The sequence below is a fragment of the Lagopus leucura genome, unplaced genomic scaffold (genome assembly GCF_019238085.1).
Source record: "Lagopus leucura isolate 7727_CA_CO unplaced genomic scaffold, USGS_WTPT01 Super-Scaffold_741, whole genome shotgun sequence".
NCBI lineage: Eukaryota > Metazoa > Chordata > Aves > Galliformes > Phasianidae > Lagopus > Lagopus leucura.
Window position 1 is genome coordinate 9378368 of NW_024962256.1, and position 71250 is coordinate 9449617.

The 71250-nt window shown below is 41.2% G+C and overlaps 2 protein-coding genes and 1 long non-coding RNA gene across 7 annotated transcripts in view; 1 reads left to right on the plus strand and 2 right to left on the minus strand.

Annotated features, from left to right (window-relative positions):
- Positions 1 to 30544: 30544 nt before the first annotated feature.
- LOC122175905 lies at positions 30545 to 32854 on the minus strand. Its single transcript, XR_006177559.1, has 3 exons — positions 32710 to 32854; positions 31409 to 31489; positions 30545 to 30874 (listed from the first exon to the last, which is right to left on the minus strand). It is a non-coding gene; the product is annotated as an uncharacterized LOC122175905 (long non-coding RNA).
- Positions 32855 to 36453: 3599 nt separating this feature from the next.
- On the plus strand, positions 36454 to 59993 carry EDRF1 (erythroid differentiation regulatory factor 1). 2 transcript variants are annotated; one of them, XM_042863750.1, is made up of 25 exons: positions 36454 to 36562; positions 36895 to 37103; positions 38075 to 38141; positions 39230 to 39355; positions 39872 to 39996; positions 40402 to 40561; positions 41811 to 41912; positions 42204 to 42325; positions 43258 to 43369; positions 44051 to 44198; positions 44274 to 44382; positions 44581 to 44692; positions 46387 to 46647; positions 47357 to 47428; positions 47537 to 47687; positions 49958 to 50146; positions 51121 to 51321; positions 51717 to 51935; positions 52894 to 53117; positions 53696 to 53854; positions 54118 to 54267; positions 55126 to 55279; positions 55545 to 55660; positions 56307 to 56470; positions 59158 to 59993. In XM_042863750.1, the coding sequence occupies exons 1-25, from the start codon at positions 36497 to 36499 to the stop codon at positions 59327 to 59329; spliced, it is 3690 nt and encodes a 1229-aa protein (XP_042719684.1). In that variant the 5' UTR covers positions 36454 to 36496; the 3' UTR covers positions 59330 to 59993. The 2 variants fall into 2 exon arrangements, with proteins under 2 accessions (XP_042719684.1, XP_042719685.1); XM_042863751.1 differs by lacking the exon at positions 41811 to 41912.
- A 3052-nt stretch (positions 59994 to 63045) lies between these two features.
- The window catches only part of UROS (uroporphyrinogen III synthase), a 10150-nt gene continuing 1945 nt past the window's right edge, over positions 63046 to 71250 (minus strand). For 2 of the 4 annotated variants that reach the window (XM_042863890.1, XM_042863891.1), the window contains exons 4-10: positions 70311 to 70407; positions 69308 to 69382; positions 69119 to 69193; positions 66908 to 66991; positions 66149 to 66234; positions 64467 to 64565; positions 63046 to 63780 (exon numbers count right to left, since the gene is read on the minus strand). In XM_042863890.1, coding sequence (XP_042719824.1) covers positions 63634 to 63780; positions 64467 to 64565; positions 66149 to 66234; positions 66908 to 66991; positions 69119 to 69193; positions 69308 to 69382; positions 70311 to 70407 — 663 coding nt within the window. In that variant the 3' untranslated portion in view covers positions 63046 to 63633. The remainder of the gene's footprint in view (positions 63781 to 64466; positions 64566 to 66148; positions 66235 to 66907; positions 66992 to 69118; positions 69194 to 69307; positions 69383 to 70310; positions 70408 to 71250) is intronic. The other 2 variants (XM_042863892.1, XM_042863893.1) reach the window with 2 other exon arrangements.

The window sequence follows — 71250 nt, forward strand, 5'->3', positions numbered from 1 at the left end:
AAGCTGCCTAAGTAGAATCTGCCTTTCTTCAAAGGCTACTGCATGAGATTTCCTCAGCATCTGTTCAAAAACCCCACAGCTTTTTGCAGCCTGAGATTTGAAGGCAAATACGCTCCTGCGTGCTGTAATTGGGTGAAAACTCAGCAAGACCCTGGGCACCCTGTGATGTCCTCAGTAAAGCTGAGCTCCATCACTGCCTCGGGAGCAGAGCAGGGGTGGCACTGCTGCCCCACTCGGGGCATTTGCAAGCAGCTGCCATTCCCCCTTTCCTCCTCTGTGCCAGTGTCCACAGACAGGTGGCAGCTTCCACCCTTGGACATCTTTCTCTGGAGAGAACTGCTCAATAAAAGCAAGCATGGTGAGGAGGGGGCCCTGGCAATTGCCTCTGGCCTTTAAGGGAGGGAGGATGACTGACAGACGAGACAAGAGTAAATCCCTGAAGACAGATCTCAAATCTTGGTGCTTTGACCTTTAAACAATACGAAAAGCCTCCAATAAACTTTAATTCAGGATTTAACTTCAGAGGAGCTCCTCAGACCATTTCTGATCTTGGGGCTCAATTTTGCAGCTCACCGTTTCAGCGCTGTTTTGCTTCTGGAAAATAAATTACTTGTAGGGAGAAAGATCCAAATAGGCAGCAGTGCGGGCACATTCTAGCAGCTGGAAAAAATGATGCTTATAATTAAACAACCTAAGTGGACAATGTAAAGCATGGGCTGTTCTTTCTCATTTGGGTTCTTTTTTTCCTTTCTCTTTTTTTCCCTCCTTTGAAGTGCCACAGATAGAGCCTTTATTCCAGCACCACACTCCCCTCACACAACCGCTGTCCATTTGCATCCTTTAGGAAATACTGCAGGAACACATTAACACTGGAATTAAGTAACTGGCACTATTTGTTGCCCTTGGTTTTTCAATCCTCATTGACTTCTATTATTTCCTCTCCCTTTCCTCAGCAGAACAAGATAATTAGACAGAAGCGAGTAAGAAGTACAGAGCTAGAAAACAGAAGAGGCTGACATGTGTAGTACATGCTGTCAGCCATATGGCATTCTATATATATTGTTACAGATGAAAATTGTACCACACACTGTGCTGTACATTAACACTGGAACGGTATACAGTAATTCATGGGCATAAACCGATACTATTCGCTGTGTTGGCTAATAGATTTTTGAAGTTTTCTCCGTAGCATTTTATTTTAAATGACAGTGTTTTCTATTAATGGGTGGGCACTGTCAGTTTGTTGACCTCGGTTGGGAAGGATGTCTTTTTGTTCAAATGGCAGCCATCATTTCTGTGAAGTGATGCATGTAAAAAAGCCAGTAAATGCAATTCACCTCACACGCGGCTGTCACTCAATTTGACATCTACATGTTGGAGTATTTTCTCAAAGTTTTCTCCATGTGACCTGCAAGTTAAAGATCAGGGAGGTTACCTTCATCCAGCCCATCCAAGTGTCAATCATCCCCACCTAAAAATGAAAGTTACAAATAAACTGCAGCTACTATTTATACTCTGCTGCCTGTCCCATCTTTTTCCCGTCAATCTTGCAGTTTCTCATTATGGCTACGCCATACCTCCCCCAGCACTTCTTCTTTGTGTATCCCAGATTAAGTTTCTTTGTTTTTCTGCCGCTGTTCTTCTGAGCATGTCAAGTAATTAGCGCTTTAGCTCTCTTTTTTCTCCCCACGATAACTTTGAAAATAAACTTACAAAGATATTAGCAATGGCCTTTCAGAGAGAAGCGCGGCCACGAATCAGACACAAACTCCTTCTCTCCTGTGCTTGGGATGCAAGGACTGTTTGAGCAAGCTGAGAGACCCATGAGAACGCAGCGTGGGGATCTGGATGTCACCACAAGCACCTTCTTCCCCATAAAAGACCCAATTGCAAAGGATTTGTGCGCAAGGGATATCAGGAAGAAAGGACTTACCTCTGTGCTGGTGTTCAATTTGACCCGAAGTGGGAAAACAGAGCGCTCGGTACTTGGAGATCCCCAGTGCTCAAATCCCCTGCCTTTCGAGGTGCTAAGTAATAAATGTGTTTGCCTGCACCATCAGTGTATTATTATTATTGTCCCTGTCCATTAGAAATGAGGCCTTTTATGCATGCAGAAAGTTACAACACAAACAGAATTACACCAAGGAAAAGAAAATATTACTGGAAACAAACTCCCTGAAGGATATCTCATACAGCTTTGTCCAGCCTAATGCTAAGTGGCTTGCTGTCAGCAAGGCTTCCCTCTCTTCCCTTAGGAGGCTGCTCCAGTTTATTACCTTCAAGATGGCCAGGGAAGCCGAAGGCAAGAGAATGTTTTTCACTTGTCTCCAAAGAATTGTATTTCCCAGCACCATCTTCTGGGAAGTGCTTTGTCTGGTATACGAAAATAAGCCATTCCAATGCAAAGAACAGAAAATACTTTTTGGCTGGAGTTGCTATTTCAGGTAACAAGTGACAGGTCACAAGCAAATGGCCTCAAGTTGTACCATAGAAGGTTTAGATTGGCTATCAGGAAGAATTTCTTCACGGAAAGAGTGGTTAGGGATTAGGAAGGGCTGCCCAGGGTGGAGGTGGTGGACTCCCCATCCCCGGAGGTGTTGCAAAGACGTGTGGACATGGCACCAGGGACATGGTTTAGCGAAGGACTAAGGAGGATGGTTGGACTTGGTGGTCTTGTAGGTGTTTTACAACCTAGATAATTCTGATTATGTCAGGGTGTCCCTTTCATTCTCTCCTGCTTCATCACATTTTAAGTACTTCCATAATAGGAAAGATACAGTGCGAATGCATAAAAAAATTCTCTATGCGTTTCCAAACACGACTCCAAAAGGATGTTGAACCTGCTTCTTTCCAGACATTTACTTCCCCAGTTTCCTCTTTGCTTTCAAAGATTTCATTTGAAAAGGGGAGAAAAAGCCAAAAAGCCAAAAAGCTAAAAATAGAATGGTTTGATCCAACCTAGTATTTCCATCCACCATTTCAGTCTGGTGCCAAAGTGGAGGCAGGGAGGAGGTTGCCCAGGCAGAAGCACGGTATACTCAGGCTGCAGAGTTCTGCAGAGGGTCCCAGTGGATAAATATCTCTGAGCCTGCCAGATGGAGCCCACATCGTGTACTGAAGACCCCTTGTTCATATTGCAGGGCTACAAGCTGTGCATGTACCTGTTCTTCATAATAATCAATATAAATACTGTCATCTTTTATCTCGGAGCACCCACAGAGAGGTTTTTCTTTACTCGCCCTTTCTCCAGAGCAAGAGCAGTCCCAGACTTCCACCCTCCAACACGCTGTGCTCTACATGAAGTTAAAACTTCCCTGCTCCACTTGCTGACCCTGCAGGCATTTACCACAACTCCATCACATCATTGGCATGCCATGGCCACCACGCTGGTTCACCTGCACTTCTCTATCCATCACAGAGGACAGGTTGCAAGGAATGCAGCCTCTTAAATCCTTAGTATTTCATATTCACATAGCTATGCAGATGAAATCCTTGTTCTTTCTTTGGTCATTCCCACCCTTTTCAATGGTTGGCCAATGGCTTGCTGAACAATCCCAAGAGCCAGGTGTCCCAAATCAACTCCCAGCTATTACAAGACAGCTTTCTGCAACAGTGCACAAAAAAGCCACCTAATGTCTGCTGACTCACGCTGAACACAGGTTCTCCAAAAGATCAGCACTGTCCCAGAATTTGAGAATCACAGAATCATAGAATGGCCTGGGTTGCAAAGGCCCGCAGTGCTCATCCAGTTCCAACCCCCTGCTGTGTGCAGGTCACCAACCAGCAGCCCAGGCTGCCCAGAGCCACATCCAGCCTGGCCTTGAATGCCTGCAGGGATGGGGCATCCACAGCCTCCTTGGGCAACCTGTTCCAGTGCCTCACCACCCTCTGGCTGAAAAACTTCCTCCTAATATCCAACCCAAACCTCCCCTGTCTCAGTTTGAAAACATTCCCCCTTGTCCTATCACCATCCACCCTTGTAAACAGCTGTGAGAGCAACTTTAAAATCTATCTGAAATGCTCTAAGTTTTTCATTTAAGTAAAGAGTGGAAATTGGAATTTCCCCTGGAAATCTTGATGCAGGAGGCCCCAAAATGAGGCTTGAATTTGCAGCCCAGGTCACGTTCTTCTCTGTTTACAGGCAGGTTTGGGTACCGAGCTCACGACATGGTGACTGCCCTCGTCCTTACTTGTGCCTCAGCTGAAGCACAGAGGAATGGACAGAAACAGGAGGAGTAAAACACTGCAGTGAACTTTTAAACTAGAATAGCAATAGAGAGTTAGATAATTAAACGGGAAACCAGACCCAAATGTCAAATAAGGAGGGAGACATCAAAGCGAAACAGCAATCTCTGATAAAGATCAAGAGAGAAAACTATAATTTTTATGGCATATGCTGACAAATGGCTGAAGTAAAATATAACAAAATAACTTGGTTTAGCAATATTCCTACAGATTGTCTGAACTGCACTGCTGCAGAGATCAAAGGATAGAGCTGGAAACAAAATACCAGAAGAAATGACACACTCGCCTTCTACCTCCCCTCCTTTTCAAATTCATATTTCAAACCAAAGACTCAGAGGGTAGAAATTTGTAAGAGTCTCTGGAAAGGTCACCCCATCAGCTGAACAAGTGGGAACTTTTTATTTGAGAATTTTTCTTCAGTGTCTTTTTTTTTCTTTTCCCCATTAGAAAGGTGTTCAGAAGGCAGGTTCAGCCTGTCGCGAGCTCAGACCTCCTCTCAGCTGAATACCAGATTGCTCTACAGGATGCACCGTTCTCTCGTGGATGTCGTTGTAGGACTCAGCCACACGTCCTCAGCAGATGGGGTGCTGCATTTTTCCCAACAATGCTATCATTGTTACCGAAACTTTTCCTCCTGCACTGAGCACAGTGCTCGTTCTGCACAGATCAATCTGCTAGTTCTGATAGCCAGGCACTTCCATTGGTAGCTGTAGCTTGTGTGCATCCTCTGCAAAAAGGACAATCTCTTATTCTTCGTCAGCTTTGTTGATTTGTTCACATTATCATACATTCAAGTTAAATATATTCGTCAATTGAGGCACTTTGAACATTGTGTTAATAAAAAAACCCCTGTAATTTACTTAAAGATTATTTGCACAAACGTGTAACCTCTTTCAATTAATATTTGTCCATCTTTTCTAATTATCTGAAAATTAAAAACGAAATTGCACGAGGAAAAGAACATTGTTGTTTTTTTCCCTTTTCTAGTGGAAAGCTCACCCTCAAGATAGCTGCTTTTCTGAAATACCAAGAGACTGAGAGATAAAGATTATCTGTGACTGTATTCTCCTCCTACACGAGAACAAAGGCTGTTTTAATAAATGGAACTCAGATTCTTCCTCCTAAATGAAAAAGAAAAATGATTGCACTCCAAAACGAGATAGCCAGGTGAAATCCTGGAGTGTTTGTTCCATGCAAGACTAGCCTATATCTAATGACCCTTTCTGGCTTCAACGAAGCAACAGATTTGCTGGAAGCAGCATATGGGCCGTCTACTTTCTGCAAATGCGATGGTTAAATTCATCCGAGGGCAAGGTTTAGCAGTTTGACAGGAGGCACAAATGTTGACAGATAAAGTGGCCCAGCCAGTTTGAAATGCCTATTTAGTTTAAATACAAAATTACTCTTCAGTCAGTTCTTGAGAGCTGGAAAAGAGGAAGACCACAAAACGTGTGCAAAAGGCTACGGAGTCTCAGGCAGAGCTTCTGTCCTTTCCTGCTGGATCGCTGTGTTTCCCTTGGCATGCAGTGAGTAAATACCAATTCCTATCACAAGCTACACGAGAGCAAGACAGCTACAAGCTGAACACAGATCACAAGGCCAAGCTCCTGATAGCAGGAAGAGGATGTTTATTGCATCAAAGCACCTCTGCTGGCAAAAGACACGAATTATATGCAACTCAGGTTTAGATTAAAAAGAAAAATCTATCTACATTAAGGGGGCAATTCCGAACCACAGGCTTCACTTGTTGCAATTCAGAAAATGTATGCATGTGAAAGATGAGGCAATTAATTGCTCTGGTGGAAACTCCCCATCACATTCAATGATTCAATTTTTATTATCTGATGCTAACAGATACCAGGTGCATCTTAACTCTTTTTGGTCCTTCCAGTCACATACCTGCAGGAAACAAAGCCCAGCAAAGTAAACTATTGATTTTAGAAAGCTGTTTGTCCCTACATATAATGCATGCTGACATGTTCTTCCTGTTCAGTCATCTTTTGCCTTTCATTGTACTCATCCAGGGCATCTTCCCTCTGATGTCAGTGCTGCTGGCCCTACTGAGTCTGACAAAACATCCTGGTAAGAATCTTTATCTTACTTGAGTGGGATGAGCCTGGGTTTGTGTGAGATCAAACTTCATCAGGTTACTGCTTGATCTCAAAACAACAGAATTTGGAGGAACCCTAACTGGCCATTTTGTTCATTCCAAACCACAAACAGAATAGCGATAGCTAATAGCTTCTGAAGCCAGTCAGCTTCCACACGTGGATACACCACAATCTCTCCATAAAGTCAATCCCACTGCCTTGAGTGTCTCTCGTCCTGTAGAGCTCTTTATATTCAAAAATGGTTTAGAATGAAGTTTCAAGTGCAACTATGTTGGACATGGCACAGTGGGCACAGTACTGACGGGCCGATGATGGATCATAGTGGTCTTTTCCAACCTTTATGATTCTGTGATTCTGTGTATTCCAAAACAGACAAAACTCCTACTAATCAAAAAAATACTCTGCATTGTGTAGAAACTCTTCATTCATGGTTGTCTACTGGCAGCCGTTCAAAATTCTAGAAGCAAGAATCTATTTTTGCTGATGACGAGACATAGGCACTATTCGCTAAACAGTGCTGCTTTTTATTTCAGTTCCCTGTGACTTCAGACACAGCACATCAAGTGATTTTGGTTTCACACTTGACTACCATAGTTGATCAGGAGGCAGAAGAGGCAGCATATAACTGCATGCAGTATTTCAGGAGGTTTCTAATGAACAGATGAATCCAAGTTACATGTCTGGAACGCCGTAGGAAGTTTCCTACTTAATTCCTACACTAAACACGGAGTTCAGTACATGCGCTGTGTTAGGGAAGGATAAGCGGTGGGAAATTGTTGCTCAGTGGTAACAATTAATGGTAGTAATTAAATTTCCAGACCATGAGGCAAACGTTTATGAAATGTGGATTGTTGCAAGTGAAAGAATGAGTTTGGCACTGAATGTTTTGCACCTGAAGCTCTAATGAGCCCAAAACGTCGTAGATGATTTTCTATTCTCCACTTAAAACAACTGGAAAAGAAACCAGCTCTAAACAGACACTGAGTTCCAAACAGATCTCAGTTCCATTAGCATTTAATAACTTTAATATGTAATGAAATCATTTTAAACCAGTTCAATCATTTTAAAACAGTTGAAACAAGTATGAGTAGACCGAAAACTGATCATAAATCTTGTTTTATGATCAAATGAATCACCAATGAATGTCCATCGGCAAATTTACTTATTCAGTTCAGCATTCACCAACGTTGTATTCTTCCTCTGATTTGCCCATTTTATATTTTAGGGAGAAAAAAAAGATTCTGAAGCTTCTTAGTTTCACATGATGGTTACTATTTGTTGAGGCAGGGATTTATGACTCCTCTCCATGTTGTTCAACACCCAATATTGTATTTCTAAGAAATACATGAAGTTTCAGAAAGAAAAAAATACCTAAAAATGAGCAACTCTAAGAAGTTTGGAGGAAAAACAGATGGGAGAAAGGATGACAGGAAAGAAAAGCAACGCAGTGCCTCTGGGGGATTTCCCAAGGCCTGACATTGGTCTTTTGGTGCTGTCAAGAGCTACTGCTCAGGGACATGATTTAGCAGAGGGCTGTTAGAGTTAGGGTAGTGTGGTTAGGCTGGGGTTGGACTTGATGATATTTAAAGGCTTTTCCAAGCTGAGCAATTCTATGATTCTGTGACTCTATGGTCCATCTGTACTTACCAAGCTCAAACTTCACCTGGGCACCTACCAAAGGCGCTGGCCCTCACTTTACATCACTACACCATGTGGTTCCTTCATGGGGGAAAAAATTACACTGTGCCAAGCACATCAGTGGCAGCAGCACAGCAGCATGCTGGATGGGTAAATGCAACCAGTCCAGGGCTGGATCTCTAGTGCTACCTGGCTCAGTCCAGCAGAGATGTGCAGATATCAGAAAGAAAGAAGAAAAAAATGGCACAGAAAGTGTTCCACTTCAGCATAGGCACATCTTTGCTAAGATTCCTAGCTGTTCAAAACTCTGGAACAGGTCTGCACCAACAGAGGAGTGAATCTGAAGTTCTCCCCTCCTCATCCCCCACCTCTGTTTTATAGGCCTTTACAGTAGACTTTTCTCCATAGCCACAAAGATTTTACCTCCTCTTGCTTTATTAAATAAAAGTTGAGACTGAGAAATAAAGCAGGAATCTAAAAACCTGGAATGTGAGCAATGCAGCAAATAGAGAGAGGCTTGCAATGAAATGTGTTAGCGCTGCCAGCAGCGTGATTGTCTTTGAAGACACAACGGCAGGCTGCTAGGCAATCAAGAGGGCACCAAGGCAAACTCAGAGAACACATTCCCTGTGGGAAATAACTCAAAAAAAATAACAATACAGATTTTAGGTCAAGAACTTAATCTAAAAATAAAGAGAACAGTTCACAAGGAGCAACAAAACAAGAAATATTAAGAGGAAACTTTCAGAGGAATGTAGCCTACAGTAGGATTATAGGCTTTTGACTCTGATTCTTACCATGGGTAAGGATTAGCTTTGATTACACAACAGCTCTGTAACTATTAGAGACTTGCTCACTTGCCAGTTGCAATAAAAGCAATGTAAAATACATTTACTCAATTTTGACACCAGAAGTGCAGCCATAGGACAGGTATTTAATCACAACTATGGGAAAGGAGACCCATTTTTATCACCTTCCAGAAGTAGATGCAGAGTACAGATTGCATGAAAATCAATATCATTACTCCTATTCTGCCATTCTTTCTAAAGTCTCCCCTATCCACAGCCCAGACAAATGGTAACAACCAGCCCTCTACCTTCCACCTTTCAAGCAGTGCTTCCAAAACACATCTGTTGTTAAAAAATCCCTGTTCAGGTTAAACCACCTGGTCTTTCCATGGAATAAACCAAAGCCATTTCTGTCTGTGCACTTCTCACATGGGATTGCCTGAAACTGGACCTTTCCAGCTGCCCACTGCCCTGGTAGGTGGCTGATTCAGCTGTGCTGCAAACACACAACCGTGGGAAGTTGCCTGCCAGCATTCATCCTGTGCAAGAGCTTTCTGTATTCTTGGTCTGATCGAACTACGACAGAAGACCATCAGAAGACAGAGCTCTACACTGAAAATAGTACAGAAATCAGATAAATGCACAAGCAGAGATTCGTCGATAAATGCGTTAAGATCTGAATTGGGGATTGATGGATTTGATATCTCTTCAGAGATAGAGCAACTCAATATATAACAGGTTTTAGATTGCCTTTAGATTATATCTCTCCTGTGTATCAAGCCAGTCACTGGGCTGAAGACAGATCCCATCCAGCACTTTCCAGCAAATGCCCTGCGTTCTGGGTTAAAGACTCCCACTTTCACTTGTGTTCATGGGACTAACAGCTTTTGAACAGGAAAGCTGAGTAATGCTCCTGACCCATCCCTCTGTAACTCAAATAATTCACTTGAGAGACAAGATCTGAATATCCCTATCCAAAGGAGGAAATGGAACATACATCACTTGCTATTTATGTAACACATAACATTTATTTATACAAGTACCATTTATTTGTACAAGTACTCTGAGCACAGCTATTTGCAAGACTTTTTGGGTTCACACCACTTCCTTCCTTCTGCTGCCTCTCCATCCTTCCTCAGCTACAGCTCTAAATCTTTTTGAGAGACCAGATCTCTTGCAGCTTTTACTTGTCTTGCCAAAGCTCGTATTCAGATCAAGGAAGATTCTCAGCAGTTAACAAGCAAAGATAAGAAACAAGCATTTAAAGACTTGAATACCTTCAGGCTCATATAGACAGAAAAGGTTTTTGCAAGCTGCTTTTTGGAGTTAGACAATACGTTGCATTTGAGATTTTGGGATGTAGAGCTCAGTTTCTGATAGGTTTGTTCAAAGAGAGGTATGATGGGATCTTAGCAATATTCAGTTGAAATGAGCAAATTAGGATATTGTGTTGACTTTATCTATAATAATTATTAAAGTCAGATGGAAGTGACACCAATATCTACTTTTACATACATTTCTGTTCCAAATCCATCATTCTTGAAAGCCAGTAGGAGGAACTGGATAGAATCATAGAATGGCCTGGGTTGAAAAGGAGCACAGTGCTCATCCAGTTCCAACCCCTGCTGTGTGCAGGTCACCAACCAGCAGCCCAGGCTGCCCAGAGCCACATCCAGCCTGGCCTTGAATGCCTGCAGGGATGGGGCATCCACAGCCTAAATATCTAACCTAAACCTCCCCTGTCTTAAATGTGATGTGCTCTTGGTGGTGATGGTGTTAACATCTCCATTGACCATCCTGGATTTTAAGTGAGAGATTCAAATACTGAACTGAAAATTCAATTCTTGAGCCAGGATTTTAGAACCCCTTTCTTCTTTATTACTTCTGTGACCAAGGTGAACATCTTGATTTCCAAGTAAATTTCCAGGAAAAAAAAAAAAAAAAAAGAGAGACTGTTCTAGTGTCACAGACCTCATTGTCTTAGCTTGGAATCAAAGAAAAGCTACAAGTAATTAACCTCAGAGAAATGAGACAGGAGGGCTGTGTGTACGGATGCCCTTCAAGGACTCTGTGCTCTCTTTTGTACTTTGTAGCACGAAGGTGACAAAGTGAAACGTTTTTTCCTGAAGCACTACCACAGATTTATGCACAGCTTGCTAATATTGATTTCATTTCTTTTTATGGGACTTTCTTCCAGCAAAGGAAGTCATTCTTTGAAAGCATCAAGATTTATGTCTTTCTGATCTGAAATGATGGAGCTGGTATATTGCTGAGTAACTTTTTGCACTGTTTTACCAATTAATTGGCATGAGAGGCTAAAATTATAGCACTGAACACACTCTACGCTACGCTACATAAAGGCTGATTTTCTTTTGCTGAGTTTAGTTCAGTTTGAAAGGCCTCCTTGGGAAAGTTGTGATAAACATCCACGTCTGAAGACTGTGCTTAAGTACAAACGGCCCCCTTTGTACCTCCCAAGGCAGGGGTTGAGTTAAACAAAAGTTTACTGCAGCACCATCTACTGGGAAACTTGCTACACTTCGTACTACGCAGCCTCCTTTCCTTGCGAGCAGAGTGGGTGAGAAGCCTTGCTTCAACTGCAAGCTGGTGTAGGCTGAAGTCGGTGTGGTACCTTTGTGTCTGCAGGAGGAGAGGGGAAAGTGATGCATCGGATGGTGTGGGAGCACCCCGTCCAGCTGCCGGTGCCGTATGGCTTTGGTTCCTAAGGAGTTCTTGTGCTACCGCTTCCCTTTTTTTAAAGAAACACTTTTCTCCACAGTAATATTTGTAAAATACCATGAGATGGCTGATTTAGAGCAGGGTCTTCTGACCAGAGACTTGGGCTCTGCTCTACCTCCCCCTGAACAGCACAACTGCTGAACTCAGCCACTGAAATACTGGGCCTGAAATTTGCCATGCAAAAAGGAAGGGAGACGATGGGATGTAGATCCCCAAACACCTCACAGGTTTATTAGATAAAACAAGTTGCTAACAGTCTCCTGTTCCAAAGGATCAGTCTGAGAATTAAGATAGACTACGGAATGTGGTTGGAGACAGAATAGCTATACATTAAAATGTCTTAAGATCTACCCCTATAAATAAATCCCCATTACCTAATTTAAGGGATTGAGCTCTTCTGGAAACGAACTTGCATCCTTCTAGGCCAAAATGTCCTTTACTTCATCTAAATCTCTACCATTAAATTCAACTGCAGGAAGGCTGCTCCTTAATGGCATTAATCTATTTATATCTCTGCTCTTCAATAACTGTAGAAATCTCTTTTCTCTGCAAATAGGAGCAGAATATTTGTAAATGCATGTGAGCAAAACCATGCCTGATTCTGTTCGATGCTTTCTAGAAGTGTCGTCCTCTCAGGTGGAATTAGCAGGATTAATGTAAGGACCACTAAAGGACAAAGCCCTTCTTAAAAATGGAACCAGACCAATTTGTCTTTCGGTTGCCAAGAAATACATTTAGGAAAAATCAGCCACTTTGCATTTAGAACATGAGATAATTTAGTAATGTCAACATCCAGCAAAATGGACTGAAGTGCTGAAGTGACTACTGCCATTGTGTAATTAAGACTTAAGCCTTCAAGGTTACAGAGATACCTGTATTCCACTGAGGTTGACTCCACTGCACAGCCTAATTATTTCTAAGAACAGTGGCAAACCACGTCAGATGTCTTGCTGCTGATTTAATAGCATTACACTTCTAGAAGACAACCTGCATCTTTCAGTTACACCTGAAATAGCAAACAGAGCATTTAAAGAAAGAAAAAAGAGCAGCTACTGGACTTTCCTCACACGAATACCTCAAAGCATGATACAATCTATAAAAGACCAAGGAATCAACTTGAAGAAGTTTAAGTGTGTGCACACCCACATAGGAACACGCCAAGAGAATCACGGGGTTCTTTTACTAAATTTACCAAGTTTTATTTGAATTCTTTTGAAGACTTTTTGTTTACTTGAGTTTGTTGGTTATTATTGGAATTCTGTGGGGAAGTTTTCCCAGAGCTTTAACAATATGTAAGCTTCTGTTTCCACAAAATCTTTTCTGATACAGGCAGGTCAGAAACAAGTAAAGCAATGCAGGATAAGGCACTGCAATGGCTCAGCTCTACTTTCATGCGTTGCTTTGAACAGTCTAATATTTACCCACTGAAAGTTACACTTCTCAGGGTTATCTGCTCTTCTTCTTTCTCCGGATATTTGGAATTCATGTGGAAGCTATCTGTCTTATATCTCTGAGGTTATTTCTAATGACTCCTTTAAATGTGCTTTAATGCAACCCCTAATTTCAGTTCTCTTAGGATGCCCAACACTGACGTATGTGGGTTTCCTCCAAGTCTCATCAGCCTCTGTAGCCTGCAGCAATTAACCAGCTGGTTTCATCTGTATGTTTTTCATTCACGCCTTATTCTGAATGTTAAGAGATTGAATGAGATGCAATGTGAATCTTTGGGATACATACCTGCCTTGAAAAAAATAAAAAGTAAAGCTGACAACTGTGATGTTTTTCAGCTTAGGAAGGAGTTACAAAAACAAAAAGAAATTTCGTTTTCTCCTTGAAAATGTCATTGTTTTGTCAATGTGTCACAGACATTTCAAAGTCTGAGTTCATTCTCTCAATAAGTTAACCATAACAAGGAAAGATAAAACCCAAACCTCTGCTAAGCCAGAAAGAAATAATTTCCAAAGCAGCTGTATTTTTCCACAGATACCTTCTAATGCAGATAGGCTTACATCTGGCTGGGAACAGGAATTATTCCCAAGAAAATCTTTAAATTCTTTTAAGATAGAAATGGGATTTTTTCACCGAAAACCCAACGATTAATTTTTCTGTGGAGAGGAGCTTGGTGGTGCTACTGGAAGGTCTGACAAGCATTGGCACTTTCCAATGGAAAACACACTGCTTTGGCCCACATACAGACAAGACTTGGTCAAAAACAAAACAAAAGGGAGAGAGTGGGAAAGAGGGAAAGCGATTTTTCATTAGCAGAAAATTTCCTATCATTCCCACTTATCATTTCAAGTTGTTTCCCCATATCAAACACAGGCTTACTTAATCACTTGGATATTTCACTTAAAGCCACACGCAGCTTTTACTGAGCTCTCGTAACACAGCGCTGTAAGCTGCACAACAGACCACGTTTTATTTCACAGTTCCAACACTTAAATGTTGCAGGCCATTTAGCTTAACTTACCTGTTGGTTTTCCATTTTTTGGCTTATCTCGACAGTGTCATTTTACTGACACCAATAGCCAGCACTGCTGTAGTCTGCTGCTCCTCCACTACTTTTGGTATATTTGAAATCATTCCTTGTTTATCTTTCTATCTTCAATTATTTACTTTTCCATTTCCTTCCTCCTCCCGCTTGACTTTTCCTGTAATAGTTTGCTCCTTCTATCGGATCAATTTGGGCAGGATTTCCATTTTCTCTCTTTGGCTTGAATAACCTCTTAAACTTTACCATCAGAGGAAAAATCTGCTATTCTGATTGAGCAATTAAGATTCTTTAGGCATGTTAATGAAAAGACACTGACAAGTGACTGAGCTATATATAATCATGGCCTTTTAGAAAGTGTCACCAGAAATCCAAGAAAATAAATTCACTAATACTAGGTCTTTCAAACCCCATTAGAGAGCAAAGTCTACGAGATAGGCTGAACATCTCATCAGGTCGCCCAGGTTCTCTCCTGGTTTTATCTTCATGATGAGCTTCTCATTGCCATATGTGAACTTTCCAGATGAGATTCACTCATCTGATTATTTCCCTGGGGGATGGGAAAAGCACGGCCCTAATTAGAGCTCTGCTTTGATATGAAATAAATATTAATTGCCTTTTTTAATATGAAGGTGTCTACAGCTCCTGCCTGATTCTATTATTAAGAATCACTTTCTTTTCACTTGCTTTCAATCTCCAATGTTTGTTCTGCTTTTACTATTAAATAGAGCTTAAACTTGCCCAGCTTGTAACGCTTTGCACTGTGCTATTACTGAGAAAGCACAAAGTTTTTTAGTTCATTTTGAGGCAGTTTCAATGTACAATATTATGTCTCAACCTATAAGAATACAATATAATGTAGCAGTTGCATATCTTCTTCACTCATGATGCTTGCTAAGTTTGCACTGAAGAGAGAGTCTATCCAGCAATCCTAAGTATTCCTGTCAGCAAGAGATGCAAAGCTAGGAGGTATTCAGGTTCAAGGTATTACTCAGCCTGTTGTTTTGATCACTGATTCCAGATCCAAAAATTCATCACACATGTTGTGGCCTTCTTTCAGTATGTGATTTCTTTGCCTGGTGGCTATATTTCATGTTTACATATACGTATAAAAATCACCTGAGCAAGGCTATATCACTTCAAATTGTGAAGGGGATAAACAAATTTCTGTAAGAAAAGACAAGAAATGTCTGACAGGTGTTGGTTATTTCACTTAATGTATGACTTGAGAATGCTTGCCATGGTGGCAAGGATGTCAGAAGAGTGACTAATAATAAGAGAATCGAATTGTGTCCTTTACCTCGTTCGACGAGCATGTGAAACTAACATTTATTGGTGAATATCTGTTACTTATATTGAATAAGAGAAGAAAACCTGAATTCTCTCTAACTGATCCAGCTTTTCTTCCTGTTTGGAAACAGCCTTAACATGGAATGGTATTTATATCATTTTTCAATTTTTTGATTTCCACAGGAATCTGTACGATTATCCTTGTAAAATAACAACCCAATGCCAACGCTCATTTTGATTCTTAAAAGGCCAACAACAGTAGATATTAGATACAGTATCCATTCTTGACAGTATTTTTAAATACTCATTAAAATGTTTAAGAAACGTGGACTTGCCCTTGTAAAACACAAATCTGGAATTAATGTAACACGGCTGTCACAAGAGCTCAACACGTTATGGTAAGGCCTCACTCACCGGGAAGTCAGAGAGCTGGTTTTCCAAGAAAGCAGTTTGAAGATACCAATGCTGAGGAACGATTCATACTGGGGAGAGGAAATAGGTGGGACTTGGCCCTGCTGCGGGAAGCAGGGCTGGAAGAAGAAAAACATGCTGCAGATTGAAAACTGAAGTTCTCATGGCCAGCCCTGTGCTGTTTTTCCTAATGTGACCCTTTTCTTTGTATTTGCCACGCTTTTCTATTTAAAACACTATGGACGTTTCCTTACACAGCATCCATGGCAATCGCTTTCCCATAAGGAACCCCAGGAAAACTGTTTGCTTTTCAACTTTCCCTGTTCAGCAGCAGCAGCCTGGCAGAAGTAAGAGGCAGGCAGGAAATCCTGGAGAGGTTTTTTTTTTGTTATCGCACCATCGCATCTGAAATAATTCCAGGATTCAAGCCAGAATCTTTGACACAAGTGTTTGTAAGCTAAAATATCAAACTAAAATGCAGTCAAGCTCTGTTTGCTAAGTAAGAAATCCACTTGTGGGATTTGCAGAGATGTCTGTCTTCAGAAGAAAGAAAAAAAGGAATCCAGAAGTTTTTCTGAACTGATAGAGCTTCAGGATCAAATGTGATCTGTAGACAAAACATTGTGTGAGGTTTTTTGTCCCTGACATTGCAGCCATTATGCTTGGCTGTTCTATTTACGTAGCCATGGGGGATTTTTAAGTTTGTTGAAACAACCAAACACATTCTTCAAAACAATACAGTGGGTCTTTCTTGTGAAAGCGAAGCTAACCAAATGCAGCATCCTGTGCTGTTGATGTCAGCCAGCAAGCCGCTCGTGGCACTGCTAGATTCTTTGCTTTTGGGCCAACAGGCGTCTTGTGGACTGCTTTCTCCATCTGTTCTCAAAGCAAATGCCAGGATGGTCAAGGTGTCAGAACATCCTGCTGGAAACACGATCAAAGAAGTTGCCATGCAAGGATTGGAGTCTTTGCAAACACAAATTCTGTAAAAATTAAAGACAACAGCCCTATAAAACCTTGACACGATACTTCAGTGAGAATAATTCTGGGTGGGCTCTGAGGCAATCGAGCACTTTGCAACCCACATGGATCAGCAAAAGTAAAGACAAAGAGTGAAATGAACTAAGGCAGAGTTTGAGGCAGAAGTTGAATGCTTATCAGTGCTGACTAGTAAGCTTGAGTTCCTTAAATACATCTTCCATTGCTGTGCTGGTCTGCTGCAGAGGCGTCCATCTGCCCCAGTCGCTTCTTAGGGAAGCACATTAGTCTTCCACGGCGCTACAGTTGGCTCGGGGTTGAGGAGGGCGGCAGGCCTCCCCCAGCACAGCACAGTAAGGATGCCCAGAGCACCAAAGCCAAACATTCAGGCCCGGCACCTCGTGCTCCTTCCTTCTGCTCCCCTTAGCACAGCAGGAGTGGCCGGGCAGTGACAGCCAAATTCCATCGCAGCAGTGCTGCCCAACGCCCTGCTTGTAGTCTGAACTACAGCGACCAGAAACAAACTGGCTGCAGCTGCCTGATCTTCCTGAACTTTTGGGTAGGTTTTCTTCCATAGCAATAGTCAGCAAAGGCGGTGCACTCTAAGCTTTCATTTAAATGTAAAGCACTGCATTTCCCTGACTGACCAGAATAGGCTATTAGGGTTTGTGTATTAAAGCCCGGTGTTTTCCACCTATTGAGTGCATAAACAACAGTTTAACCTTTATCCCAAGGCATGTGCACCCTTCTACTCCTAGAGAAATGAATTCATGTTAAGCAGTCAAATCAGTATCAACCTGACCTTTAAACACATCAGTGTTTCTTGGAAAAATATTATGGCTGAGATGCCTACTGTGGTAAACAATATTAGCTGCTCCAACCCATTGTCGAGCCATGCTGTGCAGAGCCTTATCAAAATAAGGGGGTGGAAGCCAGCGGGGACCACAGATCTTCTGACAAGCTCCACAGGATATGAAGAACAATGTAAATGTAAGCGTACTGGCAGATATATTTCTATATTACTGTTCCAGAGATAACAGCTAAGGTGAATCATTTCCCACCACCTACAGTACTGAATTATTTCAAATTCTGAAGGGACCATATTTATTTCATTGGTAGGTAGTAATTTACTTAGCTGAAGATCATTATATTTATGTGTCTGTGAAATCCTCACAATAATTATATATTTGAGCTGTCTCAGAAGTGCTATATATATTCTCATTAGTCATGTACTTCCAAGGATATTATCATTTTTTCTTCCTCCAACAACCTTTGCAATCTGAGTGCGAAGAACTGCACTGCCTATGAACCTCAGTTCTTACAGTTTTCTTAAACTCCAGTTTAATCAAACAGCAGGGTGGCCTACATTCAAATGCAAATGCTAAGCGTGCTATGAAATATCTTCATTTCCTTAAATGACTGCACCGCAGAGCTTATTTAAAACAGACTAACAGTGTGCAGCAGAACAGAGACCAGAGGAAAAAAAATGTCCTCTGCTCAGCAGAACTTTTGCAAAACTTCTCCCAAAAAGGTCATGAAGATGCTGAGAGTGGGGTAAGGAGATAAAGGCAATGGGGATCCCTTGGTTCTAATCCTATCTGTGCCAAGTAGTTAAGTTACACCTCACCAGGGTGGCCAGAGGTCCATTTATTCTCTCCCATGCACTTCAGAAGTCTCACATGGAAAATATTTTAAAAACACAAAATGTTGTGTTAGTCTAAATGTAAGCAGTATTCCATGTAGCTGGAGATTAATAAATCCCCTGAACAACGGTCCGTTGAGTTCAGTGTGCTGAAGTTAAAAACAGTCCTCATAGCTGGACCAGAAGATGGCTTTTCCTTCGCCCCACAGCTTGTTATCCCCTGGCCTGAAGGCCACCAGGTAATTTGTTTTTATTCTTTCCTTTTTAAATGCAGCGATGAGAAGAGGTGCTTGGCTGGCTGACAGCCCTGGAGATGAATATCCTTGCTTGTGATTAATGCAAATACTCCACCCTTTTTCAGAAAGTTTGAGCCAAAGAAACCCAAGAGCATTACAAATATTAATCACTCACATCACCGCTCCAGTTTCTTATTTATTTGAATACCTCTCACAAGCAATAAGCAAACGGCTACAGTTTTATTTTTCCCTACCATCCCTGCCAAAACCAGACAGGCTGCACAGTTTGTTTTTCCCGGTTTAGTTGATGATTTTTTCTTTCTGACTTTGAAAATAACCAAGTGCGAACAGTTGTGGTGTAGAAGTGTAGAACGCATCAGGTCACGATTACTCATTATCCTTAGACCTACTGGAATAATGAATTACAGTTAAAATAAACAACAAACACGCTTAGAAGACTACACAGAATGTAATAAGCAAGACTGGGTGAAGCAAACAGGCCACTGAACTCGCAGCCCAGCAGCAATGCACCATTACCAAGAGGAGGAAGGAAAAGGGCAGGGGTTAAGTCCCACACCAGACTGTGTGAGCCCAGGTCAAAAGAAAGATAAACAGCCCTCACTCTTTTCTGTCTCAGGAAACTGAGCAGGGAAGGAGATACTGAGGACCACCTCACCACGCTCCGGAGCACAGTGATCCTGGCCGAGTGCACTGCTTGCTGCCAGACTGCTGTCCTCTAAAAAATGACATGGTTAAAACGCAGACAGGTAGGTCCATATGAATCAAGCACTTCGAAGCAGCAGGAAAGCAGTTTAAGTAAGAAAGCAAGCTTCCCTACAGCAGAAGACGTTCTAGCTTCAAACACCGGCTCCCCTTGATCATCGACCCATTGCTGCAGAAACCTTTGTTCTTCCCTTTGCCAAATTCATCCCTTAGCACAGGCAATTGCCAGAGCATTTAAAACTCTATGGTGTGACTAAAGGATCGGTGACTTTCAGATCAGATCACTGAAGAATTTATTAAAAAGCACAACGGCATTTCACTTAGCCATCCTTGTGGCAAACTCAAAGCAGCAAGTCCATCACTTTCTGAGGATGTCACTACATCCCTCAGCTTTAAATACAGAGATACATCTAGATGTAGCTCTATATATTACATTGATACATGCTATATCTAAATCTATCTATATTGTCTATATAAGATCATCCTGCTGACTTCTGTGGGGCTGCTTCCATCCGTAGGGACAACAGCTAGAGAGGCAGGACCTCTCTCTTCTTTCCATGTGAGCACTCATTCCTGTCAAAGCACAGGAAATACTTTTTTGCATGTTTGTTGTGAAAACAAGCAGTGAGCAAATGTCAATGAGCATGACTTGGCAAAAATACATGCCCATTGTGAAACCCATCCACAGCAAATTAATAAGCCTCAAAGACTCTGTTTGCAACCATGCTTCCGAATCTACAATCACTGCCACGTTTATTTTATTATGATATAAAATAAACATCATACCTTTAAACTTTTCACACTGTTAATAAATCAGCTCTGGAGAGATGACTCACGAGAGGATCGTGCCTGTGCTTAGCAGAGTCCCACAGATACACAAGAGATGCAATTACACCAGAACAGCCAATTCTAAGCTCTGACACAGCTTATTATTTGACTAGCAAACAAGGAACTTTTTCAACTTAATTGCAGCCTGGCTTTTCCACCACTGATCTGTTTTGTCCTTCGTTTCCCTTAACTTTGGCCTTCACAGAATTTCATTTTAGTCCTTTCATTGCTGCTGTTCTTGTTTCTTGGCTCTGTTTTACACTTGGTATGGGTACGTGCAGCTTCATAATATATAAGAACAGTTGCTGATATGATTTTCCCCATTTCAACTCACTTAATTCAGATTAAAGGAACTTGCAGAATTAATGTGAGCCACGAATTGAAACTTAGCTACAGCAGTTGACCCTTGACACCAAGCTGAGTGGAGCAGTTGAGTTGCTAGAGGGAAGGGATGCCATCCAGAGGGACCTGAACAGGTCTGTGCCAACCTCATGAAGTTTAACAAGGCCAAGTGCAAGGTTCTGCACACGAGTATGGGCAATCCCAGCAACAAATACAGGTTGGCCAGAGAATGGCTTGAGAGCAGCCCTGAGGTGAAGGATTTGGGGTGTCAGTTGATGAAAGACTCAACATGAGCTTCAGGCTGGAGAAGGCTCTGGGGGAACATTACAGCAGCTTTCCAGTACCTGAAGGGGACCTGAAGGAATGCTGGGGATGGACTTTTTATAAGCATCAGGATAATGGCTTTAAACTGGAAGACACTGGAACAGGTTGCCCAGTGAGGCTGTGGATGCTCCCTCTGTGGAGGCATTCAAGACCAGGCTGGATGGGGCTGTGAGCAGCCTGGTCTAGTGAGAGGTCCCTGCCTACAGTGGTTGGGGCTTGAACTAGATAATCTTAGAGGTCCCTTCCAGCCCAAACCATTCTATGATTCTATGAATATCTCTAAAACTTACAAAATCAGTGAATTTTTTGTCAAAATGTTTATTTTTGGATGCACCTTCAGATTGTAACAATCCCTGCCTCACAGCATGTATATTTTTTATAAGGAATTATAATCCATACAGGACTGCACTAAGCATACAGCAATAATTACTTGCATGACCCATTAACGTGTGAGAAGATCAGAGTTCCTACCAGATTTAGACCCAGAGATCTGTACATCCCCTCAATGCCCTGGCATCACTCCCAGTCACACACCAAGGGCACAAACCTGTCCTGACCGAGCAGCACTTCTGTCCCCTCCTTATGCAACATCTCCACTGCCCTGCACATAAGAAGCAACTCATTTCTGCACAGTAACCACTGGCCCTGGCACAGGACTAAGGATTCTGACAGCTTGAGCTCTGATACTATAGCAAGAAAGTGCATGGCAGAATGATTGCTTTCACCACGTGCAAAGCTGGGCCTTTATAGGTCAAGTAATTACCAGCCATGCAAATGCACAAAGTGCTCTCAAGTCGACAAAGTGAGTGAGAAGTATTTGGAGCGTCCATCTTCTAACTTGTTATCTCTGATACACGGACAAAGTCTTACAGTGTTTGTATAGCAGTGCATAAAATATTAAAATTAAAAGGCTTAGGGACTTCCGAGAGGAGGAAAAAAGCAAAACTATTTTGGATTCAGAAACATTTCATCAACACGCAGAGTATTTACATACTGGGATCAGAGAGCCTTGATTATGCATGTTTATTGATTTGGGCTTTGTTTTGATTAACGATCAAACTATGCCATGTCTTGTGAGGCAGCAAGGCTTGAGGGAGCTGAGGCACATCTGAGCGTTTGTAGTTCAGGAAATCGCTGTGATGCAAATAAGAGGATATTCTCATGCGTTCTGTCCAAGTGTGATAGTAACAAAGCTCCTCAAACGTTCTCTTTTATACAGGGGATAATGTGGGGAGCAGTGCTTAACACAAACGTGCTGCATAACAATTGTTTTATTCTTCATCACCAATGACTTCGCTGTCTCACCTTGGACAAAAGAACAAGCTTAAATTCCCACAGTGTCTAATTTATTGTTACTGCTGGAGATACGGTTTTATGTCAGAGTGCATATGTTACTTCTAGAAAGGTATTGCAAAAATCCTACCGGGGGGAGTAAAATGGAGTGGGGAGACAGAGGGAAGGAGTAGCAAAACATAGCTGGTTAGAAAGGTGTTTGCTTCTTTGTTGGCATGTTAACCAACAGTAATGCCATCAAGAAAAATGAGAGAGCAGCTTTCATTATACAGAAAAAAAAGCTTTAAATACATATAACAGCGCAAGGAAAATCTGAAGACAAGCTTCTTATGTGCAGCTCACTAAGGAAATCAGGAGTCAGATAGATTTTCTCCATGTTTGATACCAACATTTAGATCATATGCTGGAGAGCAGGCTGAGGTCATTCTGAATTCACCTAAGGACACACCTGCATGTCAAGAAAAGTGAACTAATTGAACATCAGCATTCTGATGTAAGCATTGTAATTTGGGATTTTGGCAGCACCTTCACCTGTGTAGCAGCTGCCCCGTTAGGTTCTCATTTCTACTCTGGCTGGAAGAACAGAATCTACATAAAGCACAACAACAGCCAGAGGACTGATGAGAAGGAAGGTGAGGAGGAGTTTCCTCCTTAAGGTGCTCCTTCTATGGCTTGTGGGTCTGGGGACAGAAGAATACCATTGCGCCACATCCTCCCCCTATGACCTAAGAATATTTGCTGCAGCATGAAGCAGTTCTCAACCAACAGCAAACCTGTCTGCATTCTGCCTGCAGATGCTGGGGTGCATTTGGAGAGAGACTTGGCCATTCCCAAATGGAAGAGCTGGAGTCAGCTGAACAAAATGAAGGGTCAGGATGCCACCCGTACCTCTCTTCGTTTGCATGCAGTTGTCTTAGAAATAGTGCCTCTTCATGTCTTCACTATTTAATAAGCCTGCCTTTGCTTCAGGGACTTTGTTATACAAGTTAGATAAAACATTCATCTTACTCTTCCAGTTGAAGATGTTAGAAATTTTTCTCCCTTTTCAGCAGCAGCAATATTACCCATTGATAGCCTTCACTCTACAACCATGAGGTGGTAACAGAGGAAAGCAGGACAGTCTCTGCTTAAGACCTCAGCAGCAGTCTGCCTTTACGATGCTCAGTGCTGGGAAAAGAGCCAAGCAAACAGCCCGGGGAGCTCACACCTACTTTCCAGGCTGTTTCTGGATCTGACAGCCCCTCGGTGGGGACCTCAGCACAGGTCTGGTGTTTGGGGATCCCCTCACTGCAGTGGGTTCCCTTGCGATCACTCTGCGAGAAGAGATTATCTGAGCCATGGAAGTTCATACCCTTTTTTAAACTAAATAATTCCTGTTCCTTTTTCCACTTGCTACACAAGACTGAACAGAATTCAAATTCCAGATTTCATAAGGAATTTGTTAACGCAGAGGTTAAAGCTCTTCTGTATTTAAGGCTGAAATTAACTTCAAGTGTAAAGAAAACTGTAGCATAAATTAGCTCCTATTGAAACTTCGAGCTGAAAACGTAGCAAAAAGTTGAATTAAATCTTAGTAATAAATTAAAGAACTGATTGTGTTAATTTGCTGAATACTGTCATTCTTGTTAAAGTAAGTTGCATAGATTATTGGCTTTCAAAGGCAAAACAAAATAACCACAGAATAAATAAACTTGAAATTCAGAAGCATCAAAAATGAACAGCTAGAAAAGGGAGTTTAAATCCACGAAGGCATGAAACTTAGTTGTCTCTGTCTGTGTATGAATCAAGTAGTTGCACTTTGCTGACATGATTCAGAGCTCAGTGAGACCGGTAGAAATTCACTCCAGTAGATCTTAACCTAAAGCAAAAGTCACATTTCAAAACAAAGCTGTTCAACACATCTGCCCTCCTATGGTACCTAACTGCATCGCATGCTACAAAAATATTTTTCAGATTAAACATTAATTCTATTCAAATGAGAGTAATATTAATTTAGGATGAAAATTGATACATCCCATGCACAGAAGATCTTCACAGCAATGCTTAAAAGCTGCCAGTGTAAATTTTAACACCACTAACAAAGCCAGGACTAGGCGTTTTGATGGCAAATATTTTGCTTCCCTATCAATGGTCTTTTCCCCCCTCCAGGCCTTTGTTTTATTATTATTTTTTTTACAACAGCAAAGTCTTTAAAGCTGGTACTTAACTCCGTCCATGAAATATTATGCAATATGTTGATCATGCTGTTTTTTAATTTCAACTGAACTGAAGAAGCATTGTTGAAAAGAATCACCGTGTCCCAGGGGAATCAGGAAATTAAACTTTATTTATTGGGTTTTGACTTTGCCATAAGTAGATACAGCCATATACCATCTGATTACCATCTGAGGGGAGGCACAGCTTGAAAAAGAGCACTGCCAATGTGCCACTGGGCCATTGATTAATTAAGCAATAAGATGAGAAGGTCTGTCGCTCAGGGTCATTAACGCATGCCTAAAATGCCATTTGAGGCCATAATGTCTGGTTAGCATTACAGACCCCGATCGCACAAGAATTTACTTCTGAGCACAGTACTTGCTACTTCTGTTGGCCTGTTCACACAGAAGGCATTGCCATTGGGAAGTATCAGAACATTCTGGACAATCTAAATGTAATCTTTATTGGCTGGGACAGGGGAGGAATGAGAGAGGGAAAGTGCGTTCATTTAAATTTAGAATACAGCTCTGTTAGGAAACAGCATCCTTCAAGTGATGCATTCTGCCTCATTCCACAGAACATTGAAAGCAATCATAAAAGCATATGGTCAGCCACTCGTTTCTTAAAATAATACACAGAGCAACAGCACAGCACAGCAAACCCGTGCACAGGGAAAGGAGGCTGCTCACAGCAAGAGCCTGGGAGTGGAGTTCTGACTGTTCATAGTCGAGGCCTCGCTGCTGACTTTGAGACATCAACCTCAGCTCAGCAATTAAGTTGTCTGTGAAATGCGTACCGCTACCTAAATTCTTTGAGGTGCCTCTGTAAGGATTAATTAATTACTATTAGTGCACCGGTTTATGATTGGTTTTACTGTTTCTACAGATTCCTTAATAAGAAAAATATCCTAAAATTGATCAGTATTTATAAACTGTCTGGAAACTTTAAACTTTATAGTCTGGAGAGGAGACCATTCTTTACCCTTCTTACCAAGCCTGCTATATTTTGAACTAAATAGTTAAATATCGATTGGCTTGAAAAAAAAACACAGGCTTTCTCTAGGTCACTCCTCTGCAAGGAGACTGACCCAAGTTCCAGTCCTTGCTTCAATCAATGTTTGTTTCAAATTTTAAATCCATGCAAGGACCTTGACTCAGGCAGCCCCTCTCCCAGGGGACGTCGTGACCCCAGGGTTGGATCACTGCGCTCATCCGTGTGCACACATGAATGTCGTGTTGATATAACGGCTGGCTAACATTACATACATACGAGAGAGGCTCAGCAAGAAGAAAGCAAAGAAAACTTGCACCACCACATATTAAGCCACAACTTTCTGCCTCAAACACTGCAACAGCAGAGGAAAGAATAGAAATTATTTCAAATGGGTGTCACAGTAATTAAGCTCTTGCAAAAAGAAGTGATAATAGCTGCTCTTTATGCACCTACTATAAAACTTGATGTGTTTGAGCATTCCTCTTGATGAGATGACATGTGACAATTAATCTGCTGCTCTTCCTTTACAAAGGTTTGTGCTTGGTGCAGTCAAGACTCAGTCATGTTGGACTTCACCAGGTGCAGCATTTTAAGCATCTGTGGAAGTCTTGTGGGACTTCAGTGTCTGGCATCCACCAGTAAATTAATGGCAGTTTAAATATATTCTCTCTGAAAGTGCTACATAATTTCCACTTTTGGTGCATGCAGAAATAGCTACATATTCAATATAGAAAGAAAAGAAGTTGGAAGTTCACTATTTAAAAACAAAAGACCTGCTTCACAGGCTTTCGGAAGATTATTTCAACTCAAAGGCTTTAAGAGAGGCTGAGACTTTGAGAACCACTTCCTATTAGCAGGCTGAGAAATATTATTATTCCCTGAGCAAGGAAGGCTGAACCTAGAACCCTGTTTTGGGCTGCAGACAAATAGAGCAGGATCCGGCAGAGGGCAACTAAGATGGTCAGAGGTGCACAACTTGCAAGGGCAGGCTGAGAAAAAACAGGCTTGTTTGGTCTAGCAAAGAGAAGGCTATGGGCAACCTGCAGCAACTTCAGAGCAGTTACAAAAATGACGCAGCCAAACTCTTTCTGGTAGTGCCAGTGATATGCTAGGAGGCTGTGGTCACAAAGCTTTGGGGTAGGAAAATGCTGTTCATTAGAACTGCACTGCAGTGCAGTAGCAGGGAACCTGAGAGGCTGTGCAAGCTTCACCCTTGCTGGGCTCAGATCCACAAAGCACGCTGAGCTAATCCTCTGCTGGCACCAGTCTGGCCTGAGTTGGAAGCTGCACTAGGCATCTCCCTCAGGTCTCCCCTAAGAAACAATTCTTAGGTCATTTCAGAGCAATAGAACTAATCTCAAACCAGGATCCTTTCTGCATGCGGAAATATTTCAGAAAGGATAATCAGAGATATTTCACTTTCAGGAGACTATACATAAGTACAACAAACTGGGATTAGACAAGGCAGCAACCTGACAACGCTTTTCATAGAAGCTGCACAGTTGCCTGATTGAAACATAAATTGGGTGCTTTAATGGTTCCTTCACACCCGTTGTTGCCATACATTCAAAATAGGGTCAGTTAGGATTGCTTCCCTTTTGAAAAGACTTCTTTTTAATTCGATATTCCAGGGAGAATATTTTAACAGCTCATTGGTTCAACACTTTGTCAGGGAAGCAGACGTGTTTGGGATGAGGCAGCCCTGTGCAGTCCTTTCCCATCTCAGAGCGGTCTCAGATTTGTCACCTATGGCTCATAACACAGCAGTGACAGAGGGAAGTTGAAGAACAAAACATGAATTGGCAAAGACTCTATTAAATATAGAGATAACTTATCCAAAGATCCCACTTCACAAATATTAATTCTCATCAGCCAGTGCTGTTCTACTTGACAAGAGATCTGTACTTTTGATTCAGCATTAACATCATCATACAGAGACACCAATATTTTGCTTGGCCAGGGAAAAGTTAAACCAGTGTAAGAACATTTACAGAAGTTCAATATCATCCACAATAAAAACACTGTACTTCTTCACCTGTATCACTGCAAACAAAAAGCACCATGTTTTTTTACAGATCTCCAGCAGTATTGCTACTGCTTAACTGTACAGCCCAGGGAAGCAAAAACACTCATCTTGAGTACATTTACATCACTCCAACCAACCTTGAGAGCACGCTCTAAGAAACCCCATTTGAGCTACATGAAGTGATTTGATTATGAACACAGAGTGATTGGATTAGCAGCTGATGACTTAGAAGCCAAGCTGCTGCATCCCCACTGAATTACCAACTCCACAAGCAGCACCACTCCACCTTCAATCTAACCTGCCACACAGGGTGAGGGTTTCAGGAATCGAGCATCTGCTTTCATTGAGCTTCTTTAGGCAGCAAGTAAACAAATACACCACATTTATATGTTGCCTCATACTGAACCAAAAACAAACTCATGTGCTGCCACAACACATCAACAGCTCACATATTGGAATCAAAATGACTCTATTTCACAAGCTACAGCATTCATTTTCTAAGTGAAATAATGATAGAAAGAAGGCTGGCATCAAGCTTACCAGAAGGCCGTAGGGTCCAAGTGAAAGCAGCATTTCTCAGATCTAGTAATCAGCAAACAGGGCAGGAAAAAAAAAGAAAAAAGAAACACTTAATCATGTGGACATAACCATCCAGATACAAACATAAGACCATATTTCAATTCAGTAGAACTGATGCTATGTGAGAAACAGACTCCCTTGTACCTGGACATGGAAACAGGTAGGGGACAAAGTTGCTGCCCTTCAACTCAGACCAATTAGTTACTCAACGCTTGACCATTGCCAGGCTCAGGTAAGTATCAACTCATTCAACCACAGGAACTTGGAGCCATCTGCCTGTCCCCTTGGTTTAAACTTCTTTGATATATGTCACTTCAATTGTGTGTATTAGCTAACGTACTGAAATAACCTTTAAACTAATGTGAGAGAGATGCTTGAAGAAAGTTGTGCAGACAGCCCCTAATCTGATGCTGGCCAAGGAGAAACAACAACAACAAAGGGTTAGCTGCTTATTTGAAAGGACTGTAGTAGAAGCCTGCTGGTTCTGTACAGGGGTTCTGGCTTGTAAACAGCTTGTTGAAAAATTTGCAAGAAACTGACTTTTTTTTGTTTTCCTCCAAAAGAGGGACAAAAAAGCCTGTATTTGTCAGCATCACTTCAAGGTTACCTTCTGCTTCTCCAGAATATATCTGGCTGAGTTAACCTATAGTGTGCTCATTGTGCTGAGCCTACCTCCACCCATCTGATCCTAATTAGCTACCAGCCAGGGCTTTCCTGTGCTGACTGGGAAACCTTTATGGGAGTTAGCAGCCCTCCTACGCTCTCCCCCAACCCCCAAGAAGCAAAGAAATCATGTTGAAAACATATTTTAACTCAGCAGGGATTTCTTCTCAGAGACGTTATTATGACAAGGTGAAAGAAAATTAATGATTTTACCCAAACTATGCAAGGCTATGACTTTCTGAGAATTTATCTGAGGCTTTTATCGTTCGGCTCAGAATGCGATGTGTTGTGTTTCATGTTATTTACTGGAGAAATGCAGCCAGATCGTTTGGCACGTGGGAAGCACCAATGTTCGATCCAGCACACCGCTCTTCGATTGGTATAGAGCTTTCATAAGCCCAACAGTTTCTCCTCCAAAATCTTTATCACAGTATCACTGAGAACATGTACCTAATCGAGTCTGCACTTAACTCTAAAACCAATCCGTGTTTGACTCAAAACACGAGGAAAAGATGTGGAAAAATAAAAGTAATCTGGAATCTTCCTACCGGTGTTTTTAGACATAACAAACTACAGCAATTTATTTCACTGTATCCAGTTGTAATGTTAAACCATGGATAAACATTACCAATGTAGCAAAGAATGTGTTTCTTCCTCCTGATGGAGGTCCAAGATTGCCCTCTTGAGTATGCCAGACAGCATGGGGTACTTCATTCACCACGTGATTGGCACACGCTTTAGTTTTGAATCACTTTGGAGATGAAATTGTTGGCTAAAGCTCTGGAAATTCTGACTGCAGTGTTGTCAGGCAGGCTGCTTTTACTTTGAGAGAAAATAATTCCTTTTAATAGCACTATGTTACTTGGCTTTTTATCTGTTTTTACATTGTTCGATGAGGTTTTGCACCTCTGCATGTTTTGCTGCACTCCAAGAACTTTAGTAAAGGGAACTGCATTTTAAAAAAGTTTGTTGTTTCTTCACGAGCATCAAAAATTCCTACATTTGGGGAAACATTCTAATGCAATCTATTTTGATGGAACACAGAACTGTCACCCCTTGCAGCCAATTCAAAAAGATGTGTCCACTGAAGAGCACAAAGCATTTCTTAACATAGCTCATCTTCATGGCATCTCTCACAGTGCAGGAAATTCTAAGCGTTTAGGTTTATTTTTCCATTTATCTCATAAACAAAGAAAACATTCTGCATAGCAACAGGCTTATTTATAGCACGTTTTAAGATACACAGTTCTGTTTATTCTTTTATTGGCATTAATGGAAATGATCCAGAAAAGGAAAACACGTTATTTGGAGCTCTGACTCCAATCCCTCTCATGCCCTGCAGTCAGCCAGTATCTCAGGAGCCTTTGAAGGATTGGTTCTGACTCCACCTCCTGAGGGACACATAACTACAAAAGCACCAGTCCTTCCCAGAGCTAGCCCACCTCAGCCTCCACATTGCAGAGACTTCCACTTCCAGCCTGAGCTTTTTTTCTTTTTGCCTTACTGCCATGAGTGACACATACCTACATGCATACACTTACATTTTCCAGAATTACCATCTTGCACTGCAATCTAACACTCAGGTTCTGTTATCTAGTTTCCCTAACTGCAAGTAACACACATTCATATCCATACAACCTTTCAGAAAAGTTTATCTCATACCTGAACGTGCAGTTTTGGTTCTCTGCTGCAGTGAACCCTCAAAGATTCAGTTCCATTGTACAGTTCTGTCAACACAGATGCTGTCAGCTGCATGATACAGTGATACCATTGATCCTGAAGTTGAAGGGGCTTTTGTATGAAGATCACCATCAACCAGTGTCAAATAACACAACTATAGTCCCTACCTCTGTATTCGTAATACAGATATTTCTGAAAGTATGTACCATCATGCTTTTCTTCATAGTGCTCATCACTGCATTTTTTGAGCAAAGCAAGTCTTCAGAGTAGCACAGGAATGCTGATTTAATGAACTCTCAGCTATATTACTTTATTCACTTTACACGTGTTTATTTCATCCTTTGAGTGACAAGTAGTTGAGATCTCCAGAAAAGGCTCTGATGATGATAAATCAGTGCTACAAAGAGGGTATTGTAATTAAGATAATTTATTTGGCTGCATGTTGTTTTCATTCTGAGGAACAGGCTTTGTCAGTGCAGGATTTTTCTGAGAAGTGCTTTGGGTGCTGCCTAGAGATCGTGCTCTTGTATTTCACAAATGATATCTGATAAGTGGTTAAGCCATCTTCGCTCCTTCTAACCGGTTCTGAAGCCCACTGGAAGAAATTCTGTGAGTTCTGCTGCCTTCTGTGTGGTTCCACCTTCCTTCGGCCCAAACCCTAGAAAAAAGATGGAAAGAAAAAGCCACGTAAACATATGACTTTCGATCACAGTTTCACAGATGAAGCTTGTAACAGTCACTACCCCACTGGAAGCTAACGAAGCTGTTACCACAGTGATTTCAAGAATTCATGGTTGATCTTTAGCAAGTTAAAAATAATATTGCCAGACTTGCCTGTACGAACATTTTGGTTGAATATATAATGGCAAATATGCTGACTTACCATCCAACACTACTAACAAACCACTTCCTTTTTGCACTTCTCTAGCATACTAGCAACTCAAAGCTATTCAGCTGTATTTGCCTAAACTAATCTTCAGAGAAACCCAAACAATTAGGTTAACAATTTGATGTTTAGACTGCAATAAGGAAATCGAGACTACAAAATCTGAATCTTCAAAAGTATCCCTTGTGTCCAAACACAGAGAGATGGAGCCTGACTTCTACACTCTGCAGCTTGCAGGAAATTTATTGAAACGATGCTTGATCAGTATACTGAACTTTCTGATCCTTGTTAGTGCTGGGTACTTACCAAATCAAAATACTCTCCTACATTATGTAGACAGTGTCTGTTGTCATGAGAAGAAAATGAGAAATTGTTGTTCACTGCACTCTGAAAAAAAAGAAACCACAGGAAAAAACATGAATTTTCACAACTTGTTTGGAATTCTACTAGTCTTAGCTCTTATATTCTGGCAGATGCCAAACTTGCAGCTGCCTACACTCGAACACAGAAGGCATGCTCATACGTTAGGTCTTAATTTGCACATAATTTTACTGGGACAAAATGGACCCAACCCCCTGTAGGTTCCAATGGTTTTTATTTCTCATGAAATCATGGAGAAGATTTGTGCTCCCTGGACTTGTTGAACATACACATGATTAATATAAAAGTGTGAATTTTCAAATGAGAAATGCTACATACTGCCTACAAATAGCAAAATGTAAGAAATATGTCAGGATTGCCTTGTTTTACTCACTAGCAAGCCCAAAGCTAATTAAAATGAACTACAAAAGGGACCTCAAAACTGAATTAATCTGTGATTTATGTACTGAATGGCAAGTGCACTGCTTGTTGCAGGGGAGGTGGAAGAGGTATTGATCACATAACTAATTTATAATCTCATTTTTTAACAGCGTTTATCCAGACTGTAAAGTGGAACAAGTTTTATTAAAAAAAAAGGACAAATGCAAAATTTAACATATTTCTTTATTATATATAATTGCAATAGTTTTAAAAGAGCTAAAAAGTGAAACACCAAACATCCTTCTGGACCATCAGATGACCCCTGTACTTCCTGGAACATTATTTTCCTGTCATGTTGGGAATCTGATTTTTTTTTTCTGTAAATGCTGTAGTGATTTTCACTTTTCATGTTGAGGAATGTTGTTTTTGTTTTTCTTACTGTGATATTCACCTCCAAACAGAAGAGGAAGATTTAATTTAATGAAAAATTAAAAATGCTGAGTTTCTGAAAAAAAAAAAACAAAACAGATAAACGTGACTGAAGTGCTTTTACAGGGCTACCTTACACACAGATTTCGGACTGAAGTCAGCCACATACATTCTGGCATGCAGGCGTGTCTCATAACTACAAGGGAAAAGTAGCTGATGCTGGAGAGCAGCAGGACTTTGACTATCCCAAATTATAACCGTGTAACAGCAAAATACATTCCTTCCTCAGCACAGCTGGCCATCATCTCACTCCCTGAGGCACGAAGTCTGCCAGCCTGCTGTAACTACCACAAATACAAGTCTCTTCTTTATAACTCAGCAAATGGTGCCTTGCAAACAGCCTGCCTGTCACAGGCTGCATGTGCACAGCCACCCACCTGTTCCCTTGCCCGGAACGCGGGTGGCAGCCGATCCTCCGCGCTCCGTGCCGCCTGCAGGTCCAGGCCCTGCCTCAGCGCGTAGTGCGTGGTGGACTCCAGCTGGCCCTGGCATTGTCCAACATGTGCAAAATGCAAAGGAATGGAAATGGCGATCGTTGGTATAAAGCAATCCCACCAGAAATGTGGGTAACATCCTATTTTCCCAGTTGTTTTTTTTTGTATTATTTGTATTGGAGCAGCCCCTAGCGGCCCTTGGCAGAAGCGCGGGGAGCGTCCCACGCACAGCACAACCCTTCCGCATACAACAAACACCACGATTTCTCCAAGAACTTGCTGGGAATTGTTTGTATAATGATACACAGCCTAGTAAAAACATTTATGCTGTAGAGCCCTTTTATTTTTATTTTTTCTTTTTTCCCATGCTGTCTGTATAACAGTAGATTTAAAAGCATAAAGGTTTTTGGGGACTCAGCCAAGTTTTAGGCCTGGGTGAAGGAACCCCTCCAGTACTGCCAGTCAGGATATGGGATGCTGATGGAGCTGGCAGGGCAGCAGCTGGAGGAAACGTCAGCTGGCAGTCCCAAAGATAATCAATCAGGGCTAAATATTAAGGAAGAAACCACTAGCATTGCTGGTATTAAGTGGGAGGTTGGTGGCCTTGCATGTAATGAGGGGGTTGGAGAGTCATGATCCTTGAGGTCCCTTCCAACCCTGGCCTTGAACACCTCCAGGGATGGACGGGGCATCCACAGCCTCTCTGGGCAGCTGTTCCAGCACCTCACCATTCTCATAGGAAAGAAAACCCTTGCTTCCCCTGCAGGTGCTGGTGTGGCTGAGGGCAGCCCGAGCTCTCTGACTAAAGGACATCTTCACCCTCATCACATCACTTTTCCCACAGATGAAGGATAAAGAATCCCTGTGGGATCAGCAGCCCCACAGCAGCCCCTCCTGCTGCCCTTCCCTTACCCAGGTGCCGGCGCTCTCTGTGTTGAGGTTTGGCCACTTGCTCTTTGGCATGGCTCTGCGCCGGCTGCCAGCCCTGGCAGCTCTGAGCCTTTCCCAATCAGAACACTGGTTGCCATGGAGGGTGTTTGTCCCCCTCACACAGGGTCAGAAGGCCCCACAGCTCCTTGGAGACAGTGTGGGGAAGAAGCTCACACAGAATGCCTTCTGAGCACTGTTCCATGCCACCCTGCCCTGCTCTGCCCAGAGCAGTGGGGAGATGCCCACTGGCAAGTGACTGGAGATTGCATCTCCTCGTAGCAAACCCTCTGCACTGCGTAAAGCTTGCGGGATGTTTGTATCTTCAGTTCAGAAGTCGATTGACAACGGTAATTATTTTGCTTTTTACAAGTATTTTTGCTGTGACTGACGTTTCTCTATTGCAACATTTACTTTTTCAGCAACTGCATCCAAGCAGATTTTGTGAAAATTCATTAATGTTGTCTTTTGAGTCTTCTGCCTTTGCCTTTGGTGAGACTGCTGTGAAGTGGTTCTGGTGTTTCATTAAGATCAACAGATGAGCAAAGAAAACGCTGCTCTCACTGGACCACTGTGCTTGCAAAAACAAGGAGCACTCTTGAGTCTGTTCTCAAATGGGAAAGAAACAGTTTGATTTAAAATGATTCATTAATTCTTCAATCACTTCAGTAACACAGTGTGAATGGTGTGTCAGAAGAAAGGACAGTCATTGGGGAAAAATCACACACGGCACCGAGTGTGCATTATTTCTAAGATGCAATATCACGCTCCTTTCAATATTGCTTTACACAAATGCATGTCTTAAACACCCAACCTGTATTTCCTTATAAAAAAGCTGATATCACTAGAGGGATTTTTTTGCCTTCAAGTCTGAGGGCTGGCCTGCAAACATCTATACTACGTAATTGCTCTGCACCGCTGGGCATGGGTCGAGGAGATGAGTAGGGTGAGTCTGTGAAGGAAGTGGGACCGTTGGGCACAAGTCAGGGACAACAGCAGGGACGGGTCTGTGAAGGGATTGAGATGTAGGTGCCCTGCCGTGTGGCAGTGGCTTTGCAACATGGTGATGATCTGCACAGTGGCTGTCCTGAGAAGTCTCAGTGTGTTCTTTCCTGCTCCCAACACAGTCTCAAAGCTGAATGTAGCAGATATTTTTGTACACAGAAGGTTCTGCAATATATTTCTGAAGAAATGGAGAACAAGCCAAAATGTAAGGCTTCCTTCGCAGAAAGAAAAACTGAGGCAGAGAGAGTAAGGCCTTGCTTGTCTCAAGGAAGGGGTGTAGCCAAGGCCAAAGTCACAGAATGAAGCACAAAACAGGACTTTGCCTCCTGGACCTTGAGAGACTGTCAAGAAGATGACACTGAAATGGCTCTGGCACCGGCCTGCTTTCCAGCATATTGATATTTGAGGATAAAGTGGGTGGGAATCAGATGCTATAGCTGGCAAATGAAATGAGAGAAATTGTGGTACTTGCATTGGTTAAGTATGAATGATTCAGACAGTCACAGCCATTTATTCTAAAGGAAATTACAAAGTTGCTGCAGGAAATCAAGTTCTCCATCTTACTATCAGACACACGTAATGATATTTGGGGATACTAGCTGCCATGCTGCCAGTTCTCAAGGCTTTCTTCTAAATGACCTACTTTGTCTCTCTAGGTGTCCACTGAAGTTTTGATAATAACTTAGATAAGAGTGAGATAAGAGCGATACTTTGGACGTTGTTATTAACGATGCCACGCTGTTAGTTACTTTTAAGCACAAAAGCAATAGACTTCTACAATGATTTACAGAGGTGAATGTAAAGTTGGCTTATGAAAAATAAGCTGTTCCATAATGCAATTTTGGTGGAGAAAACAAATAACCAAAGCTGCAAGCACGCTGTGGAATCAACGTCTTCCGAAAGGCTCAGGTGATCGCATTGTCCTCTCAGCCTTGAGCCTAATGAGCTGCACTGATGTCTGCGTGCGCCAGCATCAGCTGGGGGAGCTGCAGAGATAAATCACACTGCTTTTCAGACTGAGGAAGTCAGTGACAGAAATGAGAAGGATAATGCAGAATGGGACCAACAGAGAACAAAATTACAGTTTGTTCTCAATCCACGTCATTGCAGATTCAGTAACTCCAGGCTCCTCGTTGCCAGCTCAGACAAACAGCGCTGTGGTTTGAAGCACCTGCAGGCAGCTGTTTTCTTTTACCTGAACAGTTTTGCTTTCGCTGCTGTTTTCAAGCGAGATATTGATAAAGTCGAAAACAAAAAGTTTAAGGAGGAAACTTAGAAAGTTCCCACCCTAAAACCACAGAAAGGCTCAAAAGGAATGTAATAATTAAGGTGTTCTCTCCTCAGTAGGTTGCATGCAGGTATTTCCACACAAATTTACCGCATTATTGTTTCTGAGAGGTGTGCTTTGCACCAGTAAACATATGCAAAGCTAGAGAGGTTTCGCTCGGTTTGTAAGAGAAACCAGACTCCCACAACCACGCCGCGAGCCTACAGACGGACGCTCAGCACTTCGCGCCCTCAGCCCGCCCTGAGGAACCGCCCGCCCCGCCTCTTTCCCGCCCATCAGCGCCGCGGCCCCGCCCTGCCCTCAGGCCCCGCCCCACGCTCTCCTATTGGCCGACTCCTTTCGTCCCCGCCTTCCGCGCCCCCTGGGACTTCACGGGAAAGCGCGCGAGAAAAGCCGGCGCTGTCGTGACGTCACGTAGCGTCACGTGAGGGCGTCACGTGAGGCGCCGCGGGGCGCTGGCGGCCCCCTGACCCCGCCGCTGCCGTTACCGCCGCAGGGAGCGGGCGGAAGATGGCGGAGCTGTGCGGCCTCGGGGCCGCCGCCTCTCTGAGGGGAGACGCGGAGGAGCCCAAGCAGGTGACGGCTGGGGCGCGGCTCGGAGGTTTTGTGGGCTCCCGCATAGGTGCGAGCGCCGCTTTCAGGTGTGAGGGAGGCAGGAAGGCGCTCGCTGTGATTGAGCTGTAATTGCAGGCAGTGTTCTCTTCCTTACGTTTAAGTGCGTTTTAATTACCTAAATGATATGCCGTGGATCCGTTTCTCCTTTTAAGTGTGTCAGTTCAAAGCTTTCCGCGTAGTTCAGCGGCGTGTTTTGTTGCTTGTGTCACTCGCCCTGAAAGCGCTTAGCAGGACGGGTCGTCCTGTGCCTTCAGAGCCACAGAAACGCCAACTGATTCCCCTTTGGAAAGCAGGGCTCGGTGCTGTTCCTTGGAGGCAATGAGGTGAAGAGCAGCGCTGTGGTGAAGTACTCCTCGGCCCCACCGCAGGCAGCCTTTGCCTGGCTGCAGGAGAAGACAGACCTGAAGCTGCCACCTGCAAATTGGTTACGTGAAAGTGCCAAGCTGGGACCTGCGGGCACGACTGTTCTGGGCAACAACAAGAAGAGCACACCGTTCTCGAGGTACCTGCAGCAGGTTCTGTTGGTTTTTTCCAGATCTTTAAGACTAAATCCAATAGCAGGTTGAAGTTCACTAAAATTTTTCCTGTAACAGTGAGGTATTACTCCTACTTTTCCATCCTCTGTTTCTGCCCTTATGCTGTCTCCTTTGTAAATGATTAATGATGCCCTTCATGCTGAAGGACTTTATTTTTTCGGGTGCATAATGACAGCTTCCGTGATGCAGCGATGCTGACTTTGTGTCTTTGTGTTCTTCTCAGGCTGGCTGTTAAAGTCAAATTTATCAAAATTAAACTAGCCTGCTTGAGCTAGCCACTCTGCTTTTGGTGGGGGCTGAAAATGGTACAAGTGTGGTTTTCTTAGGCAGTCAAGGATCAAGCTTATGGCTGGTCTGGTTCTATATAAAGTGGAACTGGCTAACTAATAGCAGAAAAAAGCTTTGTAGCCATGTCAAAAATGAACACAAAAAGGAAAACCTGGGGACAAACCCAGAAAGTGGTGTTATCTTTATGCACAGATGCATGCAAAACAGTTGAATGAGGTGAGTTCAGAATGTTTAGAAATAAGGGTTTTAAATCCTGTGCTGAGCAAGCAAATTCACAGTAAATCAACTAGTTAGTGAAATTTAGCAGTTTGCTGAGGGACTTTGTTTAAATAAATCCTCATAATCAAATTCTAGGCGATAAACAGACAACAGCAGGACAACTTGTTTAAAACCTATGATTTTTGGTTTCAATAAATCACAAACTGCTTTATGGCATATTTTGAACTTGAATCTCAACTTCTCCAATAATATCTTTGGAAAACTTGTCAGAACAGTTCTGTTAACTAGCCTTAGGCCTCATATCTAGTAACATGTAGCTAGAGACTAGTTATTTTAATTCTGAACAAGCTTTCGGAGTGTTTCCTTGCTTTGCAAGACAAGTTATTTGATGTCCCTCTGTACTTAATGACTTGAACTGTTTTCTCTGTAGCTTTGGAATGGCATATGACTTCATTGACTCCATTGGAAATGATGTGGATGTTGTGTCTGATTCAGAGGTTGGTGTAACTTTTAAGTTTTATCATTCAAACTTATGCCTTGTATAAACCTTACCATAAACTACTGTCCTGTCTCCTGTCGTCTTTGTGTTTATTGAGGGAAAGCAAAGATCTACTGAAACAGCTCTGCATCATTCAGATACGATGATTCAGAGGAAGGAAGATGCATATTCTCTTATGTGTTTCTCTTGGACAGATAACTGCTCTGACTTAGATCTCTGTTCAGGTGCCCTCTGGATACCTGACAAATTGTTATTTCTGTGGTGAAGATAAAACTTTCAGCTCCAAACCATAAACTTCCTTTTTCTTAGTTGCTTTTGGTGGTACTTGGTTATGATGATCCAAGCAATAATGTTTAAATGCAGTACACAGTTTATACTGGTGACTTGACACCATCATTTGCCATTGATTTTTTTTTTTTATTACTGCTGTTCACATTCTCATACCTGACCTCAGCAAATGCAGCTTGTTGAGAAATGGTCTTAAAATTTCTGCCTCTATAAGGTTTTATTTTTCTGGCCATGCCTTTCCAATGTTAAGAATGTTCAAAGGAGGGCAACAAAGCTGGTGAGGGGTCTGGAACACAGGGCTGATGAGGAGAGGCTGAAGGAGCTGGGAATGTTCAGCCTGGAGAAGAGGAGCTCAGGGGAGACCTCACTGCTCTCTATAACTTCCTGAAGGGAGGTTGTAGTGAGCTGGGGGTCGGCCTCTTCTCTCGTGTCATTAGTGATAGGACCAGGGGGAATGGTTTCAAGCTACGGCAGAGGAGATTCAGGCTGGACATGAGGAAGTATTACTTTTCAGAAAGGGTGGTCAGGCACTGGAATGGACTGCCCAGGGAGGTGGTGGAGTCACCGAGCCTGGGGGTGTTCAAGGAAAGACTGGATGTTGTGTTGAGGGACGTGGTTTAGTGGGAGCTGTTGGTAATAGGTGAATGGTTGGACTGGATGATCTTGATGGTCTTTTCCAACCTTGGTGATTCTATGATTCTATGAATGTGTCCTTTGTGTCCAGTTTCCTAAGAATTCTGTCTTACAACAATGTTTAATTGTATGGAAAATAATCTCTGTTCTCTTTTCTCCTACAAGAACATTAAAAAACTTCTGAAGATACCTTACAGCAAGTCACATGTGAGCATGGCAGTGCATCGCATTGGGAGGACGCTCTTGTTGGATGAACTGGATATTCAAGAACTCTTCATGAGATCATCTCAGGTTAACTTTCCTTTCCTGATGTATACCGTATGGTCAAAATGCATTATTTTGAGAGTAGTGTAGCCAGTGAGAAAGCATATATCAAAGTTCCTGAGATCTGTCTGCTAGTACAAATGATCTACACATGAAGATCATGTGAAGCACATGCTGCAGCAATTGGTTTAGTCACAAACTATGACAGAGAATCTGATGTCTTTATATTCATGGTGTTGTAGAATTAAAATTCTATGTTTATTTTTTCTGTAACTGCCTCCATATTGCTATGCAACTTTATTCATTTAACTAATTCACTGTTACTGTGCAGTCTCTTACCACATATGTGATTTTTTTTTTTTAATGAGAAGTTGACTTTGTGGAAATGTAACTTCTTTTAGGCGATATCTTTTCAATAATTAACCAACAGTTTAGCATTGGCGTTTATTTTTGATGTTGTAGTTGATAAGTTCATAAGGCACTGAGGTACTTTGCTTAGTTTGCAAGTGCATCTTGATGTTAATTTCATACCATACTGACTAGACAGGGGACTGGACGTGGCTGAAGGAGTTTTATCAAAGACTAATTGATCAGAAGTGGCAAAGGAAAAAGAAGAGTAAAGAGCACTGGTACCAGAAGGCTATCCTTTCCAAATTCTTGTATTACAGGTAACCTTATGTCTGCATGAATCTTGAATTCTGCACCAACTTCTGACCAGTTTATTATTTTGAAGTGAATGTTAGAATTTGTCCATCTTAATTACTGCTTTATCCTTACACGGAGGAATTTGAGAGATGACATCATGAAATAGCATGAATGTGTTTTTATTATGAGTTGCTGTATGTGAAAGTGTGAAATGAAGTAGCATAGCTTAACTTCCCTCTGTATTCCTTCTGAAAAATGGATTTTTCTTACATGCAAAGTATAGCAGTGCCTCCCATGATACAGTAAAACTTGTCCTTGTAGCAATCTTCTAGCATATTAGCTGAGCTGTTCTCTGAGACTGAGGAATCAAAACAAACTTAAAAATTCTGTAGAGGATTTATATCGTAAACTTGTTGATGTTTTGTCAGCATTAATGGTGATGGAGCTGCTCAGCCTGTTCCTTCCAGTTCAAAACAGCACGAGGAGGGTGCTGTTCCAGGTGAGAGTGATGAAGCAGGAAGGGCCTCCTGGCCAGCTCCTTTTGAAATGCCTTCTTCATTATCTGAAGATCCAGGTGCCTCTAACCAGGTTAGTGTATTTAAATGGTGTGTTAGTTTTGGTAGGAAATACACATATCCCAAATAAAATGTTGTCTATTAGGTTTTCCAAGGTGCTGCCATCATACTCGTTGTGTCACAAAGGCATGAAGAGTTACAGTAACTTAGCAGTGGGCGCATTTCAACTCATGCTGATGTTTCAGTGCTCAGAACTTGGAAAGTGATTTTCTTATTTAGTATTACAGTGAGCAAAAATACACGTTTTTTGAAAGAGAAAACTTTTGGCTAGAAGTGGTTATCAGTAACTTAACCTGAAAGTAGGCAAACTTGATATTTGGCAGATGTGTGAAGGAACTTATGGTTTTGAGCTGCTTTTTAAAATTACCTTGAAAACTCTATCATGGCCTTGAATTTATTGGTGAAAAGGAAGATAAGAGTCTATGAAAATGTTTGCAAAACAATTAAGTAATGTGTACAAATGCTTGCTTTGGGGTAAAACAAATAGAAGGGAGCAATGTCAATTATACAACAAGCTACTATTAGTGTTAGGCTCTAATCCAGAGTCTCTCTGTGGCTAGTGTTGTTTATGAATATCAATCCTAGTGGTCTTGAAGTAATGCTGTACAGCCATTGATGAAGTTTCAGAGAGGGTGAAAAACACTGTATTCACTCTACAGTCTGGATTACCTTTATTCTGAACAGTGGTGCTAATTAGCATACCAGATTCCTTGAATAGCTAACTGCTGATGGTTCTTACCTGTGTTGACCACCAAATCATAATTCCATGTGTGCTGATGCAGTAACACTTTAAAGTGGAGGTATAATTCAGTTCTTGAATGCTCTTAGAAAAAGAGCTACTCCTTTCTCACTTTCTTGAGTGATTACTGCCAAATCACTCTGCAAAGAAGCTGTTGTGCTTTTGTTAAGGTGTTGGTTTTTTTCTTATTTATAAATAAGGTGTTGAGATGGCAGGTTTATGCTCTAGAGGTTGATAATCTGGTCCTGACTCTTGGGGAATAAAGTGTTCCTGGAAAATCTTCCTTCCTGAAGATGATGAGGTTATAAGAAATGAAGTACAGCATTTCTGGGACCAGCTGTAGCAGAAGAGCCATTCTAGTTGCTGACTGGAGGCTTTTATATTTTTATATGTATTTTAATATGGTGGAGGTAAAAGTTCTTGTCTTCTATGCTTTTGTCATTCAGAATATAAACGTAACTGTTTTCTATGGCCTAAGTTACCTCAGCAGTGGAATCACTCCTTATCCTTGTGCTCTTCACAGGGAAATGTGCCTCTTGAACCCTCATATATAGTGGGGCATGTGGCCTCAGCCCCCAAAGAACAAAACCTGACTACTTTGTTCAGTGACGGGGAAAAAAGTCAGGTATGCTTTATGTCAAATTTGAGCTCAGCCACAACTTCCCCAATTTAATCAGACACTTAAAAATTTGGTCTAAATTGGAGCCAAGAGAGAAACTGAAATCTCCTGTAGAAGTAGCTTTTGTGGCACCTGTGATCTCAGTCCTTTAAGTTAACATGAATGCGTAGCATAGTTCATTTTGTGCTGTCTTTTATTTGCTGCTTTTGCATCTTGCTTTCTCGTAGTTCTGCAGATAGTCACAGAGAAATGTGTTTATACTGGTGATTTATAGACCAATTTTTTCTCTTAATGAAGGGACTTAAAAATGACTTTGTTCGTAACATCTTGTGGACCTTTGAAGATATCCACATGTTAGTAGGATCAAATATGCCTATATTTGGAGGAGGGAGATACCCTGCTGTGAGCTTACGTCTCAGGTGAATTGATTGCGTATGCCAGCCTTTGACTTGTTGCTTTGCTTTCCTGTTTAGCTATCTGCAAGGTTTTGGTTCATTCTTCATACTTACATGCAATTTAAACAATCAGACTTGTGCTTCAGGCTTAAGTGGCAATGGCATTCTGAAATCCTGGAATTCAGGAAGTCCCATAGCTAACTCCCATGGTCCTCATGCACTGGAACTTGAGATGTTCTGCTGCTTTTTCTATCTGAATCTTTATTTGAAAGTAGTGAGCCTTTCGTGAGTCTTCAATGTGCATTTGGTGTTAAGATACCATTATTTTAGTCTGTAACTCTTCTGTATTTCTATTGTAATAAAGGATGGCAGTCATATTTCTCTTGATGGAATTATGAATTTCACTAACTGCTTGTTAGGCACTTCATTAGTATTTGAAATTTATTTTACTAGAAATTGTGCTCTGTTTTGTTTGTTAGTACTCTGCTGATTACTTGGTTATGGGGCTCTCTGTTCCTGCCTATGCACTGGCAGAGAATGAGCAAATACTTAAAACTTGTTTGAAGTATTTGTCATCTTAAGATGCATCTAGAAAAAAAGTATTTTGCTTTGAAAGGAATTTTGGAAAGTCTAGGAGAAGGCTTGTGCTATAATTAGGTGCTGCCATTGCTTTAGAACTTCAGAATAGCCTTTTAGAACAGCACTTACTATTTTGGTAATAGGGTGACATGTGGATCTTGTTCAAGTTCCAGTGTCACTGTAGGCAAAACCTCAAACTGCTGAGGAAATGTGACTGTATTCCATTGTTTGCCTCTACAGAATATAACAATTAACCAGTAAGTGTTTCAGTGCCATCCACTAAGGTGACTTAAGTAATTAAGTCCCATTAGTAAACATCACTTGTTTTCTAAAGAGTAAGCAAAGACTTAAATAACACCAGGAATATTTGTTTCTAGGGATAACAACAAGCCAATAAATGTGTTAACAGGAATTGACTATTGGTTGGACAACTTAATATGCAACGTGCCAGAGCTTGTGATGTGCTTTCATGTTAATGGAATTGTTCAGGTAAGCCTGACTGTTTGTGCCTAGTCCATCAACCATTCTGTACTAAAACTGTTGCAGCTGTGAAAGATCTTTCAAATCTTACTGCTCTGACAAAAAGATTACAAAATCTTCATTGCAAAACGAGAAATATCTACACAGATAATCTAAATGCAACAGTAATCTAGAAATATCTGTTCTTTTTTTCTTCCTTCCCTGCATGTAACATTTCCGTTTGCTCAGATGTACCAAGACAAAAAAAAATGAAAGAATATGGCTGCAGGAATGCACCAGTTTCTTGCATCTTAAAATCTGTGGTGCATGCCTCTTAATTGTTTCAATTAGGAACCAGTTCAAGAGCCTGCAGATACTGGCTGGGTTTTTCACTTGCACTTGGCAGCATACAGTTGCTGACTAAGTTTCATGGATGTTGTAGGTAGATTTTACGCTGCTGTTTTTTCACCTTTTGTTCTCCATTTCCTCAGGCATAGATTTCTCTTAGCAGTGGATCTTCTTTACAAGCAGGCATAATTTGATAATACCACTCAATAAAAATCTTAAAGTATATCATAGAAAATAACTGAGTTTTGACACTGTATTGTAGTAGTAGATGATTTCTTTAAGCAGATAAGAGATTCTGATCTGTAGATGTGTGGTAGTGGCAAAAAACCCTCTTGATCTTGTTATAAAATATATTCCTTGCAGAAATATGAAATGATCAAGACTGAAGATATTCCCAACTTGGAGAACTCTAATTTCTCTACCAAAGTGATAAAAGATATTGCTCAAAATATCTTATCTTTTTTGAAATCAAATTGCACCAAAGAGGGACATACGTACTGGTTATTTAAGGGTAAGTAAACTTAGATTAACATAGATCTATTCTCAGTTTATGTCATGCTGCTTAATAAAAAGTCTTGCCTTTCAGCAAGTGGGAGTGATATAGTAAAACTCTATGACCTAACAACCCTTTGTGAAGAAACAGAAGACAAATACCAAAACCCTTTTACAATGCCAGTGGCAATTCTTCTATACAAGTGAGTTTTTACATAACTTCTGTTGTAACTTGTGTTATTTAACTTGTGTTATTTCTTTGTGCAAACTGTGTTCTCACTAAGTCTTGTAGACCTGTTAAAACATTTGAAAAGCCTACATTTGTAGCATCTTGCTTAAAGCTTTTTTCCTTATAGTCCCAAAAATTCACTAGTTGTTTTTTTTTAACTTTTTCCTCTTAGAGTTGCTTGCAATATGATGCTGAAGAAAAACCAGAACAAGAAACACTATGGCACTATCAGAACATTGCTTCTGAACTGTCTTAAGTTACTGGACAATGGCAGACATCCTCAAGTAAGAGCATTATGTTCTTGTATCTTTGTGTAAAGGCAATGGAGAAGTTTCTTGGTGGTCAGAACCCTTCCTACTTAGGCACCTAAATCCGAAACTTGAAGCCTTAAAGCTATTGCTTAATGTTTGTATAATCATAGAGACATGTGGAGTCAGTAACTTAAGGTGGGCCATAAACACTCAACATAGATTGGTTTGGAGGGGATCTTTGGAACTCATCTGTGGAATTAGATGATCCTAACTAGTTCCAACTTAAAATTGCTGATTCCAGTTCAAAAGCCAGATGCCTAAAAGCAGGTCTCTTTAATGCAGTATGTGGTCTGTTCTAGTTTGTTTTTCACTGGATCTGACTCAGATTTCCTAGCAGATTTGATGGCAGTGTGACTCATCCCTGAGTCTCAAAATTCCTCTTGTGATACAAAAGTGACAAGACTTCAAGCTTCAAGTAAACTTATGGTAGAAATCTTAAACCTTGATGTAAGGAATGTTTTTTGTTGTTGTTTTTTTTCTGACATAATTATCAGGTCTGTTTGTTCATTAATAAGCCTTTCTGCAAACACTACTTAAAGTGGGAGGCAAAAATGTTTATATAGAATGCATGTATCTATTTCTCATCTTGCTGTATTAATCTGAGGTGTCATTGCAGAGAAGTTCAGTGATGCAGTCTTGGCCCCACTGCGTTTCAGGTGTTCATGTTCTCTGTCTTGAGGGGGGAGGTAGGAGGTTATGGAGTGAAGTATGCAGGCCTGAGTAGTACAGCAGACTTCAGGAAGAAATTAGTTTGAGCATTGGTACCTCTTGCCTCAAGACTTCTTTCTATATAAAAAGTAAACCTAAGGGTGAGGAAACAGTGCTGGTTTTAGATCACAGAATCTTAGTTCATCACCAGCATGCCTTGGATTTGTCCTGGTGTGCTGCTATGTGGCTGAATCTTACTGCTGCTATAGGATAGCTTTTAAGTGCCCAATATTTAGTATTTCTTAATTATACATGGTCAGGGCTTGAAAATATGTTGATAATATTAAAGCATGCAAATAAATAAACCAAAGCAGCAGGAAGAAATGAAATGCAGACCTCTGAATGCTTAACTCTGCTGGGGAGAAGTGAAGGTAGGAGCTACTCTGGAAAGCAGATTACATTTTTCTCCCAAACTATAGCTAAAACAGAAGAGATGTGAAAAAAGGTTCTTAAAATGGCACTCAAAAGAAGAAAAGGGTGATCAACAACTGCTCTTCTTTATGAATGAAAGGAAGGTATGGGACAGGATGGCCCTATTTCCTAATTCTTACCTTTGTCCTCTTCTGCAAAACAAGAGGCAAAGGCCCTGAAAGGGCTGTCTTCTAAAACAAATTTTAGATTGGTGGAAGGCACAAGGGAGGTTGCTCTTTAGAAGTTTGCAGAGGTTTATAATTCGTTTGTAAGGTGGGTGAAAACAAATGTGGGTGAGCTTGACTGCCTGCTTTATTTGCATGTACAATGGTTAGCTGACCATCTCCTTTGACTTGCTTCTTAAATATTGTTTAAACATTCAGTGCTCAGGCAAGGTGAGAATACAGGCTGTACTTGCAGATTATCAAATATAAGTTTGTATGTGCTGTTTACTCCTTATTCTAAGTGCAAGTGTATTGCTGTTGCCTTTCAAAAGAGAATTTTTACATGGAAATGAATCTCTGGTTTTTCTTTCCTTTTTTGAAAAGATTATTGCTTCAGCAAACTTCATGCTGTCGGAGCTCTTTCAGTTGGATGAGCCTAAAAAAGAAGACAATACAGACTTCCCTATAAATGGAAATTCTGATGAAAGTTACAGTGAAGAAGAGGAAGAAATGCCAGACAGTGATGAGAACGGTTCTTACAGTAACAGTTCTGATCCACCAGATGACAACAAAGCAGTGGCTGTAATAAAATCTGTAGGAGAGTTATCAGTACCAGAAAAATACAAGTCTGTTCATCGAATACGGGTAAGTAAAGTTATGGGTTTTTGTTTGAGGAATTTCTTGAATTGATACTGCAAAATTCGGTTACTTGTTAGTTTTGTCATAAGCTGTTATCATGTGCCTTTTCTTCTTTAGTTGTGGCTTTTCATTTTTGTTTTTTTTCCTCTGCCTCATGCTTCAATCAGCTTTTTCATTAGCTGTTCATAGAATTTGAGGTCCTCTACAAAAAAAAAATCTGCTGCTGTGACAGGAGTAAGTACTGCTGCTGTAGCCACGTTTAAGGACTGCAGATGACCACAAACACAACCAAAAAAAATCCCAGCCCTAAGCTATTGAGCCCTTCAAAGGTGAAGTGCTGCTTTGACTAAATAGCTCTTGCACTGACTAAATAGCTTTTGGATTGTGGGTCTGCACTGCAAACAGTCTGTGTGTGTTTCTGTAATTACTGTTACAGTGCAGAAATATCTGTTCTTCCTCCTTCTCTTTAAGCTTCCTGAGAGACCAAGTATAGATGTTAAATTAAATCCTGTAGTGATGACCAGGTATGAATTGCTGTCTGAAACCACAGAAAGAAAGACCACGATGCTTTTCAATGTGGAGATCAAATGTTTTGTTATCAAGCTTTTTTTCTTGCACTCTTTTGTTTCTTAGAACCAGTAGTGTTGGTGTTTTGTACTTTGAACTTCTCTCTCTTCTGTCTTTGTTATTTTTCCCTGCTGTGCCCTCAATCAAGCCCAGTTGTGCATTTCCTGTCTGCCATGGTGCTGAAGAACGTTGCAGGCTTGTGCTTAGCTACGTCCTGGAGGTGAGTTCACTATCAGATCTGCAATGGTACTTCAGCAGCTGTACAGTTCCTCGTGTTGTGTTTGTGGAGTATGGATTCGAAAGTGAATTGAGGCAATTCTGCTTGCAGGGCTTGAAGTCTGTTGACAGCAGTGTTAAAAAAGAGAGTGACCTTCCTGCTGCTGACCCCAGCACACCAATCCCATTGAAATATGAAGATGAATCCACCAGTGGTGGTCCCGAGTGTCTGGAAAAACAGATGGCCTTATTTTTAGACAAAAGTAAGTGGTATTGTCGTGCAAATAAGACCTTTCCAGTACCCTGCAAACTGCTGCCATTTCATTTTGATTGACAAAACAGTGTACTTGTGTGCTGCTAATTATGCTGTTGTATAAACAAGAGAAAATACACAGCATAAAAACAAAATTGGAGGCCATAGGCTGTTCCTCTTTAAACATGAATAGTGCATTTGGGGTGTTTTGCATATCAGAGCATCTTTTGTTAGTAAACACATAATGCTACTGTACCTTACTTAGTTGTACCTCTCACATGATTTCCACAAGCACTTGGTAGTTTGTGCTTTGGATGTGGTGGGAGGAGTGCTGTGAGCTGTTGGTGGGGGGTGTGTTGGGTTTGTTTTTGTGTGTGTGTGTTTTTCTTTATTTTTGTTTAGTTTTGCAATCATCTTTTTTGTGTGATTTGGAAGCTTTGTGAAAGAGCTTTTCACTTCTGACAGATTTCCCCCTCATGTTTTCTGCTGGGTATTACATTTACAAATGCATTACAGTTATAGGCCATGTATGCCATGAAGTCAAACAGGATTTCAATGTTAATTTTGCCTACAGCTCTAAATTGTGGAAGGAAGCAGGAAAGACAGGTTTACTTTGTTTAGATATTTGAAGACCAGAAGCTTCTATCTACTTCACGTTGCTCTGGAATCATAAAAGGGAATAGAAGGGACTCCTGAAAGTAAGAGTGTTCTGCAAGGTGATGGGTCCTTTGTAGGACTTCACTTGTGCAAATGTCAGAAAGAAAATAGAGTATATTTTTGCAATTCCTCAATCTTTCCTATTTCCTCCTTTTCTCATTTATATCCTTAAATGAGCAAGATCAGTTTTGAGTTAAGCATCAGAGCAATTAAATGATTATCTTCCCCTTCTATGATTCTCATGAATGTCAGTGAACTGGAGATAACTTAATATTTTCTTAGGTTTTTTTATCAGATACTTGACCACATCATATAATGTCTCTATTAGAAAGCTGCACTGTGTTGAGCTCCCACAAATTCTGCACAGTCCTGTTAATATGGAGTGTGTGATTTGTTTGTATGGAGATCTGCTGCAAAATTGTACTCAGGTCAGCTCAGCAAGAAGAGCGTGCTGATTTCAGCTGTACTGCAGCCAGGCTCTGTCTTCTGCCTTTGCTCTTTGGAGCTGATGACACATTGCAGCTGCTTGCTTTTTTATTTAGAAGCATGAGTTTCTTGGAAAGTGTGGGGGATAAATATTGCACAGATCTCACAAGAGACTTCACTTGATTTCTGGATCTGCACTGCAGTTTGTGAAATAGTGGTGCTGCTCATTTGGGTCATAGTGATTGAACTTAGAGAAAAGTAACTCAAGCTTAAGGGAGAAATTTGAGTTTCCCAAGTATGGTTTTTTTGTGCTGTTTGTTTTTGTAATGCAGATCATGGAGTTTCTCTGTATGTTTATGTACACATTGAAAAGACTCCTTGAATTTTTAGTTTGAAAAGAGCCACTTCTGAATGCTATGTGCATGCAGTATATGAGTATTCTGTAGCTTTAGTTCCTTCTATCTTAAAGAAGGTGCAGTTTTTCTAGCACTCAGCAAGGATTGTCAGTTTCCAGGTCAGGTCTTGTAGGTCCAGCTGTAAGCAAAAGCCTCGATTCTGTGTGCTTCTCATAGTGTGTGCTGCTTATTCTGCTTCAACCCTCCTGATCAGGACAACACAATTCTGTCCTTTGGCCTCAGGACTTCTTACGTGCTTGCATTCCCTAGCTGCTGCTTTCTGCTTCCATAATCACTGCAGCATTGAAGGCAGAACCATGATCTTATGCTGATGATTATCTTGGAACTGGTGTGAGAAAGTCTTTGGTCTTATTTGCAGGAATGATTAGGTTATTCAGTTCCTATAGAGCTGGACAATTCCTTAGTTTGAGGCAGTTAATACAGAAATAAAACAAATATCGTAAGGATTTGGCAGAACTCATCACAAATCATGCCTGCTACCAGAAGGAATAGTCTTGGTTGTTGCACCTGCATTTCAGAAGCTGTTGAGAATGTTGGAGTTTAGCTGCATTGGCACTGTGCTCTTTGTATTCAGATACAAGGCATTCAGGTGAGGTAAGTGGAAAGGTTCCAAATGTTGGGTCCATTTTGTAGATGAAAAACACAGTACTGTGCAAATTGGCATCTGGTGTGCAGAGCTGTAATGTGGCTATTTACATTCTGTCTGTCTGCTGAAGTTGGGTCAGACCTCTGGTGTATTTTATGGAAATGAGATTTACTGAGGAGGCTTTGTTTGTTACAGTGGGCTCATTTCAGAAGGATAAGCATTCCAGTCAGTCAGGAATGATTCCTGGATCGTGGCAATATAAAATGAAACTCCAGCTCATTCTGAAATCATCAAAGGCTTATTATGTCCTGTCTGATGCTGCTATGATTCTACAGAAATATGGGAGAGCGTTACGATACATCAAGCTGGCTCTACAGTGCCATGGTAAGTTACTGGAGTTGTCACCTCTATACTGACACATTTGACAATATCAAATACTTGTGTGCATGATTTACCTTAGTGGCATGCAGTGACAAATCATGTGCCTGTGTAATTAGTTAAACTAAGTGTCTAGCTCATCCTTCTGGAGAGAAGGAGGTGATAAGAATAACTCAGTCATCACCATTTGGGTAGAAGGCTCCGACCATTTTGATGTGGTGGGAGAACTTAGATCACAGACTTGAAATTTCTGAGCATTAAAGCTGGGAGCATTCAGTCCTGGTGGCAGCACAGAGATAGCCTGCTGTGTTTTAGTGCTGTCATTGCAAACAGATGCTGATTTTCTGGGAATACCTGGTGGCTCCCTTTTCATTTAAATGTTCACCTGAAGTATCAGCTGAATTAGATATACCTCTAAAATGAATTACATCCAAGGAAAGTGAGGGGAGTGGAGGCTGTTTAGGATATTAAATAATCAGAAAATGGAGTGCTTAGAGCTTTAGTGCTGCTGTTTTGCTTCTGTGTTTGTAAGGTGTGAGTTGGTGGGGTGGTAAAGCCCTCACAAAGCAAGAATTCTTGATCTCTCAAAATCTACTCATACAAAGCATTGGTATGTGTAGATTTTCAGTCTTGGGAGGACTTAAATGTAAAATGCAATGCTTGAAAATTTGGTTATTTCAGACTGTATCTGACTGAAGTTAATCCTGAAATGCAGTTTTCCCTGGTTGAAGTTAGAAATCTGAGATGAGCATTTGTAATCATCAGAGTTGATGCACATATTTTAGAAAGTAGTTCCTAAAGTTCCTAAGCCATCAGTTGTGTAGAATGTGATTTTAAAACAGGTTGGTGACTCTGTCTGGATACAGGGAATAAATGTGGGAAGTGACATAAAACCAATTACACTGTCAGTCTGTGTCAAAACTTAAGAACTGCGTTTCTCTCCTTCCTTCTCCTTCACCTGTGGGATTCTTTTCTTTTAGACACCTACTGCTGTCTCTCTGCCAGCATGCTTCCTGAGGTGTTGGTATTTCTTTGTCAGTGCTTAACGCTTTGTGGAGATATCCAATTAATGCTTGCTCAAAATGCCAACAACAGAGCAGCCTACCTCGAAGAATACAACTACCAGACAAAGGAAGATCAGGAAATACTGCACAGCCTTCATAGAGAATCCAGCTGCCAAGGTATGGCCCAGCTATAACGTAACTTGTAATTGTCTGTATGACAGGCATAAGTCACTTTGCTGTGCTTCCTCCAATCTGTGCAGCAGTATCACTTCTGGAGGAGAATTGTTATGCCTCTTCCTGTTTTAATCAGAGAAAACACCTTTTCTTGTGACAGACACAATAAGTTATCAAAATACTGTATGATGTGCCTGAAGTTGTAGATGAGCTGAAGGCATTAGTTGTTTGTGTCCTGGGTAGATTCTGCTTGGTGTGAGAACTGTGTGATGGTTCTGATGAGGGTCTTATCCTTGGTCATCTTCCTGGGTGACTTTCTCTGTACGGTCAGAGGCTTGGATTTACTTGGAAATGCTATTTGACATGGAGACATTCTGTTTTGGTTTTGTTTTTTTTAGTGTTTGCCTGGGCTACTGATTTATCTACAGACTTGGAATGTCAACTTTCAGTCAGCTGCAAATGTTACGAAGCAGCTTATGAAATCTTACTTTTCAGTAACTTGAAGAAGCAAAATCCTGAGCAGCATATACAGGTGCTGAAGAGGATGGGTAATATCAGGAATGAAATTGGAGTATTTTACATGAATCAGGCTGCTGCTGTGCAGTCTGAGAGAGTGGGTAAGCATTCTTGTTTTGCTTGTCACTGTATGCTGTTCTGTTGACCTAGAAAAATGATTATGTTCACTAACTGTGAAGGAAGCCTTGACCATTTCAGAATGTTAAGATGACACTTAAGTAACTTTGTACTAAGTATTGTCTTTAGAAGTAACTTTGTACTAAGTATTGTCTTTAGAAAAATAGTGCAACTTTTATGTCCATTGTAAATAATCTACAGTAGACTACGATGATTTATGCACTGTTTTAATTGAGCCTAAGCTGAATAGTGGAAACCATAGGTGTGGAGAAATTAGTTTGAAGTGCATTGAATGCCCAGGAAAGAAACGGGGGGAGAAAAAAGGCTGCTTTTCTAAATTTAGTGCTTTTCTTTTTATAAAAAGAATGTCTTGTCTAGAAGCACTGGTTATTAAAGCTAAAACTAAGTTGATGCTGGTGGTTCTGCGTGAGCAGCTCCAGTCTCCTAAATGCTTGCTGTGTTTGTCTGATTAATGGTTGAAGAATTGTGGGTTAGATTTTTAGCTTGGTGCCTGTTCCTCATTTCCATGTTTTTGTAGGACTGCTGTTGAGCCAGAATAACAGCCTTAATGCTGAGTTTTGCTGGTCTGTGAAAATCACTTTTTGTTTCCAAGTTCAAAGAAGTAACTGATATCCTGAACATTACCCAAAAGGGGGGAAAAACACTTACTGATTGTATCTACTTTCCTTCTTGGGTGTGCCATGTTATCACAGTTCTTTCTGATGTATGCTATGTACAACAGTATGCTTCAGGTATTAACGGATTTTCATTTGTTTTGCTACTATTTTCCATGAATTTGGGTGCTCAGAGTATTTTACTACATTTAAATTCTAAAAGGGCGTCTTTAGAAATCTGTGAGGAAAAACCTGCAGGAGGAACAAACGTTTGTTTGGTGTCCTTGAAGAGTTTGCATTAATGGAAAGCTTTGTGTTTTAACTTCAGTGAGTAAGAATGTATCAACAACAGAGCAGCAACTGTGGAAGAAAAGCTTCTCTTGCTTTGAAAAAGGCATTCAGAACTTTGAGGCAATTGATGATGCCACCAATGCTGCTCTCCTGCTGTGCAACACAGGAAGGCTCATGCGAATTTGTGCTCAAGCTCACTGTGCAGCTGAAGGTGACTTCAAAAGAGAATTTTCTCCAGAAGAGGCCCTTTATTATAATAAGGTAACACTCCACTTTTTACAATGGCCCATACCCTGTTCTGTCTTTTGACACAAAATTTGCATAAACAGCTTAGAATCCTTTAAATAATGAAGATGCTGGGATGGAGAAGTTGATTTATGTAGATACAGCAGTTGGCAAGATTGATAAGGGACTGTGGAACTTCTGGCTTCGTGCTAATTAAGTGTAATGGAAAGAAAGTATGGCACACCTGAATGCTTCCTTTTGAGTGTGTAAAAATAAGTCAAGTAGCTAGCACTGAACTTTTGCCCCAAGGTAATGCTTTTCAATCATGTTCATTACGTAGAATAAAGCAGATGCTTAGAATCAGTGCTTTCTTCTGTTAGTACATTTGGGGAATAAAAAGTTACCTAGGGCCAGTGTGTCCTTTGGAACTTTGTCTTATTCTGATGGGTAAGTCAAGACTAAAATTCTAATCAGAATGAGTACAAGAAAAATATTGGTGAAGGAGCAAAGGTATTTTGAAATGCTTCCTTTCAGCACAAGTGAAAATAAATGAATTTTTAGTAGTTTATGAATGTATAGTTACTGCTTATATATATATATTTTATGATCTGTAGGCTATTGACTACTATCTGAAAGCACTGAGATCTCTTGGCAAGAGAGAGATGCATCCAGCTGTTTGGGATTCTGTGAACTGGGAGCTGTCTACCACTTATTTCACTATGGCAACTCTACAGCAGGATTATGCTCCGTTATCTAGGAAGGCTCAGGAACAGGTAATGGAGAGGATTTGTGTCATCTACTAAAATAAGCTGTTTTCTTGAAAAATGGACCTGCAAGCCAAGATGGTATTGGAACAGTTTGTATAAAATCTTTGTAATCTAATGAAAGTTTAAAGTAGCTATTGCAAATCACAGAATGGTTAGTTATATAAAGATTTTTCAGTCTTCCATTGTGAAAACACATTTAACCCTTCCGAGTCCACATTAAGTGATTACTTTCAACCTGGAACACCACTGCATGGTTTTCTTCCTTGTAGATAGAGAAGGAGGTCAGTGAAGCCATGATGAAGTCTTTGAAGTACTGTGATGTTGATACGGTGTCTCCACGGCAGCCTCTCTGCCAGTATCGTGCTGCAACCATCCACCACAGACTTGCTTCCATGTACCACAGTTGCCTCAGAAACCAGGTGCTAACACAAACTGTTTGGTTTTTCTGTATAGGTTCCATGTTTAACGTGTAATACTTGTAAAGGCTGAAATTTATCCTCTTAACTGTAGTTGGAATATGTTTATTTAAAGTGACTTAACTGGGAAATGTGAGCTGACTTGTATTTAAGTCAGTGTGAAGTGCAGTTACTTGTGCATAGAATAGTTCATTTGGAAGAGATCTTCAGAGGTCTAGTCCACCTGCCTGAGCACTTCAGGGCTAGGTGTAAGTTAAAGTGCAGCTGTTAAGGGCACTGTCCAAATGTCTCTTGAACACTGACATGCACAGAGTATCAGCCACCTCTTCAGGAAGGCTTTTTTAGTGTTTGTCCACCATCAAGGTAAGGATTATTTTCCTAAAATCCAGTTGTAACTTCCATGGTGCAGCTTGGTATCATTCCTGTGCATCAGCATTGTCCTTTACAGGCTTTATGGTTCAGTCTGTTCCAGGTAGTTTCACATACTCATATTGATGATAAATACTTTGTTTGACTTTGCTTTTAAGTGACTCTCCTGATGCTTCTGCTAACATTCTATTGGAGGCTGTCTGCTAATGATTAATTAATGCTTGAGTGTAGACTTGCATGTTGCTTCTTGGGGTGTGTTGGGGGTGGTTTCTGGTTCTGCTTAACATGAATTTGTTAATGTTATCATTGAAGTTCCTGTATATTCATAGCTAGGGTAGTGATGGATTCTGTGAGGTTTCGTTGAACCATTTTGAGGTGAGATGAAGAACCATTGTTTGTACATCTTGTTTTCCATAAGCATTTTTTTCTAGTGGATGCTTTCAGAACATATTAATTGTCTGGCATTTACTCTGTACCCTGCTCTGAGACCAGGTTGGTGATGAGCACTTGAGGAAACAACATCGCATACTTGCTGATCTTCATTACAGTAAAGCAGTAAGACTCTTTCAGCTCTTGAAGGATGCACCCTGTGAGCTCCTCCGTGTGCAATTGGAAAGAGTGGCATTTGCAGAATTCCAGATGGCAAGTAAGTCTGTCTTCCTGCAGTAGTCTTCTAAAATGCTGTTAAATGTTTTATTTCCTCTCGAAATAAATTTGTTTGAGTAGGAGTAACACGCTTCTCAGAATGCAGTCCCCTTTGGAAGAAGAAAGGTATTTTTATCACAGTGTTCCTCAGTTGCCTAGGGTGTAGACACTTCATGTGAATGCCTGAAATCACTGAGTGGAGATAAAAGTGCAATCCAGAATGAGTTGTTAATTGGGTCCTTGATTATTTTTTTTTCCCTTCTCAGGTCAGAACAGCAGTGCTGGGAAGTTAAAGACATTGTTTGGGGCCCTGGATATAATGGCTAAAACCAAGTGTGCGTTCCAGCTTATCAGAAAAGAGCTTGCAGCAGAGAGTGAGCAGGTAAATGAAAATCAAGTTCTTTGATTGCTCCCACAAATCTTGTGCATTCATGTAAGAGCAATCAGTTGGCAGTTAAGTTATTGCTTGTCTACTTCCCAGTCAACTTAGTTAAATTGTACAGAAATGGAACCTTCTGCAATTCCAGCCTTTATGGTGGAAGTGGATGGAAAAAACATGATCTGGAACTTGCCTTTCTCTGAGTGGTGTCAAAAGTTCCACCTCTTCCCCCAGCACTTCAGAATTAGACAATTCTTGAAGAAATTTCTTTTTGGTGCTCAGATCTCTGTATTCAGAGCCTTTTTGCCTCTCTTTATTGAAAGAGGGACATTTGTATAATGCTGCTGAAATGTATAAAAATTCTAACAGCTTGAGCAACAGATTGTCTATTCAAGTCTCTATTTTCCTGTTTTTTAAGATTAAATATCACAGTGCATAGATTTAACATAAGCACCTGTCAGAACTTGTGTGCAGTGTGACTACAAAGTAATTACTGAGGCCTCATAACCATGAAGTCACAGTAATTGCCATGTTGGTGCCACTCCTGTGAGGAGTAAGCTAACCTGCAAAGCGTGGTCATCTGACCTGAGTCCCATTCTTCTAATTGTGGAGTCAAGTGACACGTTCTCCTGTGTTTTTCTTTTTGTAGATAAGCAAGGGTGAGAGTAATGCTGAGAGTATATCACCTAATGAGTCCTCCACTGCCCTTAACAAGGAAGAAGTAGTGAAACTGCTTAGTATTTTTGAGTCTAGAATGTCATTCCTTCTCCTCCAATCTATTAAATTGTTAACTTCAACGAAGAAGAAAACTGGGTAAGCTAAACCTTGATATGCATACGTGTGATTTGGATATTCCTTTTAGGAATAGAATATCCAAGGTTTATTCCTTTCTGGAGCAGACTTCTGTGTGGAGGAGTTGGGGTGTCCATTGGTGGTCTGAAGCTGGTGGTTTTTAGGTGTAATTGAGGGAGTGACCTTCACTTTGTGGCAGTTTTTTTCTCGTATTTGCTGACAGGATTCCAGCACTGAGTGGACAAAATTGGACTATTTCTTTTCAAATAAGAAATAAGCTTGTGTCATAGTTATCTGAGAAGCACAATACAGTGCTCTGTGGTAGCTAGCTTATCCTTCACAGAATATACTTTCATGGGCATCAGTTGAACAGAATGGCTTGACTTGTACTGCTGTAACCAGCTGTTATACTTGTCACTGTGCTGACTCTATCTGTACACTAATTTAAAATGTAATTGTTCACTATGTTAAGGGTCCTTTGTTTTATTCGCATCAGTCTTCATCTGTGGCAGGACACTGGAAAGTTAGTGAGGGGGGAAAACTGCTGTGTACTACTGGTGATTAGATCTATCTTGATAATAAAATGTGCTAGTGACAGCACAGGTAAGCACAAACAGTTCTCAGTATAAACATAGGCACACCAGTAGTGCTGTAAGCAGAAGGATGTAAATGGGGAAGGTGCCTGTTGGCATTAGCTTTCTAATGCCTGATGGAGTGAGCTAAGAAGCAGTCTTCTGTCTTGCTACTGCTGTGATCTGCTGTGACAGTCTTAATTCCTTATATTGCTGTTCTTTCAATTGGTTAAATATGAACATGTTTGTTGTTTTTAGGATCCAGAGAACACTCCCCCCTTACCCCCATAATAGCAGATATAGTGATTGTAGAGGTTACAGTGGCATACAGTTGTTTTTTCCACTATAACAAAGTTAATCTATGAAAATGAGGCATTAGAGAATTTTTGGCAGTTGTTAATTGTTTGTCACTTTGAAGCAGTGCTGATGCTAACTGCTGTTTTGCTACAGGAAGTTGTGAAATAGAATAGTCTTGCACACTAAGTTGCTTGCTGGTAGGAGCCTGCTAAGTGGGAAATGAGACTGAAAGAAAGCCTGTGTGCCTTTCTAGCAGCGGTTTGGGTACGTTGTTAGGTGTGTTCACTTACAGGAAAGCTCCCACAAGGTGGCAGTCTGAATATGTAAAAAGCAAAGGATTGAAGTACAACTCGTATGTAACCGTGCAGCTGCCCCAAGGAACTGACTCAGCTATTCTCATCCTTTGGTGATCTGCCTAAGTGTTGTGACAAATGCTTCTCATGGAGTCTCTCGTGAATGAGGTTTCCTGCTGAAGTTTTCACATAGGGAACAGGTTACACTGAGGTGAAATGAGAGTGCTGCTGTTGCATCTTAAACTTCTTTAAACAGTGGTGGATTGAGGCTCAGCTTAGCGCTGTCTTCTGTTTAACCTTCTGTTAAACCTTTCTGGTTCCTTGTGTAAGTGGTGTGTGTGTCTCCTTAGTTCTGCTTTACAGAAAGAGAAAACGTCTGTCTTCTGTTTTAATAACAGGCAGACTGGAAAGGGAGGACATGAGCACCCACAGATGCCCTTGCAGGGCCTTAGATGTGCTTTGGCAGAGAACAGAACATGTGAGAAAAACTTGATAGTGAAACTTGCAGGCTAGCAATAAAACTGAATGAAATCAGTTTTGCCTTCCAGAAGTTAAATGCATAAGAGCAACTGAACTGGGCTGTGTAAATCAGGGGAAAAAGTAATTGAAATTAATACCTTGCTCTGGGAATTCTTGTAACTTATCCTGGAAATACTTTGCATTTCAGTGGCTTTTTATTGACTACCTGTTCTGCTTTATAATTAAATCTGGTTTCTGCCAGATGTCATAAATTTAATTTGCTTTACCTTCTTTGTAACTCCCTGAGTATTCACAATTAACCTGACTGCTGCTTGCACGCATGCACACTTGATTTAATTGTAATGCTAATAGCAGCATTTCCTTTTTTTTTTTTCTGATTCCAGTCATTTATTTATTAGTCTTGGATGTTAAATGTAGGGTGGCAATGCTGAAGTAATAGGCTAGCTCTTGTTTGATAAATTATTTTCAGTGATATCTGTCAAATGGAGAAAACTGATGGGACATTAAACTGCAGACTGGCAAAAAGCTCTTCTGTGTAAAGCTATTGGCATGGAAAAGTCTCTAAAATACAGAAATAATTTAGGTGTCTGGAACTTAAGAAAAGGGTGGTAAAGCCATGGACTTCAGACTTGAACAGGAAAATGTCCATAGTGGGTAAGCAGGGCTGGGCTGTGGCAAATACAGCAGCAGGCAACCGCCCAGGGGCAAATAGCAGCTCAAGGATAGTCAGGAGTCTGCTGGCTCTTAGCCAGATCAGATGAGACAAACTCTGACAAAAGTACAGGGGTTTGGCACAGAGGCACTGACTGGAGGGTTTACAATGGGAAGCTAATAAAATGGCCAGACTGAAGACATTTGGAACTCCTTATCCTTCCTGCAGAAGGAGCAGAGGCTCTGACTGCAGTGCCGTGAAATGCCAGGAAATGGGAGCGAAAGAAGTAAGACTTATCAAAGCATCAGCTATGTGGTTTCAAAGAAATGATGTTATGATTTGATAATTGCTCTGATAATTTGTGGAATAAAATATTGTGGTCAGGTTAACAGCTTTTATTTGTTTCCTTTTTAGGGGTGTTAATGAAGAAGAAGTCACTCTTAAAACAAACAAGCAAGTTTACTCTCTTCTGTTGCGTGCAACTGCTAACAAAAGCATGACCCTGCTGGAGAGAATAGAGGTAATCTTAAACCTGCTGGAGCAGCTGTCTCAGAATAGTGAAGCCACGAGTGGTGGAATTCAGTGACTTAAGTGCTGCAGAAGAGCAGAAACAGTGCCTTGTGAATGCATGGGATCAGTGGTATTTTTTTTCCCATGTGGTATTTGGATTTATCAAAGGTGATAAGCATATACTGCCTATGTGGTTAACACAGTACACCTGGGAAAGAGTAGGAATTCCCTGTGAACCTGTGATAACTCTGGCATGGTTTGGTTCTTAGCGTTTCTTTGTTTGAAATGCAGAGTTTGGGTTGTGGATACAAACTGAACATATATATTTTTTTTATCTTGGAGAAAAGCACAATTTTTCTCTTAAAGGTAATGGGCTTTGCAGCAATGCAAATATTTTGAATAGAAATATAACCTCACAGTTGTTTGATATTTAATGAGACAGACTTTGTGAGCAAAGCTTTATTGGAATACTTCAACCAGTAACGTGAAAAAAAGCAGTGCAAGGAAATTTCTGTTGAGTGTGTGGATACATTTCTCTCATTACAGTCACTTTTCTGCACAAAATGTGTGCCTTCCTTGCTTTGATGCAAGATTCTTGCATTTGCCATTGCTGGTATTTCGTTTGCAACAGGAGGTGGATGATCTTAGGTGTGTTGGAATTGATCCAGAATAGTGTTATCTTTTTCAGACTTGAAACTGTGAATAAAAGCATATTTTTAAATAAATATTTATTAAATAAACCTATGAATTGTACTGCATTGTTTGTTGTGCTTCTATCAGTGAGGTAAACTTCAGAGCTAGAACCATTTGAGAAGCACTAGGAGTTAGGAAAAAAACCTATAAATGCTGCATTTTTTTCTTCTTGTAAATGAGAAGCATGGCTCATAGGAGGTGGTAGAAACTGTAATTGTCAGTTAAACATAACACACACAAAAACTGGTAATATGTGTAAGCCCCCCCACACTCAGACACATACTGAATTAAACACTTAAGCTGTTTGGAGGCAGTGATTCTTAATGCCAGTGTCATATGCAAGATAAGGGTTTTTGGTGGCTTTTGTATGGGGCGTGTTGTTTTTACTCAGGGGGAAAAAAGTTTACAGCAACCTTTAGCCTAACAATATTGGTGTGGTTTTACATTTGTATCTTTGAGTCTGTTTTCAGGAGAAAGCTGAGCTTTCAGATGAAGCGCAAAGCCTGAAAGAAGAAATATGCCTTGTGAAGGGGTGAAAAATGAGAGGCTTAGTGTGTGTCTCATTTCTGCTGCTTCTGCTTTTGAATGAGTGAGTTGTATGAAATGGCACAGTAGGTGCTTGAGTTTTGGTGTCTTTCCCTGCTTTTCACCTGGGGCCTGACTGTATCTACCACCCCTTGTGCTGTCCTCGCTTCTCCTGAGCTGAAAGCTGCAGGGAATTGAACAGCAGGTTTCTGAAGCAAGGTAAAAAAGCACTGTGCTTGAAATTGATATTGTCAGGAAATTTGGCAGTGGTGGAGGGGTGTGAGAAGTGCGTTCATGACAATCTTTTCTTCAAAGCTGAGGGGTAACTAAGCAAGACTGCTGAGATCAGTGACTCTTGGGTGCAGAGAGCAGAAGGATATGGTTTTGGCCAGAGGATTTCCTATGGAGCTGGCCGTGGCAGGTTCCTGCTGCTAAGGGGAAGTCCTGCTGAAACCCTCTGGATCTGATAAAGCAGGCTGTCTTGGTGCAATTTGCACTTCCAGAGGACAAGTTCAAAAGGTCTGTCCCAGAGAACGGTGTAAGACTAGAATGTAGTGATGACATGGGCCGTGTTTAATTGGCATTGCACCACACAGATCCATGCTCAAATGCGGTGCTTTCTCCAGAGCACCATTTACACATTCCTGCATCCTGCTGATTTCAGAAGCAGCAGCTCACCTAAATGTGTGCTTCTCTTCTGTGGGCTTTAAGTATTTGGCACTGTGACTGTCAGCCAGTCTAAGAACCACGGCTGCAGAGTAAGCCCTGTAACTTACTGTGTGAAGTCTGTTACTGTGATGTGGGGAGAAGCTTTGTGAGCTTTTCTAGCTTTCCTGTAACAAAACAGAACTAAAGAATTTCAGCAAGGCACATGGATGAGGTCTCCAATCTGCCAAATGACTAATAAAAGCGTTAAGCCCTCTCTGGTTTAAGAATGCTACAGTGGTTGGATAAGACAGCAGAACATTTCCTGCTTCTTGATACTACAGGCAGGCTTGCAATGCAAAGCTAGCAGCTGGGAGAGCAGTTTGTTCCTTAGATGAACCCTTGTCTCCAGGGAACGGTTTTGTGTGGTGCTCTAGGGGCAGGCTGGTAACCAAGGGCCCATTGCAAAGAATGTTATCTAGGCCTTCCAAAAAGATGAATTCCTAAGCTCCAAACAGGGGAGAGCTCAGGAACGTATGAACTCTGAGGGAAGGATTGTTCCAGCTGTGAAAGTGTTCCTTGGATAAAACTAAGCCAGGCCTATGCATCAGCTGATCTGACTGGAAAGGAATAAAAAGCCACTCCATTGCTGCAATTCTATTCCCTTTTTTAAATGAAATATATTACTAAGTGCTGCACAGTGAACCAAGCTATATATAATATATATATATTTCTGTTTGTTAACACAGGATGAATATGTCTGAATCCAAATCCCAGCCATAATGTCACCTGAGTCACACAGCAGTTTGCACGGCCTCCGTGTCCCATTAAGTGTACTAAGTACATATTGTATGGAGGTGATGGAAGCTGATATTTCTGTAGGTGTCTCCATAAGAAACTAGGTCTGAACTGAGGAATTAGACAAATAATTAGATGTGACTTAGGATAACTGAAGAATCTGCCATACAACACTTGGGAATACAAGCTCACGTGGGTGCCTTCAGCTTCCAGTCCTTGCTCTCTCCTCTGACAGACCCCATTTCCCCTTCTTCCCCTGCCCCTAGGCACTGGCTCATCTTCTCCAGCTGCCTTCTCTTTCAGCTGTGAGAGGTGTGGGCAGTCCTGTAGGGGACTTGAACTGACTTCCAAGTCCTCAATCTGCTGTGGATTTATTTCTGAATGCAAAGATGAGCAGTACTGCACACTATTGTAATGACACTGCTCAGCTGTATCTGAATGTTCAACAGCTTAACTAAAATTGTCCTTAAAAGGGGGAGGGGGGGGAAATAGTGGTAGAGAAAGTCAGCACTGGCTTCTTATTCATTCTCCTCCTCTTGAGGGCATGTCCATGCAGAGTCCTGCAGCTACATCCAGTTACCATAGTGATCCTAGCATCCTTCAGGAGGTTCTTCTTTAATGATGAAATATTCCTCCCACTGCTTAACAGCATCTTCCAGCAATTAGTAGGCTTCTGAGATCCCATTTCATCTCAAGAAACAGAACTGCTCCATAAAGCACAACGGTTGTGTTACTGTGCCTGATCTGACTGATGAATCCTCATATGCAACTTGAAGTTATTTCTGTTTATATTAACATAATTGGGTTCAGTTTAACTCTTATCCTGGGTACAAAGCTGCTTACCTAATTGGAAATTCAGGTCATACGCTCAGAATTAAGCTAATAGAAACATACAGCAAAGGAGGGTTTCTCTGTTCTTCCATGAACCTTAGTGCTATACTAACAACATGAGTGACTTTCATAAGGATTATAACTGAGTGTATTATGATTTACATCTTCCATGAATTTCACAGCATTGGCTGAAGGTAGCATGAGTGCTAAATAGGATTACTTCTCCTTTCACAGATAAACAATTGAAGTATAAGTCACATTCAAACAGACAACTCTAACACCATTATTAATGGTAAGCCACTTTATTTCTCTGTTTACAAATCCTTCTCTACAGAAATAGAAATGAAACCTTATTTTTTTAAGACTCCATACTGCAAGGATGTGTCAATAACTGACCTCCTGTTAGCTTCACTCAGTGCAACAGTACAAGAATTATCCTGCTCCACTGAGAATCTGCAATCATCTCTTAATATAAATATTTCAGAAGGAGAACAATGAATAAGCTTTGCAACAGAAAATACTTCATAAGTACGATCTTCTTTTACAACAGAAGATGTGCATGGAGAAACTGACTATACACAGAGAAGTGGAAACCTCACCTTGTGCACTAGGAGATACCTGAGGTGACACATGGAACACAAAATGTCAATATATTACTCTGATGCACTGGTGGCCTCTCACAGTTTGTTTCCTGGGACTGCACACATAAGAAAAAGGGGCTTCAGGACATGCTAGACAAATTCCAGATTTCTTAGATATGTGCTGGCAGCTCACACAAGGTGCTGCCAGGACAGTGTTGTGTATTCCCAAACAATACTTCATTGCAGGACAGCAGGTCTGCAAAATGAAAAAGCCTTCTGTAGAGAACCACAAACACATGCGGTGCTCTCAGTCAGATAAAATGCAGTTCTGTGGGTGAAGTGCTTTTTGGAGCCCAGCTGTGAGGTCTTGAGGAGTGGGACTCTCTGCAGTGCAGCTTACTGGGATTCCTGCTGCCTCCATGGCTTCTGCAGTTGTTGGACCAATAGCAGCAAACTGCAATGACATTGTTTACAGCTGGAATTAGTGTGAGCAAGCATGGGATCAGCTCTTATTAGTTACTTTCTTGGCTAACACTGCCAGAAATCAGTTTGCGTGTCTGAGCTCACTGCATTGTACCATTTTGCACTGAAGACCTTCAGTACAAGTCAGCTACCAGCTGGGCTGTTTAGAAAGTACTTAGGAAAGATTTCTCCCACCATTACAAACCTTCAGAGCTTTACCTTCCCTGTACCAAAATCAGTCTTTTTCCCCACTAGACCTCAATTGGAAGACCAGTAGCTGCACCAGCTCAGAGAATTTGAATTCAAAGAATGAATTGCAAACCTTAATGTTCTTCTTTGCCATCACAGGGGAATTACGATTTCTTATGTAAACAGAGGATTCAGAAATCCTCTACAAGACATTTTTATTCCTCTTTATGTTGCAACAAAAAGCATGGTTATATACTCATAATTATGAATGATGTTAGAACCTTCATTATTTGTTTCTCAAATCAAGACTGCAGAACTTTGCAGTGGATGCTGCCTAACGTGTTTTGTTCAGAGGAAGAAGCACAAAGAGCCTGGCATTCCCCACAAGAAAATGAAGGTTTGGAAAGGGTATAACAGCTTTCCTCTCCTTTGGTCTCCCAATGTAGGCTTACTCCCCATTGCATTTCACCATTTTAAAAGAGCAGGTACCTTTATGTGGTTGGCAGAATCACCAGAAAGCTTCTGAATGTGCTGGAGGCAAAACTTGACACCAGATGGACTGAAGAACACAATGCTGGCTGGAATTCCCTGTGTGAAAGTAAGCAGAGGTTGGCAGAGGTTTCTCAGTTCCAGCAACACATCAGTTCTTTCACATCAACCCCTTTAAATCTCTCTATATGGACACAAAGGGTTTTTTTTTAAATGAGAAACAGATGCTAAGCCAACAGAGGGCTCTCTGTGGTGCAGTCTGCCAAACCTCCACACAATGCTGAAGTTCAGGTGTGGCTTTAACCAAATACTTTGTCACATACCCACTGGGTGATAAATGTACTGCAATTTTGCTCATTTCCCTGTTTAGCAAGGAAACTCAGCAAGTTATTTCCCTAAATCCATTCCTGCCTATGTCAGTTCTGGCCACGTTCAGTTTCCCAACTCGTGTGGTTTTACCCTAAGTTCTGCCCACCCAGAGGCGCTGTGGCAAAGATGAGGCGATGCCTTCCAGCTGCAGATCACACAGAGGGCTTTCTGTCCCACACGAAGGCCTTAAGAGAGCCAAAAGAAAATTCTGCAAGATCTGGACCCAAAGCACATGCCTTCTTCATCATGATTTTCTGTTTGAGCAGAAAAATACCCTGCATGAGATGTACCCAAAGCACATCTGCTGTTGTTACCGTGCGTGACTTGGAAGCTGGCCTGAGCCCCTGGAAAGCAGAGCGATGCTTTAGCACAGCGCTGCTCACTGTCTCACAGTGTGCTGAAACACTTGTTTTTTTGTATCAGCTCTCCATGCACAAAACAGATAACCCCAATATCATCAGCTAGGAACAACTGAAAAAGCCCATGAGAAACAGATTTAATAGCTTCACACTGAAACCAGCAAATCACATTGTCTAAAATGTGTGTAAGGAGTTCCTCAAAAAGAACTCGGAATGTGGATGTATCCTCCCTGGAAGCACTCAAGGCCAGGCTGGATGGGCTGTGAGCAACCTGGGCTAGAGGGAAGTGTCCCTGTCCATAGCAGGGGTTGGAACCACGTGATCTTAAAGGTCCTTTGCAGCCCAAGCCATCCTATGATTCTATGAAAATGCCTACGTACCATGCCAGAGCCTTTTAGGACCTCCTGAAAATTAACTTGAAAATCAAGATATAATTTAACAAGACACTGATGTATAGATTAAACAGACGTGAACGTGTTCAGGCAAGCCAAGCTATCCCAAGAAAGAAAGGCTACATTTTGAACACCATTAAACACAGATAGAGTGGAAAATTCAGAAAGTCAACCTGGACAAAATAAGAACAATTTCTGCTAGCTTCAAATCTTTTTCTATGCACTGCTCCTGGCTTAACAAAGTTTAACAGATACGTTTGCTAGATTTTTTTGCCTTTATGACCTCAATACATATGTCACTTGGAATTCAAAACACTTAAAATTATATTTATGTTCATAAACTGGATAATCAGAGGAGGAACTCTGAGACTACGGAGGGCAGAAAACCACTGGATTCTGATTCATAAGATACAGCAAAGTTGTCCAGGGACACCACAATAACAACAATAATTAAAAAATAAAGCTGTTTAATAAATATCCTCTGGAAGGGAAGGGAAAGGTGTGTTTTGTTAGGTTACATCACAGACCTCAAAAATTCTGACATTCCAATTTGACCCAATACCTGCTGTGAGAAATAGCTGCTCAGTGACTGCTGGAGATGCTCGTGTTGGGCAGTCTGGTACACAGTCAGGCTCTCCAGAGGTATGCCTGGGATCACAAGAGGCATTCAGAACCAAACAGGATGTCATTGATTTCTATTATGTCAGGAAAATGTTCTTACTGTATCACTTGCACTTTAAAAGTTAAAAAACAGTTTAACTATTTCAGGTTAAAAAGACACAGGGAAAAGGACATGAGGGATTCATACGTCTTTCTATGCATATGATACAAGATCTAATAGAACTTTTGTAACTGGAGGACCTCGAAGCACATGAGGACAACTGTCATGTCTCACAGCACGTCTGTGATTAAGTTCTCTTCCTTCTCAAGATGCCAACAAAAGTGATGAACAAAAGCAAGTAACCTTGCTTGAGCTGCCCTACACCAAGTCCTGGAGCTGTGAGCAGCATCCCAACCTCAAAGATCGACCAAGGAGGCTGTGGATGCCCCATCCCTGCAGGCATTCAAGGCCAGGCTGGACGTGGCTCTGGGCAGCCTGGGCTGCTGGTTGCTGACCTGCACACAGCAGGGGGTTGGAGCTGGATGAGCATTGAGGTCCTTTTCAACCCAGGCCATTCTGTGATTCTAAGAAAGCCTGCACTCCCATCCTCCAATCGACATCACAGAAAATTCCATTCTCACTCAAGTTTGGTTCAAAAAGGTTAGGTACAAATTGTCTCCTAACAGACTGAGTACAATGAGGCTCAAAGGGAAGCTCAACCTTTTTCTTTAAGCGCTGTAGGAAGTACTTCTCTTTTCAGGGCTCCGCAAGGAAAAAGAAGAGATGATGAACGAGGTTTCTCTCCTGTAAATACACAAACAAAAACTTGTCATTAATTTCTTTTTTAATAAAGATGCATTTAATCCACTTTAAAGGTATCAAATGCTGAATGCTGTTGCAAGTGCTGCATGCTTCTCCCCCAACACAGCCCTGCGGTAACTGAAAGCACTCACAAAAACTGCATCCCAATTCAGAGGGCAGAGCTACTTAGCATGTAAATTAAAAAGTATTCCATAACCAATACGAATGCATCGACTAAAAAGATCTCATGAAAGATAAACTGCATTTCTATTCCCCGTGCCATTCTACAAAGAAAAACAAGGACTGTGCAAGTTATCTCTTCCTTCTCAGATGCACAATCTTCCTCCATTTTTATATTTAAAACTTCAGCCCACTCTGTACACAACAGCTCTCTCTAAGGGAAAGAACTTTCAGGCAGACAAGAGGACAGAAGCACTCTGCTGGAAGCTTCAGGCTATCTATGTGTGTGTTTTCTTGCTTGCCCAAGGAATAATGGTTCCAATTCCAAGGCTGGAAGACTGGAAGTGGGTGTCCACACATCCTCGTATCCTTTTGAAAGGAACTGGCTTCCAACCTCAATTGCTGTTACACTGCCTGCATGTGAATGCTCCTTGCCCATCTGGGAAGAAGGACCTTTCTGGGTTGTGACCTCAGCTTTTAAGCAGCATTAAAGGCAGCAAACACCATTATCTGTTCTTAGACAACAGCTTTTTGCAGCTACTGCCACTAGGAAAGTCAGATGCTCATACGGTGACTGCTTTAGGTGTATTATCTTAAAGTGTTTTAATGCTCATTATGTGAAGATATTTAATGTAAAGGCTGTTCTGACGAGAAATGAATGAAACTGAAAATATACTCCAATGCAAACTGAAACCCATATTATCATTAATCCTTCATCACTAAATACAGCCAGAAGTTCAGATGTTTTTGGACACAAACTTAACAGCAGACTTCTTGTGCAGTTTGCCTTTTCTACAAATAAGGGAAATACACAGAAAATGTTAAGAAGAAAAGAAGAAAAGCAAAGACAAAATGGGAAGACCTTACTTGGAGTCAACACATACTGGCAATTGGCACAAATATTACGTTGCAATAAATCTAAAATTACTTGCCTTGTAAAAAGACTCAATGTGGCTTAATTAGGAGTAAATTCCTTTGTTTTTAATTCCACTTAAGGTGGTATTGAAGCACCTGAGTAACAAAAGGATTATCCTGCTGCAGATTTTATTTTTATTCTGACAACAAATTCTAATGAGAGAAGAATTTCGAGCTGTTCCTTTCATTCGCCTATCATGTCAAAATAAATAAGAAAAAAAAAGACAGAGGTTCTTACAAACCACTTGATAAAGGGCGAGAGCATCAACAGGCAGCCTCCAATAAACCACCCGGTACGATTACATCTATCAACAAGCAGTCTCCAATGATTGAAATGTGCTGGATGGTTATTAAAACTGAAGGGTATTCAAAGGCAGTCATTCTCACAAGGATAATGGCAGTGCTACAGCTCTGTGTTAATTTAAATAGCCTGCTGGTGTTCTGGTATGAAACTGCCCTCGGTGTAACGTATTCTATGGAGAAGGCTGTAAAACATACAATTTTCTTCCCCACTGGTGGCTGTCAGAAGCTGCTGCTGCTTCCAAACCACTCTCTTTGGGTACAGAAAAACACAATCCTCTGAAACCACGTGTTGGTGCTGAGGAAAGGAGTTGCCCTTATCCACAATGAATTACATGGTGGTGAGACACCCCCAGCCCCAGCAGTGACATCCCATGCTCACTGACAATCTGCACGCTCACTAACAGAACCATCTCCACGTTACGACCGAGCAGCAATTTCAAATCATTACAGCTCTGACCTTTAATTAAGAAAAAACCCAACACCATTTGTCTGCTGGGTCGATTAGTATCCAACTGCAGAGTCTAAGATGTCAGGTGAATTAAGATCCTGGATAGGAATTTCAAAACGTTGTTTATGGCCTTTTAGAGCTATTTCGGTATTCCCAGAATCTGAATCCAGAGATGTAAGATGACACAGACCACATATCCTGCTCTGTTTCAGCATACAGATGACTGTATATACAAGAAACAAGGTACATGAGCTTAATGTAAATAGAAGATTTCAGATACTCACTTGAGCAAATATATTCAGCTAATTTTTCAGCATTTCCACTCTTTTCTCCTTGTGGAGAAAGGCCAATTTCTTCCACTATAAGCAAAGACAGAAGAAAACTCCACTGAATTCAAGAAGAACAACTCAAAGTCACAGAAACATGAGCTGAAATTGGAGTCCCAACTTGATCCACCTTAAACTGCAGCTTACCAAGAGAAGCTGTAGCCTTTCCTACCACGTATGTTGGTTTGGTATTCCACTGTTGTTTAAGAGCTTTTGACCATGCTGTAAAACATTAAATTAAGTTTAAGTACGTGGCAACAAAATATGAATGCTAAATGAGTATTTGGACTTCTGTGCAAATCTGTGGATACAGCAAATGCCAACAACTAATACAGTAGGACACATTTCAGCAAATCTGAGTTCACAGAATGAATTTTTAATGTATTTTTCATCGCGTAAATAGCAGCCAAAAACATGTGTTCAAAAGCTTGATTTGAGTAAATAGTTCTCAGCTGCTTTTGTTAAATAGTGTTCTTAATGCATGCTTCACCTTATGTCACATCGTATGCAGCTTACGTTCATTTCTACTTTGGCATTAATGTAGAAGTTTAAATGGCAGCAAAGCTTCTAGGGAAGAAGAGTACACTGCAAAGATCTCAACACACAAAGTGGGGAATTTAAAATAGAAATGAGTTCTCAGCTCTGAAGAACTCAAGAGTGATGAGGTGCAGCTGCCCAGAGAGGCTGTGATGCCCCGTCCACCCCTGGAGGTGTTCAAGGCCAGGTTGGATGGGGCCCTGGGCAGCCTGGGCTGCTATGAAATGTGGAGGTTGGTGGCCCTGCATGTGGCAGGGGGTTGGAGCTTCGTGATCCTTGAGGTCCCTTCCAACCCAAGCCATTCTGTGTTTCTATGATTCTATTCTATGATTCTTAGCATCAGCAAATGTAACCACAACTGACTGCAGAAAGAAACCCATGCTGATTAGTAACTGACGCCAAGAGCTTTTTCCTTTCATTTCTAAGAGCAGCATAAAGCACAGAAAAGCCAGACCCCTGGAAGCTCCATTCAGCACAAGACCTTTATGACGTCAAAACAGAATGATTTTTTTTTTTAAGGCATCAGCAAACACTGCTGATGGGTGAAATAAAAAAAAACAAACTTCAGAAAATACCAAAAGAGAAAAACCAAGGAATATGGATGGGCACTTACTTTCATTTTTACTATTCTCTCTTAAACATATCTTGATGGCTTCTAATGCTCTTGGACTGGTAAAAACGAGGCCCCTGTAACGCTCTGGATGAGAAAGCTGCTTGGAAATAGGAAATGTAGGAAGCACATTAAGAATCGAGCAAATACATTAAAGAAATAAGTCAATCAATTCCTTGTAACCTTGTGAACAACAAAACAGCACCAACAGATAACAGAAACGGGCAATTATTTACACCTATCAGCAGCCAGATTATTTATAAGAGGAATGTATAACAACTACTGGATATTTTCCTGTGTGATATTAATGCTGAAACTCTGCAGCAATAGGTAAGGCTTCCTGTCACTGCCACGAGCTGACGGATGGGTGAATGACATATGAGATACTCCACATTCACGTAGGAAAAAACAACTGCCATTTCAAGCAGTAACACAGAGGGTTGCTTGCTGCTTGTCCCCTACCTGATCAGAAAACAGTAAGACCACAAACATGCTCTAAAAGACCGGTTAAAAAAAAAACAGAGTGTTCCCAGGTGAATTGTAAATGCTGTGATACACTGCAAGACCTACTAAAGAGAAATGCTGCTGGAGATGGGCACTCGAGGTAGGCTCCCTCACAAAAGCTTTCCAGCACAGGAGAACTAAATAAACAGCTGAAGAAAGAATGGGAACAGCCATTACACAGTTTGACCCTACGAGATGAGGTACACAACTTTGGTGCAATGGAAGGGTGAACTTCAGGTACGCTTTAGTTGGTACAACAGTCCTCTTTTCTTTTGCTACAATGCCTGTGACTAGTGCTTGTAAGCTTTATTGTCCTATCTAACCAGCCTATGTCTTTAGGGAGTACAGACAGCATCCTTCTCATTGTGTGTATCATCACAGGACAGACTTCTGTTAGTGGGAAAACAACACAAGGTACTAAAAAGGGCAGCAATATTAT

What these genes read in the sequence shown, in the direction of transcription:
- EDRF1 (XM_042863750.1), top strand. Translation starts at nt 36,497, where the DNA reads ATGGCGGAGCTGTGCGGCCTCGGGGCCGCCGCCTCTCTGAGGGGAGAC. An exon ending in ACGCGGAGGAGCCCAAGCAG is followed by an intron (nt 36,563 to 36,894) that starts GTGACGGCTGGG and finishes TTTGGAAAGCAG; the next exon opens with GGCTCGGTGCTGTTCCTTGG. An exon ending in ATGTTGTGTCTGATTCAGAG is followed by an intron (nt 38,142 to 39,229) that starts GTTGGTGTAACT and finishes TTCTCCTACAAG; the next exon opens with AACATTAAAAAACTTCTGAA.